At 42.3% G+C, this 60,948-nt stretch overlaps 1 protein-coding gene across 1 annotated transcript; it reads left to right on the top strand.

Moving 5' to 3' along the window:
• The first annotated feature begins 767 nt into the window (after positions 1 to 767).
• Positions 768 to 41,116, top strand: map7d1a (MAP7 domain containing 1a). Its single transcript, XM_030782260.1, has 19 exons — positions 768 to 1,089; positions 16,225 to 16,389; positions 19,516 to 19,587; positions 20,210 to 20,230; positions 23,770 to 23,933; positions 24,966 to 25,077; positions 27,004 to 27,111; positions 29,123 to 29,245; positions 29,415 to 29,554; positions 29,682 to 29,812; positions 31,153 to 31,388; positions 32,150 to 32,402; positions 33,510 to 33,690; positions 35,217 to 35,321; positions 37,015 to 37,065; positions 37,178 to 37,250; positions 38,617 to 38,683; positions 39,118 to 39,341; positions 40,826 to 41,116. The coding sequence occupies exons 1-19, from the start codon at positions 1,050 to 1,052 to the stop codon at positions 40,834 to 40,836; spliced, it is 2,277 nt and encodes a 758-aa protein (XP_030638120.1). The 5' UTR covers positions 768 to 1,049; the 3' UTR covers positions 40,837 to 41,116.
• The last annotated feature ends 19,832 nt before the right edge of the window (positions 41,117 to 60,948 follow it).

Raw genomic sequence — 60,948 nt, 5'->3', positions numbered from 1 at the left:
CCTTTAATTCCTCCAACCCCCTGCGATATCCCCCTCCACTCTCTCATTTGCACAGGCTTATTCTTAATCCCAGAAGGCTGAGACCACAGAGACCCTTTGGTATTCTCTGATGAGAATCCTAATTGAGGTTGACTATATCATCAACATCTGGATTAAATATCTTGAGATCTGAATGTAGCATTTGGTTGCTTTTTTGCTCTGAAGATTCACAAATACTGTTTTTTTCTAACCCTCATTTTCCATGCAATTATTTATAAAATTGTTGGTGTAAGGTAGTTGTGTTATCGTTGATGTTACTTGAATATACGCGAAAGAAAGAACGCCACAGTCAGTGCGAAGCCATTGCAACCGATGAGAACTGTGGTAACCAAGTTAACTTGGTTGTGAGTGTTCAGCATCGAAAATCAGACATTTCGGATATCACTTTGGCCCAAACCATATTAGGTCCAGTAGCACTGTTTTGCCGAACAGTTTTACCATGTGAAAACTGTGGGCACATACCACTTTTTTGGAAGGTCAGGAGTGCAGTTGACCGTTTGAAGTGAATTTCATTTCATATAAACAATACATTGCCATAAACAAAATAAATGTTTGTAATATTTATATCTGTATAATATTAGCTGTGAACGTTCCAAATTAAAAGATCCCTTTCTCCGTCTGTTAAAGCAATATCTCCCCCTTAGAGCCACAGTGGTACAGTCCATTTTGGAAGCCAAGTTGGGACGAATCTCATACAATGGGCATACCATCAGCTGAGCTGCCGCAGATCACAGAAGCGCTCGGGAACGTTGTGAAACTTTTGGGGATCCCAAAACTCCTTGAGGCCGACACTAGTCTCGCTCCTCAGATAGACTATTACCTCCCTTTCTATTACGATTAAGTGGTTCGTTTCCGTGGTATAGTTTTTGATTTTCCGCATTTTTTCCGTTGCGTTATTCTTAGTGTGGGAATAAGGTTAGGGTTCGTCTGCCTGTGAATAACCGAGATTTACACCTTTTTTTCTGATGGAGGAATGAGTATACGAGACGAAAAGACAGTCGCATGATTGAATGGACAAAATGGAATCTAGAGATGCATCACTAACACCATGTAAGTTGTAATTTATTGTTTGGATTTTGCGATCTTTTCTACATCCACGGGAATTTAAGATGTATATTCCGAACTTCGACGAGTTAGTAATTATTCTAGACATAACCTGTTAGTAAGTTTCTTTTCTCTGATTGTACTGTTCATCTATGTGACTGCCTCAAAAACATACAAATCATAAATCAGTTCTCTTTTCGCTTTGATTGAATTAAAACATACAATCATAGGCTGCTTCAACTGTGAACTTTTGATTTGTGCTTATGCGTTGATGACAAATCATCCGAATTTAAATTGTTACATTTTTACAGTCTTCCTGGACTGTAAACTTAGTCCCCGATCAGTGCACCAAACTAGAGTGTATTGCACTAGACTCAGTTCATGTAAATGAATACTGGAATTCTCCAGTGAGTATTACGACTGCAGAATCAAGATTGTGGTCGATGAAGTAATTTCGTTCATCATTCGAAGTGACAGATATAAATATGTAGTCTGTAAATATTTTTCCGGTGCCCGTACTGTTTCGCCACTGCCATAGGATAATTCTGACATGAGGATTCTATTGTTGTGCTCTCATTATTTAAGGATCTTGTGGATTACAGTGACGTGACGAAAAAAAGACCACGAGTAAACGGCGCTTAATGGTATCGCAGTCCCCTCCCCCATTTGTGTTTACATTATGCGGTGACTACCGTAGCATCTTTGCCCCTACACAACCTATGACAGGGGAGCATCCATCAAGAATGCTGGTCTCTCTGCTGTCACTCGATTTAGTCAAACGCAGATACACCAAAATTTTCTGTAACGCCTACTTTATGGAGGGCAGCGGTTACAAGACGCATAATTGCTTCAGTAAGACGCATTCTAAAGCAATTAAGAGGTGGCCACTGAATTGTCCAGAAGCAATCCTCAAACACATACGTGGGTCCAGCAGAGTTCTGTGAGATTAGGCAAGAGTGATAAACTCATCTAATGCTGTAATGCCATTATAGACATGGATTTAGACATCGTTTGCTAAACTGCCTTCAAGCAAAATCCACTCTGCTCTTATTCAGTGTGCCTGGAAGAGTCTGCAGTCTCTCTCCCAACATACATGCCAAAAATGCTCAGTAAAGTGGATCTTGTTTGTGTTTGCTGATACAGATGAGCCTATATGATTGTTCTTTCTAAAGGTTTTAGTATGTTTTTGAAAATGAATGATACCATGAAGAGAATGTTTTTTACTGTTGAATTGTACGTTTTGTTGTGCCTGATAGACCTGACTATCATGAAATACCACTACATCTCTTTCGCTCATACTTGTATGATTTTTATCTCAGTTTTTGTGCCATAGTTCACTGGGACAAAACTGTTCATGACTTAGATCCTATCCAATGACAAAGTCATTGGTTTATTGATGAGTGAGGTAACTGGTGTGTACTATAAAAGGGACCTTGTATTCTGTGGTAACTAGAATACATTCCCTCAATTCTCCACACAAATAGCATTCTGAAGCCCCCAAAGGCCACATCTGAAGACTGGGCTTCCTTCCTTACGCTTGGGGGCTTGTTGGGTGGGTTGTTTTGGCGCCGAGACGAACTAGAGGAAAATGGATCCACACCCTTTTCTTGGGAAGCTTGATGGTCCGGCTGGGTTATTCTCAAACATGCTGAACCTTTATTAAAAGCATAGTAAATAGTCTCTTGGCACGTTCAGCAAATCATAATTGGGCATTCTTTGATGCTGAGCTTACATGAGCAGTCCTCGTAAACCACAAAGAGACTTGGCAAAACATAGCCTAGATAGGATGCATATCTTTGAATTAGAACACATGACGTTTTATGGTAATAACAGTGCGCTAGGGCCTGTCGTGAAACAGGGAGAGCTCACCAAACTTCTGATTTTCTGCTTCAGGTCTTTCAAATGGCTGGTCTCGGTCCTGGCTCTGTTTCTGTCTCATGCTTATGATGACTCATAGTGAATGTTTGGCTTGTCCAAAAAACTGATAGGGACAATGACTGAGTGTTTCCTCTCTGACTGATGCACTGTTTTGAGGAGCTGCGTCAACATACCTGTGGCGTGGAGGACCGCATTCTTGTCGAGTTGTAAGAAAAGTGTCTCTCTTGCATTTGCTTCTTGTCTGATGAGTATCTGATCATTTCTGTAAGACATTAATTGACGTGGTGTCTCTTTGGTGTTTGAAGGGGAGAGACAGTAGGGTTTCAACTTGGAAGAAGCTGAAGCTGAAGCTGAAGCTGGCGCTCTCTGTTTCTGTTTTCTATCATTAATGAGTACTTAAGACTTCAATTTTCACACAATAGTGATAATAATAACTCATTGACATCTGTTGTCTTGTGGTGTCTTGTAATAGGATACTAGCCTATTTGTTTCTTTAATCTCTTTTGAAATTAGCGCGCTTGTTTTGTCAATCCACAGTATAAGCAAATGACTCAAGGGTTTACACACAGGGGGTGTTAGCAGTCAAGGGAATCTGTGAACTGTGCTAAATGGGGTAGAGTGGCATGCTGTTACGTAACAAATAAGATTCTCAGATAGCCCATTGTACGCCGTGATTAGAATCTTAGGCACATTTTCTGTTGGTGTGACTCTTTGGAACTTTGCTTTGTCAGGCGTTTTGAAGAACGCGTTCTAATCTCTCTTTTCTTCAGATTTGCATTCATTCGAGGACTGTAACACACCCCCACCACCACCACCAGACAGTTATTCATAACCCTGGAGTTAGGTCGTTTTCTGTTCATCTCCAGCAGTGGCCCTCATAGTCTGAGTGATGCCGTAAATAATCAATAGAGTTACTCCATCCTTCACTTTTGGAACCTCCCTCCCTCTCTCTCTCTCTCTCTCTCTCTCCCCCTCCCTCTCCCTCTCTCTCCCGTCTTTCCTCTTTCTCTCTCTCATTACCCACCACACAGGTCCCAAACAATCGATCAGTCCGATATGGCCTGTGAGATCTTTTGACAGATGATGTTGAAGGCTGGAAAATGAGTACATTTAATGTAGCTCAGCACTTTTCAAAGTCCTTAGTCGGTCATTCCAGAGGATCCAAATTAAAATGCCTTTTGGACATTTGAATATCACGGTTGCCCTCTGTGAATGATTAAACAGGTGAAGGAAGTGCTTAGACAGCGATTTTTGTGCCTAATGTGAATTATTGGTCAATAAATACCTGCTTTGTGTGAGTCCGTATTCAGCAGAGCAAATGTATTCTTCCCATAACTGATTAAGAACCGTGTAGCTGAATGACCAGTAAAGAAGAAGAGTTCTCTGTCTCTGTGGAAATCATGAGGAGCGCTACAAACTACGGCTGTTCAAATCAATGGCATTCAGAACCTATTTTCAATTTTGCTATGTAGCATTTTGGCTTGTCCTTAGATCGATGAAAAACCGCGTATGGTCTCTGATCTAATTAGTTTTTTCAATAAGATGGTTTGTGTGCTCTTTCCAGCATGAAAATTCCCATACGTCATAGGTTCTCCAAAGCAGCTGTAAGACGTGGTCCCTTACTGTTGTTTGATGTGTTGGGATTTGAATAGTACGAGATGCTGTGTTAGCATTACGTGTTTGAACATGTCAGCGCCACAGGGAAGACGAGAAGGTCAGACGGACTGACGGCAGTCTGGGTGTTTTGTTGTGTAACGGGGGTGCTCCAACGCGGCCCCACTCTGTTGTGCCCGCGAAAACAAAATCGTTCAACCCCAAAAGCTCTGCACCGAGGAGCCGTTATGCAACGTGCACAAAATGTACGCCAGTGTCCCTCTTTTTCGAGCGGTAACATTAGCGTCTTTGTAAATTAGCATTGGGCAGGAGACCAAGAACTTCTAAGACGTAGGGGTCCTGAAAAGAGACAGTGTTCCAGACGCAGTATTGAGGAGACATTTCTGTCACTCCAGCTCAGGAGAAAATTATGTGATGTTCTCTGTTTGGTTCTCCTCAGTGCAGCTGCATTTCACCTGAGGTGCATGGTATTGGTACTCATAGCTCAGAATGTGCATTTTGTATTTCCCTGATACTGTAGTTTTAAGCATATTATCAGCATATAAATGGTTAATGATATTAGTCTCTGTGATACATATTGTACTGAAATGCTCCAACTATAAAAATTCAACTGATTAATGAAACATTTCAGTTAAAACAGCACTTTTTTTTTTAAATGTTATGTTAAAAGAATGTGTTGGCCTGCCTGTAAAAAAGCTTAAAGTGGTAAAATTGGTTTCATTCCTAAAGTGTTTCTTGTGAACAGTCCAGTGCTGATGTCATATGCTGTTCTGAGCTCTGCTTACGTTTTGGTAGATGAACCGTAAATCTTTGATGTAAAATACTATTTTAAATCTCACAGCCTGGACTCTGGATGCTTTACTGATAAAGAAGAAAAACACAGGTTATTCATAGCATCTGCTGTGACGTGTGGAGTTGTCTCCTTTTTGGTACTCATATTAAATCTGACCTAGAAATACTGCCCCCCCCCCCCCCCCTTACTCTCTCTCTCTCTCACTCTTTCTCTCCCCCCCCCTCTATCTGTGTGTGTGTGGTAGTGTGAGATTGCTCTTCATTGCTGGGATAATTAATCTCCTTTGAATATTTGAGGTCTTTGATGAAATCCAAAAGAGGACGGGCAAGTTTCAGTCTTGGGGTTGTAGTGGGGATGAGGAAGTGATGGAAATGTAAGAAATGTAAGCTCAAACAGTGAGCTCTCCCCGTATGGATGTTTATTCAGTCCCTTTTCTTCATTAATGTGTTCTGCGTATAAAACCGGTTGAGAAGACTCCAGTCTCAGTAATCCAGCTTATTTCATATGTGCAGTTGCTACCTAGAGAATATGTCGCTAATCAAATATTGGCTTTCCTAATACGTTAATCCACTTTAGTTTCACAAGGCATAAAAGCAGTTTGAATGAGAGAAAAAGGATTATATAAATCCCACTTACAGTATTTGAACACATCTCTCACAATAACCGAATACCGTAACAAATATTAAAGATGGTTTATGTAACTTTTGTAAGACAACAGTATTTCAGCTTGTTTTTTTTTTTGTTTTTTTTGTACCCAACACGACTGAAGAAGTATAAATGTCAATCTGTGTTACCCGTTTGACACTTTACATCCTAGCAATGCACAACTGGGCTTGTCCGCTCTGTCAATGCAAGGAGCATATTCCTTAGCATGGTCTCCTGTGTGTTTGTGTGGGTTGGTGTGTGTGTGTGTGTGTGTGTGTTTGGGGGGGAGGGAGTTTGTTTTTTCCTGTGTGAGTCTGGCGTGCTTATGAATGTGTGAGAAAGGCGCTGATTAAAAAAAAAAAAATAATATATAAGCATTTGTATTAAGCTCTTCAAGCTCTCCCTCCACAGGGAGAGAACCCAAGGAAGTGGAGATGAGCTTTGGAAAGAGAGGGAACTGCAGGAAGAGTGGCGGAAGAGCGAACAGGAGGAGAACGAGGTTACGCTCTCGCACCGCTCTCATGACGTCATCCCTCGCTTTTTTTTTTTTTTTCACAGGTCCCATCTGCCGTGAATCACTGCACAGACATAGTGTGCACCCCCCCCCCCCCCCCCCCCCCCCCCACCCCCCAATAGAAAACAGTTTTCTCTTCCAGCAAAGTGGAAAGACAAACAGAGCTGGTTCAGAACTCTCATATCAGTGCAAAAGACACTCAGAACACATTAACTTTTTCATGACAGTATTTTTCCGTAATAGACGAGTGTTAAGTAGGGTATTTAGAGCAGTTTTTCCTTCCAAAACAGATTCGTGACTTATTTACTCCATAATTATGCTTCTGTAAGATGCCTTCATATCAGTATGTCTGATAAACGCTTGCAGCATATCACAGTTATCAGTGATGTATATTTAGGAAATGCTAGAGGCCTGCAGAGGCAGATTGCTAATTCAAGGTGTAAATTTAGGCTGTTAACTAAATTGCTTCCATAATTAATCCGCTCGGTGTAGCAGGAGGTAGAATTTATGCCTGTGGTGTTTGCAGATGTGGATCGATAATGAAGTATTACAGGATGATCCATGCATTTTAAAAGTGATGCCCTTGACTGCACTCTGTGGTTAAAGACGAGGGAATAGTCTCTCCAGTGCAATAGAATGATTCTTTGGATATATTGAATCATAACCCAGATAAAGAAATGCATAAAATGATTTTTTTTTGCCTTAATAATTTTAGCATTATTTTATTCTTTTCATATATATATATATATATATATTTTTTTTTTTTAGCCTCGTAGAGACCATGGCTGTTGGCTTCTGTCTAATAATTAAATCACCCTCCCCACTTCTCTCTTTTTTGTATTACTTTTATGTCACTGTTTCATGTGTTCAAAGCACAGTTGGTGCTGTATCTTCATCGTCAGGAGGGAAATGGAAGAGCCAGGAACTGCTGTGATATAGCACACACATCAAAGATATGGAATAAAGATGCACCGGTTGTGTTCCCATTACTAAAGAGAACATTTCAGCTCAGCTGTCTGCGTATTTGTGTGTAGGGAGCCTTGTTATTATTGCCAGATCAGTTTTAGAGAGATCGTTTTTCTCACCATATGTTTGATTTTTAATCATATAACCAAGACGTGTGGTTATATGCGCATTCGTGCTGGTTCATGGTCCATTACATCCAAATTTAGCCCTGAAAAAAAAGAAAAAAAGAGAGAGAGAAGAACATTTGGAGGTACCCAATTAAGACTTTATCGTGGACATAGCATCTTGTGTCATCCTGTAGAACATTTCAGAGTGGAGAGATCAGCACAGGACTGACTAACTTGAAACACTGGAGACCTTAGAGGAAGTTATTGAATGCCTTAACCACATGGTGTCTCATAGTTGACCCTGCTGTCTGAAAACACAAGGGGCTTTCAAATATGCTTGTGCTATTTAGAGTCTTCCCTGCTCCCCCCACCCTCTCTCTCTCTCTCTCTCTCTCTCTCTCTTCCTCCCATTCTCTGTCATAAATATTCTCTGTCTCTCACTCTCTCTTTCTCTCTCACTGCAGCTCATCTGGATCTCATGGTGTCATGAAATGGCCTAATTTTAGTCATAAACAGCTGTACCCCACTTTTGACTGCTGTCTGTGTGCGTTTTCTGAAACAGTGGAAGGGGATACACACTCAGCCTCTGTAATATTTAACCGCTTCCAGACTCTAACTGTGAATGAGCAGCCAAGCTTCAGCTATAGTCGGCAGACCTATTCTCTAGTATCAGACCCAGTCTGGTGCAGCTTGAGGTCATGCATGCATATATCTGGAGCTTTTCTCTTCGTTTGGTCTCTCTTTTCCATAGGCCGTGCTATAAAATAGGCTCCTTGGTGACAGATGCAATCATTTCTGTAGGTCTAGACCAGGGGTGGGCAAATCCGGTCCTGGAGGGCCATGATCCTGCTGTTTTTCTTGTTGACCAACAAAATACTGTCTCTGATTGGCTGAGGAGCATGCACACCTGTTTTCAAAGTGAAAATCAACAGGTAGCTAAGAGGTGAAAACAAAAACCGGCAGGACACCGGCCCTCCAGGACTGGATTTGCCCACCCCTGGTCTAGAGGGTTAAAGGAGCGTTAAAAAGGTTTGTTGATGACGTCTCACCGGAGTTATCTGGCTGAGTAATCTGGTTTTGCGGAGTATTCCAACTTTAACAGGGTTGATGATGGAAGTGTTTTGGCTGGATGAAGTGCTTTACCACTGTGGCTGGGTGTGGACACTTAAAAACCATAATTAAGCTTCTCGTTTGGGGTACTGTCGTAAGGGTAGCTGGGTGGGACTGGAAAACCCAAACAGCGCATCTATAAAGACTTAAAAACTCCTGTTAATCACATGTTATGTTCTCAATGGCTGTTGGCATGTGCATCTAGCTCATTTGCAGTGTTTTTGAAAATGTTTGTTGCATGGGGAAAATGATAGGTATTTCAGACTGGGCACCCAATGTGCTTATCATCTCAGGTTTTGTGGAATAGAGGGCTTTTGTAATGTTAAATGAAGCAAATCTCCTGCAATCCAAGGCTGGGCATTTAGAGAATGCTGGGCATCAGACAGATTGCTACATTAGTCTCATCTTATTATTGTTCTAGGGAAAGGAGACAGTTTTTTTCTTTAGGGAAACCAAGAAGGGAGAGAGACAGAAGAATCCTAAAGCTTTAACCATTGCCATCATTAAGCTTAAAATCGTCCAACCTCCATTATGGGGCAGTTTTTTAATCAACCGGTGTTAAAACTGAGTCACTCAGTGAGAGCTGACATTTGTTTCTGCTGCTACTCAATGAACTGACGCGCTTTAAAAGCACAGCGGCAGTTTAAGCTAAAACCATAGGTTTTCTTTAATGAAGAACAAAGTCTTCCTGAAACTGCAGTGCCAGCGAAAGCCGTTTGGTCAGAATAGAAATTGTAGTACGGAGGTATTTAATTATTTTACTCTTAATAGCAATCAGAACGATGTTATACTGGTTGTCAAGGGTGATGGGTTGCTCAGAGACTGAATGTTAAGATATGGCTGGCATCAAGTGGTGTACATATAGGCCTTCTGGACCCTGTTCGCTGATGTCATTGTGGAAGGCCATGTCACTTCATATTCCTGTCACTTTTGTATTGCTGGATAGTCTCTCTCTCTCTCTCTCTCTCTCTCACACACACACACCCACACACACACACCCCACCAGTATGGTACTCCTGAGGGAGCTGCTGCTGCCTCTGATTAGCCTGGCGTTCCGTTGTGACATTCCGTGCATCTGCTTTGAAAAAGGGCAGTGGCATTTTAAACAAACAGAGATCCTTATATGCCAAGCATGTATTATTCTGTCTGTTCAGATGATGCAAGGGTTTGCAAGAACCCAAAACTCATCAGACATTCCATTTATTTCAGTGAGACAAGAGTAACACTGCAAAAACTAAGGCGAAGAAACGTAGAGAGAAAATTTCCAAACATTTTTCCAATAACTTCACAACAGGGACATTTCAGTAACTCCATAATGAGGGCTCTATTTACATTGAGCATGTAGAAATCCCAAGATGTCCACTCGACGCATGGATGGACATCTCTCAAAGGAAATGGAAATTGACACAAATCCCAAGTGCCAAAACACACTGCTCTCTCTCTCTCTCTCTCTCTCTCAGGGACAAACCCTTAATGTGTTGGGTTTCCTCCAGGGTGTCATGTAGGGGAAGTGAGTTTCAGAATGTGCAGCAGTCATCGCTGTCCCTCATAGATGTGTGACCAGCAGACCATAGTCCTGTTCACACCCACACACACCTTCATACCCTGCTCTCTCTAACCAACACCCTCTGTCAAGCAAGGCTGGGCAGTACAGCCTTCTAATAATGTTATGGTATTTAATGTGTGTGTGTGTGTCTGTGTGTATGTGTGATAAAGTTATATATCATGATGTTCAAAAATGCTCGTAGAATTTTAATAATCATCCAGAAAGTTATTGGTTTATTTTCCTCTGGCCAGTAACATAAACTACATAAATATGCAAAACTGTGCATTCAGCGGCCAAGTAGTACTAAGTGACTATGTACACATTTATCTATGCATTAATTGGTTAAATTAATGAATAAATAGACGAGTAAAACCTAGATTGTGGAGAGGTACTTGTAGGGCACTTTTTTGTCTTATCTTTTGCAGCCAAAACAACTCCCAACGTAGTGAAATTGTGCCCTTTTTTGGGAATGAGCTTTTCTGCTCTGTCATTTGTGTGCCAGTCCAGTCGGTGAACCGTGTTTTGTCTGGGGAAGGATGCCAAGGCATTTCTTTTGGGGGGTTTCATTAGCGGATGGCAAACCAACATTCAAAACCAGCTGATATTTTTCAGCTGCTTGTTAAGAGTTGCTTATGCTTACATCACAATATAAGAGGTTTTTTTTTAAAAAGAGAATTGTGCTTGAGATATTACCAGCACTTTCCTATAAAATGTGATATTTCTTCGCTTGTGTCTCTCGTCGTAAGGGTACAAAACAGCTCCCAGGGACTGTACTAGACGTCAGCAATGTAGCGCGTTTCCCTGATTCTCTTCCTCACATGCAACGACCGTGTTATAATAGGACAGAGTTGTTTAATGTAGAAACAAGCACTACTGAAGAAAAGAGAACTTAACCTTTAGGCCCTTTACTTCACTGGCTTTAGCTAGTGTAATTGCCTCTAATGATTAAGCAATTAAGCGTATGTTACAATAGGTCAATGTTACTGTTGTATTGGTCTTCGATTTTTTTTTTTTTTGTCCAGCCATGCTTTTCCGAGCTTCTGAACCCTCACACATGTTCCACCCATTCCTTTACCTCTTTTCCTCTCTAAACAAACACACACACACACGCACACACACACACACACACACACACACGTACATACGTGCATTCGTTTGTACACAGTCTAGTTCTTTGGCACAAAACCAGCAGCTGGTGTTTATTCTGAGCCTCCAGTGTGTCTGGAGCTCCATCCCCCCCCCCATCCCCTCTTACGAGGGGCACCCTAGCTGCTTACATCACCCCATCCGGGGTGAGGGGCCGTGGGGCCACGGGGTGAGGATGAGGTAATTCATTCACTCCCGCAGCTCTGTTCAAATGAGATGCACATTCATTCTGCCTGGGCCTCTGAGTTCCTCTGTTCATTTTTTTTTTTTTTTTTCGGTTTCCCCTCCCTTTCCCCTCTTCCGATCTTTGATTTCACGCGCAGAGCTCAGCGCTGTTTTCCGACCCCTAAGCCCCCCCCCTCCCCGGCTTGTTTCATTTCCATTTTTTTTTAAAAGGCATAGCCAGGATCTGCACCCTTTTATAATCAACGTTGCGTTTTCTTGGTGGGCCATTTTCCAAGTCTTAATTCAATTAAATTGTCTCTGTTGAATTGCCTTAAGCTGTTCTTTTTTGTTTGTTTGTTTTGTTTCGTTTTGTTTTGGACTGCTCTACTTTCAGCAAAGCAGACAAGTCCTCGTATCACCAAAGTCCTAATAGCGCTGGGAAATGTCACTCACCTGTCTAAACACTGTCACTCTCTTGATATTTCTGTGGCTCTGGTTTCCTGCTGTCCTCATATGACCAGTCTCCTGATATTGCTAGAGTCTGTCTTCTGGGTGATTTTTTTTTTTTTTTTGTGCTTCATTTGGCAGAAAACAGAGCGTTGATGTGCTTGAGAGCGCAGTTGTTGTCTTTATGCATATTTTATGCCTCTAAATGCTCCCCCCCAGGCTGTTCCTGGACAGGCACGGAGCCCGAACGTGGCCCTTAAGATGCCCGGGCTTGTCTTCTTGCGTCGATTTATGTCTGGGCTGATTTTTTGACTTCGGGATGCTGTTCAGCTTTGTCCAACTTTCCACATCATCTTCCTTAGCTGGAGGTTTCTGACGAGTATCTTTTTTTGTGTTAAGGAATCAAACGAATTATGTAGAGAAAAAAATCATATATGTTAAAATAAAGATTTGTTATGTTTACCATTTGATTATAGAACAGCTCTCTCCTCACAGCCTTATGGCACTGATGTAACGTATCACTCATGTGATGACACAGATGTGCACATATGTATTAGACTCTCCATGTCTCTGCCGTCATTAGGGGTCTGGAAGAGAAATACCTCTCTCTGTACAACTGGAAACGGCAGTCACTGTGGGGTTTCCATTGCCTTTTTTCTTCCTCTGAAGTCTTGAAATGGATAACTTGTTGAATGTGTTTGCCTGTCAGTGGAAGGTCAGAACAAGACATCAGGATTCAGTTTACTGGATCAAAGTGTTTTCTACCACTGGTCAGATATAGGGTAGAGAAACTAACCCTTCTATGAGGAAAATATATGCCCATAATGGCATGTTTTTAGAACACATACACACACACACACACACGCACGCACACGCACACAGACTGACAGATGTGTCACTGCCTAAACACACATGAGCACACAGAAGAGCAGAGGAGACAGACATGCAGGTGACACATTGAGTGACACATTGTCATATGACTTGGCTCAGTGTTAACCACATGTTGAGTTTCCAGTAGGACTGTTCACTGGCATGTTTTCGGCATACTGTTTCTTTCATTATATTTCATATTCTAACCCATCAACGACTAGAGAACTGATAATACGCTGACATTTTTTTTTCTCTCTCTCTCTGTTGTGTCGGTAGTTCTGTGGTGGTGGTTAAGGGTGAGGGGGCTGCACAAAACATAAATCCTGATCTCACCGCTGTTCACCACGGCAACGCAGTGGAATATCCATCACCCCAAACTGCCCAAACAGCTCTCCCTCCTCCTCTTTCTCCTCCTCTTCCCTTTCTCTATATCTCTCTTGCTCCCTCGCTCAGCACTCTTATCCTCCTCTCCTTCAGTTAGTGGCTATGCGTTCCGTCTTTTACTTTACCCCCTGTTGAGTGGTTTGAGTTGTTTTCTTCAGCATTTGGAAAAACACTGCTTTTGCTCTAGTTTTTAAAACTAATGAGTGGTGAAAAACAAACAAATAAAAAATGAAAAGAATACAGCCAATGCTATAAAAGGTGTAACATGAGTGGCATTGAGCACAATTAACTCTGTTGTTTATGTTAGATACATAAAAAAAATCCTTCCTGTTCTGCTTGTGGCTGGCTAGCTAACATTTTTAGCCGAATAAGCATATTTAGGATATTTTTCCTGTCTCACGGAAACTGTATTATGCTAATGAAAGCACAAGTTATTAAGTCTGAGTTTGTCACTCTGTTTTCTTTCTTGTAAACATCCCCCCCCCCCCTCTCCTTCTAGAGGCTGTGAGTTTTGTCGTGGCATTTTTTTCCCCGAGTTATCTGGTATGTCCTTGCTCTTCCGAAAAGCCCTTTTATTTGGAAGTCGGTTTGAGCATGCTGATATTGTCCTCTCTTTGCCAAAAACAGAGCACCCTGTGTTCTCCTTTCTCATCTCTCTTCTCTCCTCTGCGTGTCGGCCGGTCTTTTGGCAGTCGTCCTGTTGCCATGCAGACATTTCTATAATGACTTCTGTCACACTCACACAGGTGGAAGTCCCTAACGAGCGCTCAAAAATTCACGGTTTTAAGACCGTTTTCATGACTTTTTTTGGACCGCGCTATCTTCGCGAATAAAATCTGATGTTTCTGGCGCATTGCCTTTAGTTCTGCCGGTTCAAATAATATCTGCAGAAATTATACGATCTCGCTGAAACTAAAGACGGTGAGCCGATTAGTTCAGCGTAAGAAATGACATGGCTGATTAGAGCCGCACACACAGAGACAATTGTGTCGGAAGGATTTTTGGATAGTCTCTCCAATGAGTATGTTAATGACCTGGTTAGCTGACTGTGAGTACTGACAGTTGGAGTGCTTAAATGTTATTTTCTACACCACATAGCCACACAGTTCAGATGTACAATTTACAACATTTCTCTCCCTAAGGCCAGTCATGTCCTTAAAAAGCCTTGAGGAGTCTCTAGTAGAAAGTAATGGTTTGTGTGTTAACTTACTACACCTTTCTAGAACTATAAGAGAAGTATAGAACATAACAGTGTAGGATATTATTTGACTTGCAAAAGATGCTGAAAAGGATTTATTTATAAGCAATGTGAAAAGAGCATAGCATGTAGGCGCCTCTTTCTGACTTAAAGTTCCTTAGTCATGCTGTTGACTTTATTAAATGTTATCCTTCAAAACACAGACTACTTTGATTTAGAGTTCATTATCACTATACACATTGCCTTTTTTTTAAATTCAGTGCTGTTGAGGCATATATAAAACTCATGTTCTCTTAGTTTGTCCCCTCTGTACTGTCTTTACAGCTCAGTGCAATGCTTATCTATAGTAGATGATGGTATAGCACATACTCACCCCGCAGACCACTAGATAGGGTGTGTAAACTCAAACAATTATATTCACCGAATCTTCTGTGAGTCCCACAAGAACAGGGTGAAAGTTGAACCAGAGCAAGGACGACCAAACAGGGATATAAGTCTGAATCGTGCTAAACTGGTACACATTCCTTACCCTTACTCTCCCATCTCTTACTGCATCCGAGCAGAGCTTTCTACATCAGAAGCATATCTGTTATTACAGGCGATGTTCATCTAGACAGTGCAATATGCAAAGTGAATTGTATATTCTGTTCGCTCGTTTAAAGGAAGCTGTCTTTATTAGAGAAAGATGGGACGTTTTGTGATTAAAAAAAAAACAAGAAAGTGGATGTATCCTGGATACTTACCGTGTGGTCAAAGAGCTCAAACGTCTGGTGTTTTTCTGATTATTATGAACGAACCTTCCTGTTTCGTCTTGTAGTGTCAACATAATTAGAAATGCGCATAAGTGTGTGTATGTTTATGTGTCCGTGTGGTTAGTCTTGGTAATTATTCCTCGGTGTGTCATGAAAGCCTTATGCAAACTGAACTCTAGTTCAGTTCAGGGTCTTATCAGTAGAGACAGGTGATTAGGTGTTTCTGACTCACTTTGTTGTGTTCATAGACAAGTCATCTTTTGATGACATAATGTCTTTATGTATTGCAACAATGTTAGTTTCTGTATCAGTTGTCCAGTTTTTTTTTGTTTAATTGTGTCTAGACTGAGTGTTTAGACATACATTTCACTAAAAAGTCTTGTATTTTTGTCATTGCTTGACCATTTTATTCTTTTCATACCCTGTCTGTTTGCCAGATGTGCTTTCTGTATGTGAAAGCACAGTTTTCAACAAGTTTATGTGGTTCCTAGTTTTAAATAGCTGAACATTCCGCTCTCTCCAAAATGCGGTGGTCTGCACCGTGACCGTCTGATGTTTAATCAATAAAACTCTTTTTGGGCCATTCTTAAATCAATGCTCCCCTTAAATCAATGCTTGTCTGACCAGTGCAATATCCAACAGAGAGAACCAAACTCACTGGCTTGCTTCTGAAGATTCTCGACAGTGTCATCAGTCAATTTAAGTTATGGGAGAATAAAACACGGGTGTATAAAGCAATGTTGGAATCTTTTGTAGGAAACAAGAATGATGTATGAGGAGACTGGCAATGGCTGGTTATGTTTTCTCATGACTAGAACTTACAAACTTGTGAAATATGTTCTAAGTATAACTCACAATCCAAGCTGGAAAAACAAACATAAATTCTCACCTCCGCTTCGGAATGGAGACTAAACTGGTTGAACTTGTAGGTCTTTTTGACAGTGTCTTACTTGCTTTATCTCTTTCTTTCTCTTCATTTCATGATCATCTTCCATCATCTCTCCAGCTGTAAATTCTCTCAGAATGGACGGCCAGCAGCTGAAGAACCCTACCAAAGCACAAGGACTGAGGAGCAGTGAACGAAAAGGTACTATCGGTACAAGGCCAGACATCACCCCAAAATCTCCTGCATCCCCAACAAAGATGGGTACCAGTCCCCAGTCCAAAAAAGGTACATGCATTTTGAGCTCATGTTGTTAGTTTTATAGACTGCATTGTCAGTCTGTTTTGAATGTGTGAACATCAAGAGAAGATGGTCAAATTTCAACAAAACTTTCATCAGGACTTAGTGTATCAAGGCACAGCTCTTGAGCGAAAACATCAGATACAGAGGTAGTGCACCATCACTAACCCAATTTATGCGTATAGATTCCCACAGTGGGTTTTATAAATGTTGCCTAGATTGAGTTATTCGGATCATTTTCTCTTAATGAGTCCATTTGATCCGTCCACAGAGGTGAATGCCCGATGCTAATCGGTAGGGACTAGCATGAGCTAACCTTATAACCAGTTCCGGTCATTAGGGAATAAAAAGACCATGAAAAACCTGACAGGCCATCATATTACACTGAGCTCTGCCAGCAGGCTGGATTTTACCATGGTCCCATTTCTTTTACAATAGTCTCTCTTGTGTTCCATAGCTGGCTCGTTACATGTGCTAATAACCAAGAGAGCAGTTTGGATTTTGGGAAAGTAAGCTACTTTTTCTATTCCCGCTTCATCATGGGCCCAGTATTCAGGTGAATCTACAGACAGATTCCAGAATTTCCAATTCAGAATTCAATAGATTTGGGCATTGGTTTCAAATGAAACTGTGACCAACTTGCTCAGTAACCCTTATATAGCTATAGATGGAAAAAAAATTGGAAAAAAAATATAGGTTTTAAAAGTTTAGGTGTTGGTGCTCTACTGAACTAGATGGTAACATAAGTTGGGATGTTATTTGTTTCTTATATGTTATGTTATTTTGCTGATCATTGTATTTACATTTTGCTCCATGTATTGTTAGGTATTATGTACACCTGATGCTTGTGATTCATTTTAGGTTCAGTTCAATTAAAACTGCATTTGTTTGGTATCATACCCCTTTCATAAAGGAAATATTAAAACAAGCAATGCAATAAATTCCAGTGTTTATGCTATGTTGGTCTTGATTCATGTGTTAAGGCCTTGATTGAAGGGTTTTATCATTTGATTAATATTGGTGTTTTTATATGAATTGAGATGGTGGATTCTGAGGGGGTTGTTTTTTTTTTTTTTTTTACTGTAGCCATAGACATGAGCTAGGAAAACTGTAAAAGAAAAAAAAAAAAAACACTAGCATTGTTTGTTTGATTGGAGTATGTGCTGAGTGGAGTTTAATGAGATAATGGCGGGTTTTATTCCCCGTTTATCTCGATTTGATAGTGGATGGAGTTTGGCACCAGCCCGTGCTCTGTCAGGGAAGATGTCAAAGTCTGGCTGTCAGAACGACTGGTTGAATATGTCGCCTCTTCACAGCTCTCTGCCTGACACGATGTCCCACTGGTTCAGTCTCCTCCGTTCAGGGGGACCAGAGATGGTTACTATGGAGACATAGCTAATACTGCATTTCTTGGATTTTCTTCTGTTTTGATTCATGGAAGAACTGTATCTATCCTTTTGTGTGGAACTCCTGGTCCTGTGCATTCCTGTGGTTTTGAACAGGGCTGGTGATTTTGAATCCACCACCTCTCTCAAACACAATATGTAATTATCCATAATTGCCCATTACGTGCAATCATTTTCAGTGAATCGTTCCACACCACGATACTGCATTGCTGCTCACCTCACATGCAGGGTCTTCCCCTTATCTGAAGTGCACTTCTCTAATGCTGTGTCTCCATTTAGGGTTTAAGGGGAACTGACACACTAGCTCATTATGAAGCTTACCTTTTCCATTTAAACACTTCAGTTTTTAATCGAACTGCTTGTGTTTTTTTCTAGGAAAATGCAAAATTTTCTGTCACAATCTAAAACTCACTTAAAACTAGGATTGTTTTTTTCATGTTATTAACGGCAGTGTCCAATGAAATTCCAAGGAAATGGAACTTTGTTATATGGTAAAACAGTCTAAATGAGGCAGTTATCAAAATTGGATCCATACATCAGGAAAGATGAACTTCTCCTTACCCTAAGCTTCCCCAGCGCATACGGTGTGTTTCATCACGTTGAGACAGGCAGAGAGAATACAGGGGCACTGCAGTTTCTCCTGCAATGCAGAGCTGCTTCCTCTGTTCTTATCAAGCTGATTTTTTTTTTTTGGGTCAGCCTCTTGCTTTTCTCTTTTTTTTCCGTCTCAGGGACTCCAGAGCTGAATGACTCAGGGAGAGACGGCTGGTTGTCACCGTCACGGGCCTATCAGACACTGCTCCTCTGCTTCTGCAGCACCATAAATAACACTGATCTCAGAGCTGAGCGCAGGTCATAAAGAGGCAAGAGAGCCTAAGGTGGACCAAGAAGACCTATCATTTCTTATGGTTATGGTTAATCAGCTTTTCTTTTATTCAACCTGCAGCGGGTTTTACATGACTCTGAGTCACGAGATAGAAACTGATGCCAGACAGCTATAGAACTGCCACACTGCCACAAAGCTTTCGATGTAGTCATATCCAGCTGAGCAAAAAACAACATACGTTAGAACGTCCAGATCCAATATCGGTTCCAAGTCTCTGAGGGTGAGGGAAAACAAAGCAAAACAAAACAAAACATTGGTCCAGATTCCCCAAAGAAGATGAGAATGAGATATCCATGTCATGCAGAATGCGTTCCTGTTACTTTGTTCATAAACAGAATCCACATCCTCAGTTTTTTTCTTCCTTTCCTTTAGATCATCTGCATCTGACTTTTTGTTATATATGCAGCTTGCTGAAAATTCAAATGGAAATACAATACAGTCTGAGTCAAAAAATGATTTATCTAAATCCATATGAATCTAACATAAAGCATGTCTGGGTCAACTTAAGTTTCAGTATTATTCTTGTTAATGACGGTTTGTTTTCTACAAGAGTCGAGTTTGCAGGTCGCTTGTGAGGGTTTGGACTTGGAACTGCTGACATGACTGTAGATTGGCGAGTGATTGGAATTGTTTATTAACTGAAGGAGGAAATGAACCACAAATCCCATGGGGCTTTTGGTGTTACAAGAGCAGACTCTGTTCACTTTTCCAGTTCCTCCTGCCAGTTTCTAGTGCTTTATAGCTCTGCAGATGTGACCGGCCTCTCATAGCACAACAGCCTCTCTGATTCACATCCTTTTCTCTCTTTTTCTCACTCCCTAGTTCTCGAGACCAAGTACGAGGACAGGCAGAAATTGGCAAAGGAACGAAGGGAGGAGAGAGACAAATTTCTGGGTAAGCAGACTCTGAAACTAAAGGGAGAGGACGCCCCCTGCTGGTTGGGGTGTGATAAAGTGTACAAAGTAAAATAAATGCCTTTGGCACACATGGTCATACTTAACATTCAGCCCACACACCAGCCTGTATGCTTTTTTTTCCCCCCTTTACTGCAAAATAAATAAAAGAAGACTGTATTGTCTTTGCTATGCTGACTCATTTTTTCCACAAGAGGTAGTAGCTCAAACAGAAAATGCAAATAATTCAGTATATTAACATCATTTCTGTCTTCTGACAACAGTTTACTCTTAGAGGGAATAACCATTTGGTGTTTTAATCAACAAATTAATATGTTAGTCTAATATGTTAGTCTAATATGTTATCTAATTTCTAACATAACCTAATTCTTGCCTCAAACAACTGATTTTGAGGAATGAGTTTGTCAAAACTGTTTGCATTCCCCTTACAGTTTGGTCTTTTTAGCACCAACACAACTGAATTCTGGTTGTAGACAATTTAACAACTTCTCACAACTTCAATGTGTTAAAATGTCACACCATGCTGTCCTTGGTTGGAAACATGACTACAAGGCTTTGCCCAGTTGACAGTCACACTTATCTTCCCTCTCACCCACTTACAGATGAACGTACCAAACTTCAAGGTAAGCTGGTCCCCATTTGTCCATGGTGATGGTGCTGGTGGAGGTTCTGGTGATTTTGTGGTTTTTGATTCACAGCTGCGAGAGTTTGCTCCAATCCGGTTTCTTCTCTCTCTTAAAGATAAAATTAAATAATTAATCTTCTCTCAGTCGTTTCACCTCTGTCCTCTCCTCTTTTCCGCTAGCATTTGTAATGTGTCTAAATCTTGCTCCCTAAATCTTTTCATCTTTCTTGGTGGGAATGCTAATGTGGTGGAGTTAGTTATGACTAGAGGCACTGAAATGATTTCTTTCTGAATAACTGAGCAGTTTATCTCTTTGTGAGCTACACTGCACACTTTACTTCAAACGTTTGTCTCGACACTGACGTGTCTCTTCCATAAGCTTTTGTTTTGTCAGATTCTGATAACTTCACCTACATAAGTATCGACTATGGACAATGTCTCAAAATGCCTTCAGCCTCATGACAGAAAGAAGTAAAATGTCCTTTATAGACAAATATGAGAGTTTTATGAGTTATTGACTTGATGAAATGGGTACATGACTTAACTCATTCTCTGCTTGTGTTTGTAGTCACATGTAAATGTTCACTGGTAAGGTCGTGGAAGAATGACTAGGTTTGACTGTCACTAGTGTCCACTTAGGTGATGGTCTTGTTTTGTTTTGTCTTCTTTGTTAAGACCCAGTCTACACATTAAGCAAAAGCGCTAAGCTTGAATTCAGACGCTGAGCTCCTCTCTGGAGTGCCCTGGATTTCAACTCATGACCACAAAACACTAGCGTCGTTGCATTTGTTTGTTTTTCGGACAGCTTGTGTCGCCTTGTAAGACCGAGCCATAATTACCAGATTCGAGACAAATTCAGGGCCAGAAAAACAAGCCCTAAGCCCAGAATGGCTGTGAATACTTTTTAATGTCATTGTGTATTTTATCATAACAATAACAACAAAAAAAAAAGGAGTGAAAACACTAAAAAAGAAATCTCTCCACTACGAAATGGTGAATACCAAAAAAACACCCCGCATGAATGCCGTCTGTCTATACCACTTTTTGTGATGTTTGTAGAAATTGATTTGTAGAATTAGATGTAGATGTAGAATTCAAATTTCCTGTGTCTGCTGGTGTCCCTTTGGAGTTTCACCTCAAGCAGTTTCCCTATGCCTTTGTTGCATTTAAGCCTGGAGTCATTTACAAAATTATAAAGCATTGTTGAGGTTTTTTTTCCACCCCACATAGCAGGTTTTAAATTCCATTATGAGCCTTTTTTGTGATAGTTTTGTTAGTTATCATTGTGAGCCATTGTCCACGTCAAATGGAAGGATGGTTTTAGTCCGACTGGGATAAAAATGATTGGCGCTTGGTTTATCTTCTGTTAATACTCATCCTTTCCAATAAGCTGACCTCTATTTTTCAACAAGAGATATTTCAGATTCGCCCGTCACTGTTAACATTTCAACGCATTAATTTTTCTGTATCTTGGAGTGTGCGTTTAAGCCCTTTGAGTGATGATATTTCCTTGTAGTGGTGCATAAGTTAAATTTTCAACATGTGGATGGAGATAGTCCAAATTCAACGTGGTGTTCTGGTGTTCTGGATCTGTGCACAGCATGTCTGTCTTTCCCTGTCTCTCTCTGGAGTACTCTTAATACTTAATGCAGAGGGACACACTGACTGACTCACAGCATAATTCTTTCATGACTTCCAGAGGCTGAATCTCGAACAAGGGAGAGAAAGAGAAGAGAAGAGAAAGGCCTTGCACACTAGTATACACTGATTTCATTGCAACTGTCTGCTTAGATAAAGAATGTCCCCTTTTTGCGTTTGTTAAAGGAACACTTGATAGTGTTACCAGAGGCACTGAAATGTGAATTAACTTGACTCCTGCTCTGGGTGTGCCCTTCTCTATCTCTCTTGCTCTTCGCCATGTGGGTAATACACCACTCTGGGACTGGCTGATACAGATAACACATCACTCTGCTATATTTCGGTTATTTAAACAAGCCAGCTGTGTATTTGTGTGATCATAATGTCGTTGGCATTGAATTTTTGTCTTGTTGTTGTTTAACAGATTAGTACTGTTCAGAGGACGGCCCAAACATGATGATTTTAAGGCCTGTTATTTCATGCCTGTTTTTTGTTGTGGTTGTGGTTGAATGTTGATGTTAAAATGTGCCAGAGACGAAGATTTTGAATACTGACTTTCAGAATGTCACGTTAAATGTGCTAAGAGGTCCCCCATACTCACACACTCAAAGTGTGTATGTGTGTGTGCGTGTGTGTGTGTGTGTGAAAGCATGAGCGAGACTCAGGACTGCACTCAAACTTTCCATTTCTCACTTTGTTCACTTGTCAGCACTGCGTCTTTGTCACAGTCAGTAGATGTAATATTACACTCTTGCAGCTGCCACTGCAAATAAAATAAAGCCGCCGTGCGTTTGCATGTTGCTTACGAGTTTTCTCCCCGTTTTTAAAGCAAAGGAAAAGCAGGGACCTGTTTTCTCAGATAATAACATACGTTGTGGCAGTGTGAGAGACCTCGCTTTCACTCAGACATTGTCCCAGTATTCGTCTTGCAGAATCCAATATCCCAACATCAGCGGTTGCAGCCTTTTGGATTTATGAGTTAGCATTAACCTCCATAAAAGCATTTTCTCTGTGAGGCCATGAAACACCATTTCAGGGATGTGTGAAAATAGATTTGAGAGGAGAGGACAGTGTTCCCAACCAGCCCTCCTCCCATGGGCTCCAGAAACCATGGTGCTTAGCCTATCAAAGCGTGCACTTTATTAAAACAGACAGAGGTTTGGAGATGCGATTAGGTTGTTGACCAGCAGTTCAGAGGTATTAAAGAACTTTCTAGAGTCCCTCTTTGTTGGAAGTAAGGTAATTCGGTTTATCTCTGAAAAGAACTGGTGAAGCAAAGGCTTTGTAAAGTGTCACAACGGTGGCTTTTATACAGAAAGCTGCAAAGTTGAAAGCAGGATTAGCATCATGAGAACGGGGCTTTGGTGAGTAAACGACAGTGTGTATCATTTTAAAAGGCTTGCTGTGAAAGGGATTAAAGTTACAGTAGGCCGGACTGTTTTCAGTGTAATCCGTAGGATTTATATGTGAAAAGCAGATACATTCATAAACTAGAGGTGGAATTCCCCAAGGGGTGAAAGCCCATTTACCTAAATCACAGAAGGGTATTAGAAAAAGCTTATCTAAATGTTATTCATCTGTGTGCTTCATTTAGCTCCTATATAGCATAGACGACAAATGGAAAAGTTTTTTAATTAGTGCTTAAGGATCCTACATTTTCAGTGTAAACCCATCTGTATAATTGCATGTTTCAGATTAGAGAGCTGGTCTTATCTAAGATCGGAAACGCCCCGAAAACACCCTCGTCTGAATGAATGTCGTCGACTTCTGGTTTCGTCTGGTTTTGTCGACGGACAGAAACGGAGACAAGTTGATTCGGTATCGGCTGGAGCGTCGGTCAGTTGCGGTGTGACGGCACCAAGAGAAGGGCTAACTCTTCCTGTGTCTGTTCGTCTGCAGTTGCCAAACAGAGCAAATGGCGGGAAAAGGAGGAGAAGGCCAGACAGCTGAGGGATCAGCAGCTGGAGGTGCGGAAGAAGAGGCTGGAAGAACAGAGGCTGAAGGCGGAGAAACGCAGGGCAGCCCTGGAGGAGAGAGACAGACAGAAAATGGAGAGGAACAAGGTGAATTCATCATCTCAGACAGGCCTCAGTTGGAGTCACAAAGAGAGATATGGTGAACAAAGCAGAAACAGTATATGAGTGCTGTCTCGTGATGAGGCGCACCAAGGTCTCCTTTCTATTTGAGCTCAGATTTGTATTTGAGACTGATTCGACATACTAGATTGAGGTGGTCCAGATCAAGTTCTGAAGGGCCACCATTCTACTTGGTCTTACTTTCAGCTCTTAATTAGAGGTTGAGTACCAGTATGCACATTCTTCAGCCAAATAGATGTGAGTATTGCTAAATGTGGTAATTTTGAGATACCATTGTTCTGACTCTGGACTGAATATCTCGGTGCAGCCCAGTATCTGCATTAAGAATACCTGATTCTCCTCGCCCACACAATTTTCATGTTTTCTCAAATTTCTTGTTTGTCTATATCACTACACCATCCCATTTTTTTTTCTGAGCAAGATTGATAGAGTTTACATCTGAAAACAATGCTGTAGCTTTATTACACGTGGCATGTTTGTCAAAATAGATCACAGCGTAAAGTGTCTCGGAGACATTGTAGTAGATGAAAAGAATAGGGATCTTCAGAGAGTAACAGAAACCCAAATATCCAGGCCCACAGTGCCAATCAGGAAGTACTCCCATGCAGATGTTTGCCTTAGGCTGCACTTGTGAGAGCGGATGAGATGTGTTGTCTCGCTGAAAGTAGGACACAATGTACAACCGAGACTCCACCTAAGATGTTGGCTTTTAAAGATCAATACTGATCTTTCTCTCTCTCTCTCCCAGGCTCCTTTTATAGCCCTACAAGCTGTCCATTGGATTATGTGTAAACCTCAGTCGCTTGCTTAACATTCCCGCGCTCCCAAAGTCTTTTATGTGTATGGTAATGTTCACAGAGACTGAGATGTCTGCTTAACTAATGACTGTCACTTATTCCTGTTGGTGGCTGTATGTTCCAGTAGAATGGATGGGGGAATCTCACAGTTCTATTATCTGTTCTTTTTTCTTTCCTTCTTTCTTTCTTTCTTTTCTTTTAGGAGAGATATGAATCAGCCCTGCGGAGATCTACCAAGAAGACTTGGGCTGAGATTCGACAGCAAAGGTGGACGTGGACTCAAAGCTTGTGTGCAAACTCAAGTCAGAGAGAAAGTGAGTGTCCCTAATAGAAATTTGGTCAGGGGTGAGTGCCCTCAGAGGTCAAATCTCACACGCCTGTCTCCTATTCATTCCATAGAGATATGGAATGTGTTTCTTCACTGATGTGATTTAGACCTGTGGTTTATAATAATACAGCAACCGTTTCCCCATCTGCCCAATAACCTTTTAATGACGTTATAAGAGAGTGCAACCCTAAAAGCTATCACCTAATGTATTCACATATCAGATGAGTTGCGTATTTGTGGATTGTGCACAGGGTTCAAAAGGACATTAACTGGCGGTGATTGACTCTTGACTCTTCAGTGTATCTCAGTATTGTCCTCAGATCAAAGCAAAACAATTACATGCTGTTATCGCATCAGAGCGTTTTATTAATGCAAATATATGGATATGTGTCAGACACCCAGCAGACTACCAGTCTTTCCACCACAGGTTTTGTGTCTCTTCTCATTTGCAATTGAAACTTGTGGTTCCTGGCTCAGCTGCTGTTTGCACTGCATGAGTCGTGACTGCCTTTGTCTTTTTTAGACTTTAGTTCATTCAGTTGATGAGCCTCAAGCCATGTACCAATATGCTAATGTGTGGGGTTTTTTTTATTACCACAACCATATGTAAGGCTGTATTGATTTAAGCCCGTCAATTCCAGTCTAACCAGTGATCAATAATGTTTGCACAGCATGTGGTAGCGTTGTTCTCGTATTTGTTGAGCAGAATATATATTATGTAACTTAACACATTGGCTCGAGTGCTGTTTGGAGACGTATGTACAGGGTTCACAGAAGTGCTTGACCAACCGGAATTGCCACGTAGAAAGAGTTTTCTCGTCATCTTAGAGTTAAAACAGCGGTAGTCGAGTACAGTGTAATGTATTATAAACACATGTTGCTTACTTGGATTAATTTTTGCGGCGTGCAGGTGGTGGAGGTGGGGGGGGGGGCAGTATTTATGAAATCCTATTAAAGAAATTCTCAGAAGCCCTGTTCGGAATATTTGAAGGACAGAACACAGAATGAGTGTTGGATAAGAGAACCTGGAGTGCTGACAAGCCTTTTTATCATTCAGAAAAAAAAGACAGAGAAAAGGCCAGGAATGAATACTAAGATGTTCTTCCTCACTGAGTTTTAGACATGTTCTAGAAATGGTAAACTGTATTTGTAAATTGTACAAATTTACAAATACAAATTGTACTCTGTAGAATTGTATTCTATAAATAGTAATAAATTCTCTGAAGAGATCCATTTTTGACTACACAATAATGCAGCAGCTCAGAGCTGTATGGCGTGACTTTTAAGCCATCAAACATTCCATCAGTAAAATTGTAAAGGTGTAAAATTGTAAAGTTTAATCAGTTGTAAAGCTGTAAAGGCTGACCAGGTGTAATCAGTGCTACAGTTTAGAACACTAGATGGCAGATGGGTTCAAACTTAAAAACACACTATGAATAGACTCTTAGCACTTGTTTTCAAAGCTGATAACACCCCAAATACCGTCCGATAGTGTGTTAATGATTTGCTCTTGTTTGTCTGCGATTGTGCGTGTCTTTGATTTTGTCAAAGACAAATTGTTTACCCTTGTGTTCGATTCATTTTCATGCGGGCATTTTATTGCAGTTCTTTGAAATTGTGCTTTTGCATCTTGTTTGTGTGTAACACGTTTCAGACGAGTGTGGACGTGCCGCTCACGTTTTCCCTCACTCTCATGGCGTTTTCTCCTCAAATGGAACGTTTAGTTCGAGGTCAAAGGTTTACTGCTTCAGAGTAGAACAAACTCCATCCTTGTCAACGCATCAACTGTTTACCTCTCACTTTAGCAGTAATTGTATGACTCACATGGGACTATTAGCCACATACCTTACCTCAGGTCCCCCTTTGCCTTGTGAACAGTGTTTGTGTATGTGGGATTGTCTGCGTTTTCCAGGCAGATGCTCAGTGTCGGCGGTCAACCTGCCAAAGCATGTGGACAACTCGGTTATAAACAAGCGACTCTCCAAATCTTCCGCCACGCTCTGGAACTCCCCCAGCAGAAGTAAGGCCATGCCAACCCCCCACCCCACCCCCCTTCCGGATGTCGTTTTTTTTTTTTTTTTTTTTTTCCCTCCACACCCATCTTTCGCCGTCTTCGACTCCTCACTTTTTTATGATTTTCATTTTATCACATGATTTTTTTTTTTTTTTTTAAATTGGGTCTCTCAATCACCTGCCTGTCAGTAATGATTATCAAATCATTCTTCCCCCTTCCAAACCTCTCCAGTTCTTATTTTGATTCTTCAGTTGGTTCAGTTGGTTCAGTTTGTTCAACGTTTGAAATGTTCACATTTCAATACGAATGAGTCCCTTTCCCTTTATATCTCTTTCATTCAATCTGATTTACCATGGTGTTCCACTTTCCTGGTGATTTCTGGTTCGCTGGTTCTTCATCAGAATTTGCGTTTTTTTTTTCTCATTAAACGTCTTACAGCATGAATGGTTTAAAATGCTGATTCTGATTCCTCTACTGTGACTGTTATTTGTGTCCTTGGTGTTAATCCATCTCGGGGTTATTTGGATATGTCTTCACTGGAGCAAAGTGGAGTTTAGAGCAAGGGAAACTGAAAACCAATGAAAGGAAAAGTTCCTCTTTTATATTCTCTTTCTTTAAAAAAAAAAAAAGCAAAAAAAAAAAAAAAAAAAAAAAAAAAGGAAAGCAAAGTTATGCAAGCGTAAACTTTCTCATTTCCAAAGTAGGTCACTTTCTCTTGCGACTCCACTTTGCTTACAAATGTAGTCTTTAAAAGTCTAAAGGGGAGAGAAACATCCCCCTTGCTTGCTGAGTCAGCGTCTTAAGGGATAATGTAGTCTGAGAAGTTCCTCTAAGCGACAAAAGATGGTAAGAGTGTGCCAAGGTGACTCCTCAGAGAGGAGCGGTCTTTTGGAAAGGATTCGCTGCTGTGTTTTTACAATGTAATGTGCGAAACGCTTTAGAGAGACGGCGGGTGCTACTGGCTGCTTACTCAGTCATCGGTTGGCTTGCTGGTCCTGCAATAAGCCTGCATTAAAATGTGAGGTGATTCATTACTTCCAAAACTGTGATTTACATGTTCTAGATATCCTTACATTTCCGTCGTGCAAGAAAAGCATTTGTGTTATGCTAGTTGCACTGAGTCGACAATATCTGTATAGTGCTGGCTTTTTGATAACCGTTTTATGTAACAGATCGGAGTCCACTTCTAGTATGATAAAAAATATGGTTAATATCATACACAAGGCTTGTATTTATTTCTTATGGATAGCTGTAAGTCTATAGCTTGCAGAATGTCTGTGAAATGACTGTAGGACAATCCCTCTGTAGTCGACTTATTTTGTAGAACACAGTATGATTTGTGTGACCTTCGTCAAATATAATCTTTTCTTTTTAGCTCTCTCCAACACAAAAAGAGTTTTTCTTTGTTTGTTTCTTTCGTTTTGTTTTTTTCCCCTTTTTTTGATCTAGCGTAGGCAGTCATTATGTAACTTGAAACTGAGCCCTTTGTTTTATTTGTATTCTAACCTTGTTCTTTTCTGAAACATCTTTGCTTGCCAAGTGCATTTATCTGGTTCGCATTTTGGGAAGGAAACATCCTAACGAGATCCCTGTTTACTGTGTTTGCTTGTCTTTGGCTGTAGTCATATCCCGTGATTCCCTCCAATTGAATTTTTTTTTGCTTGTGAATACTCCATCTGTATTTTCTGGTACGGCTGCCCTGATTGGCATTTCTGTTCAATACATCTGAACTCAGTGCACCGATATGCCTGTTGCTGTTGTTTTCTCTTGTTTGTACATTTTCAGTGTTGTATTTTCATCTTAAAACCAGCATCAATCACTTTTATTGTTGATTGTATGAATTCGTTACCTGGATTATTTATATGATCTTTTGTCATAAATGGATTTGTCAGAATGATAAAACACACAGTCCATTCCCTTTCCTGTGGACCGTAGAGGCATCGACATCGCTAGTGTGAATGTTTGTACGTTAGGGTCCTGCTCACATCCGAGCCTTGGTTTTCGTTCCCTCCCGTAGCCCGCAGCCTGCAGCTGAGACCGTGGGAGAGCAGTATCGTAGACCGCCTGATGACGCCCACCCTGTCCTTCCTGGCCCGAAGCCGGAGCGCAGCCAGCGTGCTCAGCAGCGGGAAGGACCGGCGTAAGTCGCTGTCTGCTCACTTCCTGCTACATCAACATCGCTTGCGTTTCCAGCAGTCCACGCCACTTTTACAATACGGTTATCCCTTATTCAAATTAGCAGAACTTTCCCCTTTTGCTTACTGTGGTCACTTTTACGATGTAATTCAGTCTCCCCGTCTCACCCACAGATTCGCCTGTGTGCCCGCGCTCCTCCTCCGCCAGCCCTCTGACAGTCTGCGGCCACCGGCCGCAGCACCGCTGCACCGAGCACTGGAGGGTGACCGCCAGCACGCCAGACATCTCCCAGCGCCAACGCAGACACGACTCTGTTAGTCATGCATTCCAGACACTGCTTTTTTTTTTTTTTTTTTTTTTTTTTTTTTATAAGATGCCAGTTAGCTAAAAATGACATAGCGTCACGTGGTCTAACGCGAAGCATTTCTGTCTCTCAAAAGATGGATCAGCAGAAGAAAGGGAAGAAAGACAAGAACAGGGAGAATGAAAAGGAGAAGGGCACCTTCACCAAAGAGAATGTCCTCAAAACCAGGCAGTCTTTACCGTCAATGAAACACCGAGCAGACGGCAGGTAATGTTCTCACGTCCTGACACCAGTCACGTTTTTTTTCCCCTCCTCTTTTTTTTTTTCCTCTCAGTTTGGCCCAAGTGAAGTACCCGACGTTGTCCAAGTAACCAAAATTTTGTGTGGCCAGTGACTCTGAACTCACTCTCTCCTACGGCATCCGCTGCAGTCTTCGTGAATGAGGCTGTTTGCGTGGTTTCTCCCACACATGTGAAGTCAATCAGTTGTCTTTCCACATGACAAGCTATCCCTCATCGCCAGAGGACATAAAGTGCCTGGATGGGAGCTCTGTTCTTCTCAATAGCTGCGACGACTCAATGACTGTAGGCCAGTAACGAAAAGCAGTCGGGCCCCAAGCAAAGGGCCAAATGTGTTCCCCTGGACTCCTGGCCGCAGCTGTCAATGCAGACAAGCTTTTTGATTCTCAGCCCTATATCATGAGTATGTCATACATATTGTCATATATCGTGATTATGTCACAATAATCTCTGTTCCATCTCAGCGCTCTTTATGGATCTTACATAAGATGTCTCATGTCTGTCTCCTATTTATGTTTTGAATCAGTGTGTGTGTGTGTGGAGTAGGTCATGTATGTGTGTGGGTTTGTTTTAGACAGCGAGGTTCAGGGAAACATGCTGAATGAATGCTACATTTATTAGTTTCTCCTCATAAAACCTTAGAACGGCTCCAGACGGCCTCTGCCAACGGCGCTATATCTGCGTGTGGCGTCTGGTCAGATCCTCTATACCACTAACCAAGCCCAAATGCTAAGCAAAGACAATGAGACGACAGATTGAGAGACACTTATCCGGACGCAAGCCCTGCGACCGTCTCTCTCAGCGAAACCTTTGAGCCCGGGGGGAAATTCAAGCACACTGACACCATCCAAGATGGTTCAACCTCAACAGAAGGCCCGGAGAGATCTCAGGACTAGAGAGAGAGTGGAACAGACACAATGGAGTCGCTATAATGGAACATTTCCCTCTGAGCGACAGTGCCCTGTGTTGAGAAAATCATTGGTCAAATACGCTGTAGTCTTGCTCGACGCCCAAAGAGATCGTTCCCCTGTTTGACCTGCTGGAATGGAGCCACTGCACATTTGAATGTGACTGATGTTTGAGAGTTTGGACTTAAAAGTCATAATTCGTTTTTGCTCTTGAAGGGACTGTAAGGAGTGTTCCAGACTTTCACTGACCCAATTATACTCTTGAGCCTTCAGAGAAAAAAAGTTCAACCGAGCCATTTGAGAGACTTATTCGATTAGATGTCGTAACATGTCGTCTTGACCTCTGAGGGGCAGTTACTGATGATTTTCTGAGCCGTGATTCATCTGTCTTCTTTTCCAGCCCCGGTCCCTGGTCAAAACCGCGGCCCGCCTCCCCGATAACGCCAAGGGGCAGGCCCTCCTCCCCCAGTCCCACCGCATCTCCCAAGCCCCCGTCGGCACGGGGCAGACCCCCCGGAACGAAGCCTAAGCCGCGTCCCAAGAGGTCCCAGACCCCCGTGAGGGTGGAGCCTCGCACGTCCTCGCCCATCGTGGTCCGAGACTCCCGGCAGCTTGCCCCGCCCGATGACCATAGGGGTAAGTGTGTTTGTCGTGAAAGCCGCCGCCCACAAAATTTGACTGGGCCAAATACTTTGGTGAGGGTTATTTCGGTTTACCCTTGGAAGTGTTTTGGAGACATATTTTGCTTAACTGACAGAGACTTGTCTTCACTTGGGTGCTCACTTATAAATAACATTTAGAACTTATGTCATCGTCAGACGTCATTATACCTCTTTTTTTTTTTTTTTTTTTTAAATTTGTTTGTTTTATTGTCAGCTGTATTGGGTTTAATTGCAGAACCGCAGGGTAAAAACTGTGGAAACTATCTGTATGAATAAGACCGCAGTAGTTCCAACAAATTGAGTTTATTTTTAATTAGGCAGCCAACTTATTAAGAGGAACTGAACAGCTTGTCTGTCTCTCTCTGCCTCTGAGCCAGTGCAGTTCAACTGAGGCTGTAGTAATTACTGAAACATCAGACAGCAACTGCAGGGTTTTCTACCTGCTAAACTGATGCCTTCTCAGGAGAGCTGTACGCCCCATCCACTGACTGTATAGCTTTAAATGTTTTCAGCTCAGGGGATCTTTGCGAAAATGGGGGAGTTTAGACGGTAGAGACTGATATGAGAACCGAAATGCAGGAAAATGAAAGTCAGGATACAAGTTACTGGTGGACCCTTCAGCTGTTTTCAACATCTTTTAGAGAATCGTTAAATCGTACCACAAACCACAGGTCTTTCATTGTTCGCTCTTTCCTTCTACCCTTTCTGTTATTCTTTCCTCTGTATCGCCTCCAGCCTCTTCCCCCGTTCTCCCCATCATAACGTCCTCTCTCCCGGTCGTCCCAGCCGCACTGTCGTCCTCCGTGCCCTGGGCCCAGGAGCAGTCTTCGTTGGTGGGCGGTGGTTCGGGTCCCTCCCCTGGCAAACCCATGGCCGGCACCAATGATCCGGAGGAGGCCACCCGCATCCTGGCAGAGAAGAGGCGGCAGGCCCGTGAGCAGAGAGAGAGAGAGGAACAGGAACGGAGAGAGCAGGAGGAGAGAGAGAGGTCAGTCATCTGTGGTTCAGCCCAAGAGAGAAAGTCTGAGAGAGATAGAGAGAGAGAGAGAGAGAGATAGAGAGAGGGAGAGAGGAACAGGAACGGAGAGAGCAGGAGCTGAGAGAGAGGTCAGTCATCTGTGGTTCAGCCCAAGAGAGAAAGTTAGAGAGAGAGAGAGAAATAAGCTTTTTTACTGCTTCTAATAAACCACTTTGGCATGGACAAAATAACCATCTCGTAGAATAATTGCCTTGAAGAGGTGATACAAAATGTAGGTGATTAAACAGATGAAGTGACGCTGACGTTAATTACAATAAATATAAAGTAGATAATCAGTGAGAGAAAGAGAGAGAGAGATAGATGGCGAGTGAGAGGTAGAGAGATAGACGGCAAGAGAGAGAGAGAGAGAGAGAGAGAGAAAGAGTTCATGTCAAATCTGTGACGACTGTGAGAAGTGTTGGCGCCTTACTCCTCTTATTTCTGACCTCCCGCGTCGAGCCTCATCGGCGTGCTAAATCAGCCGTCATCTGAACTGGTGTTATAGCGGCTTTTCTTTTCGTCAGGAGAAACACCGGGTTTTCATTGACTCACATCTGCAGTCAATAGACTTGTCATAAAGAGCTGTCTGGCTGCGTATAGGCCCATGCATTGAGCTGACTAAGACTTCACTCACTGCCCCACTGAATACCTCTCATAGCAGCAGGGTGTGTGGAGCTGCTGGCATTTGGTGTAACAGTTAACAGTCTCATATGGTTTTGTGAGCTGAAACGGACTTTACTCGGTATGTAATGAGCATACCAGTCTGTTGTTTGATTGGACGGTCGATGTGTATGTGTCCATTTATTTTCGCCTTGCAGCTGTGGTGATGAGTGCATGTGTTTATCCGTGTTGAAAGATAAACTCTGAATAGGAGATAGGGAATCTTCTAAAGCTCTTTAGGGTTTTTTTTTTTTTTTTTGGGCTTGTTTCACGACACAATTTTGTTGTATATTTAACAGAACCAGATTTGAATAAGTTGTATGTTGAGGTGTACGTATGTGTGGGTAATGTGTTAGAAGAAAAGAGTGTGTTGATATTGAATGCGTGTGTGTGTGTGTGTGTGTGCGTGTGGGTCAGGGTGTTGCGAGAGGAGCGGGCAGCACGGGAAGCTGAGGAGAGGAGGCGCAGGGAGGAGGAGGCTCGTGAGATGGCAGAGCTGGAGAGGCTGAGAGACGAAGCTCAGCGTTTGCAGGAGGAGAAGGAGGCGCGGGAAAGAGCTCGAGCCGAGCAGGAAGAGAACGAACGCCTTCAGAGACAGGTAAGCGGCTCTCAGCCTCACGGAACTACGACTCCCATGGGTCAGCGCGAGCCGAAAACGCCAAAACTACAAAAGAGCACGGTCTGTGCAATTCACAGAAAGCTAGCGGTATCCGGGAAGCTCGGAGTTTTGAATTGCGAACTTCTGTCTTTGGTGGTATAGCGGACTTGGCACTCTTTCAACCTTTTCTCTGAGTGATTTGGTCTACAGGCAGGTAGCACGGTGAGGAATGACCTGTAGAGTGTGCTGTTTTCTGAAGCATGAAATGGAGAGATGACAGAGAACAGCGGCAGCTCTGGAACACAAAGTGCCTCCACCACGCTTGATTAACTGCTCTCTCTCTCTCTCTCTCTCTCTCTCTCTCTCTCTCTCTCTCTCTCTCTGTCTCTCTCTCTCTCTCTCTCTCTCTCTCTCTCTCTCTCTGTCTCTCTCTCTCTCTCTCTCTCTCTTGCACTCTTTCTATCTCTGTCTCTCTCTCTGTCTCTCTCTCTCTCTCTGTCTCTCTATCTCTCTCTCTCTCTCTCTCTCTCTCGCTCTCTCTCTCTCTCTCTCGCTCTCTCTCTCTCTCTCTCTCTCTCTCTCTCTCTCTCTCTCTCTCTCTCTCTTGCACTCTTTCTATCTATCTCTGTCTCTCTCTTTCTCTCCCTTGCTCTTGCTTTCTCTCTCTCTGTCTCTTGCTCTTATCTGCTGACTCATACCTTTTACCTGTCCCCATCTCCACATATACACACACACTCAGCCTCTGAGTCCTTTTCTGGTGCCTCTTTCCTCGGGAACTCAGTATGTTACCAACGTCATTAATCAGTGGGTGAATAGCCATATGTCCACACAGACTGTTTTCATGCTGTGCACTGCAAATATATCAATATATTTGGCTCTTCTATTGCCTAAAAATGCCTTTGGATCATTTTTACTCTTGATTCAAATACATATTGATTTTTTTAATTTTAATAACAGGAATTGTGTATTAACCTTTGCTTGATGCTTACAGCTCACAAAGCTGCATTCGTTAATGTACAAATATCCTATAACAGTTTATGGCTTACATTGTTTTTTGTTGCTCGTTGTTGTTATTCACGGTGTGCTGGACCAGGTCAGTTTACAGGAACACAGCGAACCAGAACACGTTTTAACTCGAAGGCATGTTTGCATTCGCCCCTGAAATCTGAACCCCAGAGCTCCATGAACGCTGCGTCAACACACACCTGTGTGCCGCTACCACCACCTTGTGTTTCAAACCGTAATTCTCAGGCTTTGAAACGGGATATCCGTCCGTTTCCTCACTGTATCACAAATTAAGAACAAGTAGGGTATTTTACCTTCAGACTCTGTATGCGCAAAATTGACTACTTTTTATGTTCATGCTGAGGAAATTAAATTTGTGTGGCAGATTTCAATTCCTTGACTGTAACGCTCTGATCCATTCTCTTTTAGTCTTCAGCCGCTTGGCCCCGGCAGGGATGGTACATGGGTGTGTGTGTGTGTGGGGAGATTCTCATTCTGTGTTGTGTTTGTGTGTGTTCCAGAAAGAAGAGAGTGAAGCCAAGGCCAGAGAGGAGGCGGAGAGACAGCGTCTGGAGAGAGAGAAACACTTCCAGAGGGAGGAACAGGAGAGGCTGGAGAGGAAGAAGGTAGAGGAGGGTCGTCGAAGCTCTTTAAAGTCATTCACGTTTAGAAACGAAAAATGTTCGCCTTTCTCCTCTCGTCTGGTTCGTGTTTTACGTGAAGGTGCACGGTGATCGGAGAGTCGTGTGTCAGTCTGTGTAAACACATTGTCTCGTTAGTTCCCCTTCTCACATGGGGATTAGCTTAGTCGGTGAAAGTGAGACGCGCGCTTTCTCCAACACATCTGAAGCCAGTAACTTTATTATTCCTCTCCCTCAGTTGTGCTGTGTTGACATTATGAGAAGTGAGATTGAACAAACTCGGAGGAGATCGTCTGACGGTCAGAAGCTGCCGCTGAACAGTAAGAGAGGAAGTGACTCTGGCTGTCAGACTCACCCCCGAAGGCAGGCGGCCAATGGCGTTCCCTTTTACTCGCGGTCCGACGCTGCAAGGGTTTTTTTTTTTTTTTTTCAGCCGGCTCGAAAGGGTTTGTCACACGTGGATCTGTTAGATAGGATCGACCGAAGGTCTGTTTTAAGTCTTCCACATACCGGTCAGAGCAAAGTGGAGAGCGTAAACCTCCGTAGCAGCTGTCTGTAGTTTCTTTAGGTTTAACGCACCGGTACAGTGTGTTCTGTACGCTGTAAGTCACTACCATCCTACACTCCATCATCGGTATTGCATAACTGAGAGTCTCTGAAGCACATCAAGAGAACTGGCCTTCATAAATCTCACTGCTCCCAGTCTACTACTGCGTTCATGGGAAAAATCTCTGTGTTGCGCAACTTTTTCAGAGATCCTTAAGACTCTTTGCAGTCTTAAATAACTTTTATGTCATGTGCATATTTTCCCCTAAATGGCCAAGAAAGACAAGATGTGGAGGCAAGAAGTATTTGAAATAGTTGGAGCTAAACCAGTGCTTTGAACTGAATTGATATGGTATGTCGTTTCTGATTTTGTTTGGGGCTTTGCTACGGTTGAGTCTGTTCAGCAATCTGAGTGAATCTGTTTGAGGAGAAATGGTACAGTTTGGGTTGAAAATAATTCTCCGTTAGTCGGTGTATTATGGAATGGAAGGTAATCACTTTTTTTTATTGTGGCGCTTTTCATATATATAAAAATAAAAAAGCGATTACCTTCCATTCGCCCTGCTCCATGCTTGTAGACAGATATTTCCTGTCACCTGGTTCGGAAACACTCGTCTGTTCTGTCTCGCGTGTTGAACCGGTGCTTGGACATCACGGTCGAGGAGTGTATTCCTTGGACCACAGTCGACTCCGTCCGACGACGTCTTTCCTATAGACGTCCATGCCAACATTACCTCAGCCTTCACTTCTCGTAAAGCATCAGCACGTTGAGCAACCTTTGTCTGCTCCTGTCAAAAGTGCCCTCTTAAACTGTCTTTGCTTTCTCTTCCTCGCCCCAGGCTTGCCAAATAATGCCTAACTAAATCTGGCCAATTTTTCTTTTTTTTTTTTAATGAAATGACCCTTAGCATGAAAATATCTAAAGTTCTTGATTAAGTCCAGAACCTGGCTTTTAATGTTCACTGTATCCCTTTGTATTTTGGAAGTACTTGTTTCTCTTGGCAGTTGCTTGTATGTATATATTTTTTCATCTATCTATCTATCTATCTATCTATCTATCTATCTATCTAGTCTGTCTGTCTGTCTGTCGATCCTTATTCAGAATTGTGTTCTCTGTGTGTTTTCCTTGCAGCGTCTAGAGGAGATTATGAAAAGAACTCGCAAAACAGATGCAGGAGAAAAGGTACACGTCTTCCCCTTGAGAGCCCAACCACAGCAACCATTAGCTCTTCAAGAATTTTCCATCGTTCCAGAAGAAATGAATAATTGTTTGGTTTTTTTTTCTTTCTCTGTAGAAGGACACAAAACCTACTACTTCTGCCATTATCAACGGCGACGATGCCAAAAGAGAATCTGAGATCAGCAAAGGTAAACAAATTAAATCTACCATCTTGTTTGCTCAGCGTTCCAGCGCCACACAAACAGACGTCATTCGTTTGGGCCTGACTTTGGCTTGAAGTCCTATGGTAATATTATCATGAAGGTACCCATTACTTATGTCTCCATTAGTAAGAATGTTCTAGATTAGTTCTTTGTAGGCAGACTGAATGGCATATTGTTTTGGGGTGTTCTGGTAGAGCTCATTAGACTTTAAAATAAGGTCACGTTAGCTGTGCTTTAGGTCTTGAATGTCACACTCTCTCTCTTCTCAGACTGAGCCGCCTCTACGACTGTTTCCTTCTGTCAGAGTTCAACATTGTGTCTGGCTTTATCTCACAAACTTTATCCCTTTGCTAGAAATAACTGTTATTATTAGTACGTATTCAGATTTGCCAAGGTTTTTCTTGTCTCGTTGCCTGTCGTGTCGTCTCGGAAAAGAAGAGAATATATTTAGAATTTTCCTCTCAGCTTGTCCATTTCCCAAAAATCACAAGAAATGCAACTTTGCGCCAAAGTCGCCGTATCTGAAATATTCCTGCACGGTTGGATGGCTTGATTGAAAGTTGCGTAGAGTCTGGGTTGAATTGTTTGCCCGTAGACCTTGCCGGCCCGAACAACCTCAAATTAGACAGGGGACCTTTCTTTGGCGGACATGTTAATCTCATATTTATGCTTACGCATACATTTCTCGTCTCTCTCTTCATATGCACGTTCATTTACATCTCTAGTCTAATACCCTGGAAGGTCATTGGGATGAGTCAGCCAGATTGCATTACAGGGCGTTTAACGAACCAGACCGGCGTCCCAACATGGCAAAGCCGTTTCAGAGCAAGGATGTGGCTGTCTATGGCAGACTGGTTGGCAGAAACAGGGCTGGCCGTCAATGGAAGACCTGTTGGCAGGCACAGGGCTGCACCAGTTGGGGGGGGGGGGGGGGGGGGGGGGGGATTGGATCCATGCCCCCAGCCACAAACACAGCAGTTCCACGCCTGTGCGCAGGAGAAAGCAGCAGATGCAGAAATCCCCCTCTGATTCAGTTGTGGATTCTTTGCGTGGGCTTTTTAATTCTGTCCCATCTTTTTCAGTCTGCTGAGCAACACGGACATGCAAAACCTCCATTTCCCTGTTACTGTTAGAACACACGTATGAGTCATTTACGCATAGAAAAATTTTGGCAAGAGCCAATGAGGAGAAAAATAGGGGATTTCTTTTCTGATCATATGATTAAATCCAGATGTGTGAGACATTTATTTCTACAAACTTTCAACCATTTGGAGAAAGAGGTATCGTTTCATTGTGTGGTTTTTGAGGATGTAATTTATGTATTTTATGTTGTTTTTTTTTTTTTCTTCAGAGACTTTTGACTTCCAGCAATGTCCTGAAGAGAAAGATGACTCGTCGCAGGACAGCATGTCAGACAGGTAAACAAAATATGCATTTTCACTGTCTGTCAAAGGATTCATTACAAACGTACAGTATACGTCTAACACATATGCTCATGAATGTGGGAATTTTGTGATTGGACCACCACGAGTGATCTGACATAACAAAGTAATTTTCCCCGCATACCTAGTTGACCACATATCAAAACAAGAAATATTCTTAAGATTGTACAGAACCGCGCTGGACATACTTTTGACAGCAAGTTCTGTCCGACTGAGAGAATAATGAGAACCGGGATGAGAACAAGTTAATTAGTGCTTCATCCCTGACTCTTTGGCTGCATTGATGCAGTGGTGGATGACTTCTCTTTACTGGACAGACATCTTTAACTACAGTGGATTTCAGTGAGGCTGTGTTCCCTTGGTCCAACCATTTCTGACCCTTCATTCGTTTATCTCTCCTCCATCCTCAGTTCCTCAGTGTTGCTGGTCAATGGAGTACAACCCAAGCATGAAAATGGCCTCTCTGCTTCCTCTGGCCATTTCGAAGAGATAATCCAGCTATCCAATCACAGCGGCGGCAACGGCGGAGGGCGGGAAAAGACAGAGAGCGGCATTCCCGACGAATCGATCATGGCCTTTGAAAGCGAGGAGACGTTTTTGAAAAAAGCAGGCATGAGCCCCCAACAAGTTACAGGTGATACCATCAAGACAGTTCGATTGTCAGTGCCCTTAAGTCCGCTCTCAGAATTTCTTCCGACGAGCTAAAATATATACGATCCTTTCACAGCGTCTCAAGGTTGGGTAAGAGGATATGGAACAATTTGTTGATATTCCATTCAAATATGTTTCTCGTAAAAGCCTAATCACATCTCACATCTCGCGCCAGGCCTTAGCGCAGAGATCTTAAAGTTTCAGCGATAACAGCCTCTCTTTTATAGAAGTCAGAGAGTCAGATCCGTCGCAGCGTGCAGTCACGCAATCGACTTTTCGCGTTAGTGGGAGACATTTGCGGTCGTGCTGTAAAAATGGCACCCCCCCCCCCCCCCGAGGCTTCTTTGATTTTTTTTTTTTGTTTTTTTTTTTACTGTTGCTCTTGGACCGGAGGGAGCGACTGGCACCTCTTCCCCCGTTTCCCCTCATCTCACCCAGGGGGTTGAGTGCTATCTCAGGTGTGGATGTCACAGGAGGGGGTGTACGTGAGGAGTTTAATCTCTCGGGGAGAGCTCGGAGCCAGGGAATCGTGGGGTCGGGTGGAAGGGGACAAACATTCTGACAGCTCCGGCCAAGAGCCGTTGGAGCCGGGCCATCTCCTTCATTTGCGGAGCTGTGCGGTGAGGAGATCCATTCCGGGGGCCCGCTGGCTGTCGCACTAGAAATCGGACACTAAAGCAGCTATGCGCCCTGCCCCCCCTCCCTGTGACATGGTCAGCATTACTCCCAATAGCACCTTTCCATGCAGTATTGCCTCCCCCCCCAGTTGCCAGCCTGCAGACAGCTCTTGGCCATAAATCAAACCCAAAGCAAACAGAGGGGAGGGGCTCTAAGCACGTGCCAACACTTACCAAAATGGGATTTTTGATTTACCTTAATGTTCATTGACCCGAATAGCAGCGGTTCAGTCCTCGTCTTCTCAGGTTTTTATATCTGTTTCTAAGTTTTCCTCGCTCCTGGCTCCTATCTTAGCTGTTACATTTACGAAATAGTTGTGGTATAACTGCTCGGGATGAGTTCATGTGTATTTCTGTACAGACTAGGACGAACAGCAATTTGAATGCATATTCATATGACAACGTCATTCCAGGTGGTACTGTCATTTCGGTGGCTTGACTGACATGAGCAGCATGCTATCCTTGTCTGCCATATTCAGTTGCATTTTATAGATGCATCATTTCGTACAAGCTGTAGATCAAACGATTTACATGACACATTCTTGTATAGTCAGGAAAATTTCTATTCACTTGAATGGAAGCAGACGTTACACGGCGAATATCGCAATTTAAAGCCTGTCATCACATATGGTCCGATTTTGTACGGACACTTAAATCAGTGACTGCTAAAAATGGAGCGTCTTATTCGTGAATATTCCCACCATGTATTTGCCATATTTCCATTAATGCTTGTTTTGTTTTGTTTTTTTTGTGTGTGTGTGTGTGTGTGTGTGTTCTGTCCTTTGTGTAGAAGTGCTCTGAAGAGGGATGGGTTGGTGATATAAGGCCTTAGTTCCCCTGTTCCTGTGCCCTGGGCGTGTGAGTGGCTCCTGTCTGACTGAGCCCTGCCTGGGCCTATCTGTGCCAAACTGCTCACTCACTGCTCTTGATAATGGATAAAGCGACGCCACGTTCTGGGGCTACCAAGGGAGCAGGGAGAGGGGTTACAAAGAGTCGTCTCTGCATCCGCAACACAACACAACACAGTACAACACAACATAACACAGCACAGCACAACACAATACAAGCCAACACAACACAACACAACACAACACAACACAACACAATACAAGCCAACACAACACAAGCCAACACAACACAGCACAGCACAGCACAACACAACACAAGCCAACACAACACAACACAGCACAACACAACACAACACAATACAACACAATACAAGCCAACATGACACAACACAGTACAACACAACATAACACAGCACAGCACAACACAATACAAGCCAACACAACACAACACAGCACAGCACAGCACAGCACAGCACAGCACAACACAACACAACACAACACAATACAACACAAAACAGCGCAGCACAACACAACGCAACGCAACACAAGCCAACACAAGGCAACACAACACAGATACTAACACAAGACTTGGCCACCCACCAAGGTGCAACAGTGACAACGCCTAGAGAAACCACCTGCCTGTTTAGTGATGCATCTCCTGCCAGTCAAGCTTCATTCGTCTCAGCAATCGCCACAGCAGAACAAAAAAAAAAAAAAAAGACAAAAAAAACCCTGACACTTACAGTTAATCGCTCTCCTTCTCAATCCTTTCATCTTAAAAAGAGAAGTGCTTTGGCTATTTCATTTTTAATGTTTAGTTATTTAACTTGAAAAGATTTGTAACTACTGGGTACAGTTCAATGTGAATAGTGTAAATGAGTCAGAGTGTAATGGACCATTGGATGATATGGTTTATGGAATAAAGATATTTGAAAGGGAGACTGATGCCTACATTGCTCTGCTGTCAGAAAAATGATTGTTCACCAACCAATTTATCATTTGTCCCAAAAAAGTGACTAAAAATTGAAATGCATAACTGTAGTATTGCAACAACATTACACTGGTGACAAGACGTTATTATGCAAAAACTGTGTTGTAAAACAAAATGGTGACTGACAGAACCATAATAGCAATATGTAAAGTAAAATTGCCTTCCACACATAAATAATTAGCTACACTAGAAGCATCCCTTCCACAGCAGTAATGCTTTTACTAAGAGTTACCTCTTGTTACCAGTGTAGGTACACTCTGTAATTATGCCAGTGTACATGGACCTTATTCCAACGCTACATTTAAAACTGGGCTCAAACTGCCACTTAAACTTTTGAAACATTTCCTCTTTTGATGGAAATCTTTTGAAGGTTACTCTCATTCAAGCTGATACTTCCAATTACAATAAAGTTTTGAGCTACAATAGCTGTAATAAAAGGAAGCTGGTGTCGTGATCAGAGAGCTGGCAAAGTTGCAATAGCATTGTTTACTTTGACCTTTAACAGCTAATTCCCTACCGCTGACAAAGTTATTTAATTGGACGGTTCCAATGCTGGTTGGATTTTTTTTTTTTTTTGTTTTTAGGGGTTGGAGTGGAATGTATAACTGCAGATGTTCAGGACTTCTTGACTAACGCTGGGTGTGTTTATATTAATTCCGTGTGTAGTTTTAATGTAACATGGAAATTAAAAAAACAAACAAACAAACAAAAAAACAGCATGTTATGCAACAGTCTTCACTCCAATTCCACAGATTCAAATGCATTTGCCAATCCAGTGTCTGTATATGTTCTAAATGTATTTTTGATGTGCGCTAAAGGTTTGTCAGACTATATGAGTCTATTAAAAATCTGTTGTACAGATGAAAGTAGTTCTTTCTTCAATGCGGCATTGCTCCATACGTATATATCACAATACTGCTGGCATTCTGTTTGTTACGGGTGTTGTGTTATTGATTTTTATTTGTTTTTTTTATCAGCCAAAACGTTGTGCAACTACTTTTGGGAAAAAAAAAAAACTTAAAGCAGAACACTTTTTAACCTCCTCAAAACCTCCTCAGATTTCTTTTTTTTTTTTTTTCAGCCTGTTTTACTTTCCCTTTGAGCAGAACAGCAGTGTAAAAAAAAAAAAGAAATTGAGAGTCACTGATGAATCCACGGTCTCTGTTCCGCCCGCTTTACAGTGTAACCGGCAGAACAAAATCTATATGCTGTTTCGGAAATTTACTTCAAACCGAAACCTGGTCCCAGATGGTTCAGCTGTGCTGTCCATCTCTCTCTTTCTATCTTTCTTTCTTTCTTTTTTTTTTTTTTTCCAGAAACCCAACGAGGGGCACATACCTCTCACAAGCTTCCCACCGCTCTCGCATTCCCGTGGCCTGTGGATTCTGGCCCCAGTGATATGTCCTCCAAAGCACCACGGCAACGCACTTCCATTACTAGATAAATATACATCTCGTTTCCCTGACGAATGCCCGACCAATCATCACAAGGATCTCTAACTAATAATACTTATTACTGCGCGTGCCGGTGTTGGTTTTCTCCCTCCGAGCTGTGTCATTGTGCTTTCAAACAGGGTGACTCTCCTCAGAGTGAGAACTTCTCCAGGCTGCCTGGACGTTCGTCCAACTTCTTGAAAACTCTCCTGTGAGGCTGGCTCTCATTCTCACTTCTTTCTCTTTGCTTAAACTCCTGAAAGGAGAGGAAAGGAAAGGGAAATTATAATGAAATCCAGGATTATGATTCCAGGATTATGAAACAGCTACTACTCCCAGGGTCCATAAGCACCAGAGTTTTGCCCTTACCTAGATGTCCTATGTCAGAGGTTAAAGCCTGTGGATACCAGTTTATGCTGAATTTTCATACTCCAGCAGCCCACTAGGGGGCAGCACTATAACATTAAGGTGTTACACTATAACTCAAGCTTGCCTTGGTTGAAAAGTTTACTCCTACTGCCAACACTTCACTTTTTTTTTTTTTTTTTTAGTAGCTCACATTGTAATGAGTAGATACAGAATTTTATAATTCTGGTCTTTTCTCTGCAACTCTATACACCCACAAAGCAAATTGAAGGATTTGTTTCGGGGTTTTCTGCTGTTACCGTGGCGACACCCCTTATTCTCACTGCTTGTGGTGTAGCCCAGAGGCAGGCGAGAGGTACTATTTTTAGATGGGTGTTAGCAGCTAGTGAGTAATGGCAGCAAGGCCAGGCCAAAGTGCTGATTAATTCACAAAGAATGAATGATTAGAAGTGGTGTGGGGGGAGGGGTGGGGGGGAGAAGGAGGGGCTACAATTTACGAGGCTCTGATGGACAATGAGCAGGACAGAGGTCCTGTCCATCAAGCAGGGTCTTGCCAGTCAAACGTTTCTGGAATGGTAGAGTTGTTGGCACTCCGGGCAAAACACAACCACTGTCACTTTAATCTACGGTTTGTTGTCTCCTCAGGGACAGCATGGACTTTCTGTGTTTGAAGTCCTTGACACTAACCCATCCTAAGTAAGGGATACTGCAAATTATTGCTGAGAGATCTATGTGTACAGAAGCTGATGTCAATGCATTCCTCTGAGATCTGCGGTGGATGTATTTGCTTTAGTGAATTAAGATTTGAATTTACTAACGTCTAAATCGGGCCGGCTTTTAAAATCGTCACTATTTTGACGAAATGCTCCAACTTCTGATGCCATAATGTTTAGAGATACAGTTTATCTAGGTGTAAAAGGGTTAAATGATTTGGATTAAACCTTAATTAAATGGTAATTGTCTATGTCTCTGCAATCATTATTGTATTCTCCCCAGAATGTCTCTATCTGCCTCCCCTGTCTGCCAATTATCTTTGTCGTTGTTTCGGTCGTAAACCCCTTGACACTATGACCCAGAGGAATCTCATACATGTAGAAACACAGATGCATCATGTGCGCGACCGTTTTTTAACGAGTTCCAAGGGAACTGAAAGTTCACGTCAGTGGGTGCCACGAAGAAGGCGCGGACCACCGACCCGTGCGGTCGGCGTCCTAAACATCAAACGTTCTTGGTCAGAACCTGTTCGCACCTCTCAGTTCTCACACTCATATTTAGCTTTCTTATCTCCAGAATAGGAAGGCCCCCCCCCCTTCTCACAGCTGCTATCTGATGACGACGTATTGCAGAGGGGGCCGCAGATTGGCTGGCGCTCAAAAAAAAGAACTCCCAGAGAGACCCTTGTACCCCGAATTAGGATTTTTTTTTTTCTTTTCCTCCTAACTGGGGTTCTTTCCAGGTAAAGCCTGTTCTGTAACCGCAGCGGGTGAGAAACATGTCTTTAATGAGCTGCGTGTGAACCTCACTCGCCCTCGGTCCTCGCCCGCCCCCATCGTTCGGGCTGCTCTTTAAGGCAGTTTGTCGGAGTGCCTGGGAGATTAACCAGTCATAGTCTATTGAAGGCAACAGCCACTTGGGCCACAGTAGCGGCAGGAGGTAAATGGGCAACAGCTGGGATTTGGTGGGTGTAGTAGACCTGTGTTCAGAGAGCAGGGGGCTTTTTTTTGGGCCAAATTACCCCTTTGTACAGTGCTGTCTAAGCCCCTTACCCTGATCAACTGTGGCCTTGTACTGACTGCTCCTAAAAGGCTCTGGCATACAGGGATATAGAGGGTTTAGGGTGACTAACCCTGGGTTGACACATAACCTTAATGTTCAAAGCAGAAGGGATTGAGATGTCTGTCAGGATGTTCCGGTATGGTTCTTTGGCTCGTGCACAAAGGTCATAAAATGACTGATGGGATTTGAAATGTCCTTCAAAGTAATCCATACATCCAAAGTAACACAAGTAAACACCGTTTCCTTGGCTGTACACATGCAGTTGCTTTTCTGTTTACTTTTAGATGGCTGTTTAGTAGCCTCATGTTTACGCCACCCTTCTGTCACATCTGTAGTTTTCACAAAATTGGCTTCGTTTGTTTGTTTGAAAGACAGAATACTAAGGAGAACCAAGAAAGAATGAGAGCAGGAAAAAGGAGGCAATGAAGAGGAGGAAGAAGACAAAGATAAAGTAAATTATGAGAGAGGAAATTGAAGACCAGGCAGATGAGAGATACAAGAGCAAGGAGATTTTCACTTCTCTTCTCTTCTCTTCTCTTCTCTTCTCTTCTCTTCTCTTCTCTTCTCTTCTCTTCTCTTCTCTCCTCTCCTTTCCTCTTCTCCTCTCTTCTCTTCTCTTCTCTCCTCGTGTAAACAGATTTGTTTGCAAGCACATGAGAAGGACTGCTTGATTTTAGCATGAGCTAAAGTGCTTGCATGTCTTAGAGTCATCCAGTCTTGGAGTAGCTTTGATTTGCTAGCTCTGGTATCTCTTCATCTTTGGCCTGACAGTGAATACGTTTTATGGCCAAACCACCCGCTAACAGCTTCACCCACCAGGTTTCAATTATGCCAGCTTTCAGGCTGGTTATTTTGAGAGCTGGCTGGCAGCCTCATCGCATGCCAGCCAGAGCAGGGCATGGTCTTTTATGTTTCTTCAGCTATAGTTCTCTCTTCAAGATAGAAAGTGTGTGCATGTGAGAAACCATGCTTAAAACCAAAGTCACGGACAATGGAAAACATGCTTCTCATAACACAATACTGTTATTGCTGGCTCGGCTGGACAAGCCTTCGGTTCAGTATGGGGAGCAGTGTATTCCAGTCCACTGTTTTATTGGATGCATCTGCACAGCCCCCTCTACTTCCTGACTCATAAAGACCCTTGGGGAACCAAAACTATATCCACGCCACACGAAAAAAAAAAAGCCGTAGAAACACTATCGCATCAAAACCGGTCTGTCATACACGACCCATTCAGTGCTACAGGAACAGCTGATGTGTGACATCTGAACTGATTTTAGAGGACTTAAATTACTGACCTCACCTAATCTTACATAAGTCTTAAATATTCAAGAGGAGCATATTATAGCACAGCGTCAAATTGGATTCTCCTTGAAACCAATAAGAACTTAAATTATTTTTGAATGACCGGCTCGGTGGAAGATGTATCAGCGTGACGATAGCCGAATGATAGGATTCCTTGGTCACAAAAAAAACAAAAAAAACAAAACAAGAGTTTGTGTAATAGCAGATGCATAGTACATTTGGTGTATCCTGTTGAGTGGATCACTCTTCCACCTGTCACGTATCCGTCACACTCACCAGACTTCGTTTTTTTTTTCCAATGGAGGGTCGGCCTTGGACCTCCACTGCTTTTCGGTCAGGGGTGGGATGAGTGGGCTAATGTGGGAGCAAGTGGCACTTGACAGGGTGGATTCTTCGTGTGTGTGTGTGTGTGTGTGTGTGTGTGTGTGTGTGTCTGTGTTTGTGGTGAAACTTTAACTGCCATCTGCAAAATGACACGGGTTTTATTTCTAACATCTAAAATTATGTACAAGGAGCAAAGAGATGTTGTATGACTCAAAAAATGTTGAGTCATATAGAAGTTTGAGTCATATTCCAAAATTTTACTACTTCATTTGTTTGATTTAAATCATTGGAACACTCAGCTTTTTAATGAGTTTCCAAACCATAGCAAAATGAATTCAGTGTGGTTTATCATCACTCATAATTTAAGTTTTTCTAGCACCCTCAACTTAAGTTTTTCTAGCACCCTCAAATTATACAATGCAATCACCAAAGTGAAACAACTGAAAGGAAATTAAAAAAAATAAAAAAAAATCAACCTAGTGTGCAGTTATGGTCCATCATGTTTGTAGTCGCGTCTCGGATTCTCTCCTGTGGCAGGAGTCCTTCAAATCAGTCCCAGACTTGTTTTGCCTTCAGCTGAAAGCTGAGGATTTTGAAGGCTGATGTGGTGGAGGATGTTGATATTTATTGTGTTCTTATGACTGAAGCGGCCTGTAATATCCTTCAAAGACTCAACAGCTGTGGCCCCCACGGCTGACATGAAATCTTCCTTGAGCATATGACTCGGCCTCTTGTTAGTGTCCTCGTGTGGCACTCCTCTGCGCCCCCCCACCCCCCCACCCCTGGACCATGCCGAGAAAACTGGCACGGCACAAAAGAGCCACAAAGCCATGAGAAAAATGAGAAAAAGGAAATTTCAATTATCACCACCTCCAAGAGAGAGAAAGGGTAGGTCTTTGTCTTTGACCCCCTCAAGCAAGCTCTGTGGGTGAAGGCTCACATAAACTTTGTCTTTCTCTCCTTGTGATGATGGAACTGAAAGAGTCGGACTTGGAAAGCTTGTTTTAAGTGGAGCAGAGTCACATAAAGCAATAGTCAGTAGTTTATTTCTACAAGGATTAGCCTGGCACTGTTATTCATTCACTGTTAAATGTGCATCTCAGTGTTAAGGTACTGAATCATGTGCACCACGTTAGTGCTGTGTTCAAGGCAATGATTGCTTGAAAAATTCTGCAACCATTACCTTGAACACAGCTCTAAAATGAAGAATGGAATTCTAAAACTGAGCTCCTCCAAATCTAAACATACGTTTCGCAGTCTGTTTGAAGAGAGGCCACGTATCAGCTGTACACGCCCTTTGGGAGGCCCGTAGTTTGGAAATTCGATTATATAATGGTTGAAGGCCTTTCTCTTATCTCTGAGGTATCGTGCATCCAAAGTTGTTAGACATGTTTAGGATGTAACCCTTGGGGAGGAAAAACAGACAAAGGACATAAAAACAGGAAGCCCACCCTTTTTTAAAGCTAGTCGAGTGTATTCTCTATTTCACTCTTTCCACATATTGATCTGTGTATAAGCCATAAACTTTTTCTCCTCCTCACTATTCACTTTCATTCTCTCTCTCTCTCTCTCTCTCTCTCTCTCTCTCTCTCTCTCTCCCCCACCCCACCCTCTCTTTGTCTCTCATTCTGTCTGATTTACTGTCAAATACAGATGGTTTTACTTCAGAAAAAAATGGAAGGTCATCCAGACATTTTCTACTTATCTCTTGTCAGTTTCTCCCTTTTGTCTTTCTGTTCCTGTCTGTGTTTTTTTTTTTTTTTTATGCGAGGGAGAAAACCCATCGAGAGGGGGGGACAGACCATCTGAACCGTCAATGGTCTGCAGGACCTGGTTGCAACGTGGCTGTAGGGTGACACATGACTGCACTTAGTCAGAGATGTTTCATCATACCTCGTTTTTTGGGATGTTTTAAAGAATTTATCATTCACATACATCAAAAAACTGTGTTTAGTGCAATTACGATGACACTGAAGAAAAAAAAAAACCCTTGTATTGCAAGGCATTAGATTGGAGAAAATATATTTCTTTAGGTAAAGACCATACCCGTGTTTATTTGTGATGAAACTGTTTTGTGTCTCTTTTCAAATGTGTAAAGTAAGTAATGTGTTGGTGGTGTTGATCATTTCTACCAATATGACTGTGTCTGATTAAGGTTAGAAGAACATTATTTGCATGTATCAACATTTGAATTCAAAACCAGCGGAGCCTATTAGAAACACTGCTTGGTTAAAATTTATTCCTGTTGGATATTTTGTGTTTCCTTCAATGCAAAGGTAGTATTTAATAATTTACCAACATTTTACCTGTTTTCTTATGATACAGTGAAGTCACGTTAGTTTTGACCCTGTTCTGCCCTACACAAGACAGTGCTACAGTTAGACAGGAAAGGACTAGAACCAGTGCAGACACTCAGAGGTTTAAAGATGAAGCTGGAAAAACATATGAACACAGCAAAGAGATGGAAAGGTACCATGTGGCTTCAGAACTGGCATGCGTTACCTTAGAATTCAGGGAAAAAAAAAAAAAAAAAAAACATTTCCAAAGTCATAAAGGTGCATTTGTTCACTTCTGTCTGTTCTGCTACCGCACACAGAGATGACGGAGAATGCTTTACGAGGTGAAGAGTATGTTGGCATGCTTGCAAACACACATACAGACAGTATGGAATTTCTCTCATTTATCTGTCACTAAAGCCCGCGGAGTATTTTTAATGCCGTTAGGCCGAAGCAGAGACGGGCGCAGGCGAGAAGGGAACCATATGAGGGGCTTTGGTTGCAGAGGTTCCGTCTGCGTCTCCTTCACAACCCCCCCCCCCCCCCCCCCCCCCCCCCCCCCCCCCCTTGAGGCTTTGGTGCATTTTCGCCCTCTTCATTTCTTCGCCAACATGCCACATCTTATTAAAAATAAACCGTGCTCCGGACACCCGCTGTGGCTACAAGGTCATGAGATTGCGAGTTCGAGTTTCAAATACAGGCCGGAGAAATGCTTGGTCTCATCCTCTGCGTTAGCGTGTGTATGAGAAGGGGGCAGGGGGAGGGGGGAAGAAACCTCTGCTTTTAATTGAGATGCCAACCTTCTCGACCCCCCCCCCCCCCCCCCACCATCATCTCCACTCTCCTCTTATTGCTCGCCAATCCCTTCATAAACATTTCTCAATTGGCTCTTAATTCGTCAGGCTCTTTTCTAGACCCCTTAGGGGTGCGAGGGTGTGTCTGTAATGGAGTACAATCGTTAGCACAGCAGCATGCTGGGCAATACGTAGAGGAAACAACTCACAAACAGCTGAATGAGCAGTTTCTGATGCTCTGCTCTCAGACAACCCCTGTTTAAACTTGATCTAAGTAAGACACAAACGTTGTGTCCAAACTGCAGAAAATTTAAAGCTGTTTTCTTTTTTTTTTTTTCACTAGTTAAAACTAAGAAATGCCAAGGCCATAAAGCGCTGTTAATACTGGTGTAGGCTGTGTGGGTAAATAGTGGATTTCTGGCATAACGGGGAACTGTGCTTTGGGCTGATTATATAGCTCTCTGTAGTTGATTTAAACCATGACTGAACACAACACATTTCAAATAAACATCAAATAGACCTCTTTTTTTTTTTTTTTTTTTTTTTTTTAGCTCATCTTGGCTGAACGTAGCTTTTCCTGGCCACATGACAACTCATCACGTAGGTACGGTGGAACAGTCACCCACATAACAGACCCATCCCTTGTACCTTTGAATCTTTTAAATACATACAACAACATGCGGTCTCTGGTATGTTGTGTGGTGTTTGTATCCTGTTCTTCAGGGTTTCTGCTGAACCGTGGCCGTCCCGAGCAGACAACGTGTTTCAGTGGTAACTGTTGGTGAGGGTGATATTTGTGCAGTAGTAAGTGACTAATAATAAAGCCCGCTGAAGTGGTTGAAACAAAATGCTTTAAATGGAAAATCATATCTTTATTTTTCATCTGACTGGAACCGGTTCACGCCATGAGTCAACAAAACTCTCAAATGGTTAACGAGGTGTGATTTACAGATCCCTTTGTATAAAAACAAACAACCGCATAACCCCGCTTCGCGCCTCGTACTGCCGTGTAGTCTTACGTTTGTTGTACAGAAAAAAGTACACTCGGTCTAGCTGCCTATTGGTCTAGATGCCTCCTCCGCGGCGGCAAATCTTAATTGAGATTTTTTATTGCTGGTCGAAAAAAAAAAAAAAACTCAGCCGTGGCTCAATGACAGAGAATCTCCACAATAGAGCTTTGTTTCGGTCCTTTTGTGTTTTTATTCCACAACGGGAAAAAGAAAAAAAAAAAAAAAGACTAACTGGGGTGAGAGAGTGTGACGATGTTTTCCTAATGGTTGACATGTGGGGCTCATCAGGGTTTAACAGGCTACGGGGAGCCAAAGTATTGATTAGTCCTCTGACTCTCCGTTGAGGTCTCAGGATGTAAGATGAGGTTGCAGACAGCTGTTGTCTCAGAGCATTGATGCACAATGATTTTGCCTGCCAATTTCAAGGCAAGCTTCTCTCCACACAATGACCGTAAAAGTTTGTTCCAGATCCGTTGTGTAACTTGAGCTGAAAAACACTCTTATACTGTTAGTAGGGGATGTATTTCACTTCTGTCTTCATTAAGCCAGTAAGGAACTTTCTAGAAATGTAGATGAAAACAGCCTGTGTGTTATGAATGACTGTAAATGTGAAAACCAGCCACGACTTCATTTTCCCACAGACCTGCAGTTAACCTCTGCAGCATGTGCAGATGCCGGCGAACACAAAAGCTGCAAAAATACATTTTTGTTTGTTTGTTTGTGTATGATATTTTATCATCAGCTATATGTAGCTCATCGCCTGTAGAGAGGGTACAGTAATGATCAGAGAAGTAGTCAGGTGTCTGTATCAAACTGGAATCATCAAACTAGAGAACAGAATATCAGGGAAGCTCCAAATATCCAGCTGTTTTCAGCTTTGTCCATGGGCGGAATGGTGAACTTAGGGAACTGAGGGAATGTGGCCATCTGAGGATCCAAGAGCGGGGATGTTGTCTGGCCTGGATTGAACCTGATGCTGAGATTTTTACGTTGGGCGTAAGAACGTTTTATGAGCAAGGTTCTAACATGCCCAGCAAGGTGACAAAGGTGTCGTTTGTCTGCAGGGTTATTTTGGAAAGCTGGAAGCTTTGAGTTCCACTTTTTAGAGGCTGTTGACTTCCTTTCTCCTCTGCCATCCTTCAAATTCAAACAAAAAGGTCAGATGGAAAGTCCGGTGCTATTTGCATTTGAAATGAGATCTTTCACATTTGTTTGCATGCCGGTTCGTTGGCGTTCGTGCGCATAAACACGTAAAATACTGTTTTGACCCGTGCGCGTCTGACGATAGGTGCATGTTTGTGAGTTTGCCTGTGCAGCGAGTGTGTCTATACTGAAACAGACGGTTTGTAGAGAGATTCTTTCGAGGGTAACGCTGCTTTACTTAACTTTGGACCGAAACCAACAGCCACATGAGTTCTTCTGGAACTAACATCAGGGACTCTTAGCGAGACACAGAGCAGAGTAGAACAGAACAGAACAGTGGGGCTATTCAAAACCAGCCATTTTCCCTGGCAGCGTTTTTAAAGGGTAGAATATGAGCTCATTCCCTTTTTTTTCACATTTGCAAACATCAAGTCAAATTTAGGAGAAAAAAAAAGAGTAAGGTTAGAGAGGAGGAGAGAAAATATTTCCTCCTTCCAAGACAGAAGTAGTAGTTATTGTTTTTTTTGTATTTTCGAGCTAATGTCCAATGAATTAAAAAAAAAAACAAAAAAAAAAGAGTCTCAGTAGCTGTCATGCAACAAAACGTGGAGCCAAAAAAAAAAAAGAAAAAATCGTTAAGAGGCCTTCATCTCCGTGCTCGGTTGCTTTTTGGAACGGAGGAAAAACGTTTTCTTTGTCCCCCTTCCTGGTCCTCCATAACAGTTCTGTGGCCGGGCCAAAGACAAACAAAGGACTAATAACTGAGAGGGAGCAGGTTTACTCCAGGCTTGTTACCCATTTTGAAACATTGAAATAGCCTGCTATATTTAACCGAAAAAAATGAAGGTGCAGACCCCCCCCCCCAACCTATCAGAAAGTGCCAAATGAGGTGTGAATGGACTTTAACGGCTTTCTGAAGGAGCAGCACGCAGTTTGACAGGAACAACTACCTCAAGAGAACTTCAACGTTTGCTCTGAGTAGACAGAGAGAGAGAGAGAGAGAGAGAGAGAGAGAGAGAGAGAGAGAGAGAGAGAGAGAGAGAGAGCTCTGGGAAACAATTATTTTGAGTTAAGTAACCAAATATGAATGGGAATAAGATCCAGATGGACTGTTTTGACTGTATTGCCAGAGCCGGGGTTTGGCGAGCTCTCCAAATCGAGGGAAAGCGCTGAAAATGAAAAACTTTTTTGTCCCGTTGCCTCTTACATTACATAACTCGGCTCTCTTCTGATGTGCTAGTGGAGGAAGGCCCCGATACAGATGTGAGCTTCAAGCCTGTATTTGGTATCAACAGAGCATCACTTTCTGTTACTTTATGGCCCCCGTGGTTCCGAATGACATCAATCTGAGAACTTGTTTAGTAGGTTTACCTCCGTTCTCGACGGTTAAAAATAAAAAACTGACTCGCCGACTTGGCTTGCAATCTGTAAAGAATGAAATAACCGCCTTTTTATTTTTTATTTATTTATTTTTGTTCCCAGCATCTGTCCACCAAACTTCTGTTTTTCAATGATTGTGACCAAGCATTTGTGTACTGGCTGTGAAAATGTATGTTCACATTTTGTGCTTGTTTTTCGTGCCTCACCCTCTAGAATGCATTCCAGACAGGGATTCTGTGTATTTCCTGTTATTGTGTGTGCAAAGGAGAAACCCAGCGGAAAGCATCTTTTACATTGAATACACATTCCCTGTTTTTATTGGTGGCTTCTGAAAGTCAGGCCTTTCATGCGTAACGACCGTATAACATGGCTCCGGCCAGTCAAAAGAAAATCATTTTTAAAACGCCAGAGGAAAAGAAAAAAAGAAACATTTGGACAAAGAGAAAACGATGTGATAGATAATCTTGTTAAAAATGGGATAATTAAATGATTTTCCAGTGAGTGAAAAAAATGGAGGTGCTTTTCATAATGAAAGGGGTTTCAGCGTCTTGGGTTTCCTGAGGTGAATGGTTTTAATAACGTTTTTGATGAAATCCATCCCGTGCTTGCTGCTGTTTGTTGTTTGCTTCTGTCCTGCTAAATGAACTGAAGTTGGTTCAGACCCACTGTTTTTTTTCTTCTCAGTTAATTACATGCCACATTCGTCCTTTCGTTTGAGTCTGTAATCATACAGTGGGGATACACACATTATTCCAATCAATTATACAGGATCAACCACAGATCCCCTGCCAACACTGCAGAGGCCAGTGACACTGTTTACTTCTTCAGCATACTGTATGTGCACAGTGTGTTTGTGAAACTTGTTGTTTTTTTTTTGCAAACATTAACCTCAGAGAAGGAGGGCAAATTATACCAAAAAGGTGTTATAACTGTACCGATTAAAGCCCAGAATCTACAATACTGAAAATTACTTTATGAGCCCAGTTGATCCAAATGCTTTTGATTCAGCATGGAACACAATGCACCCAAGTTTAAATGGGAACACGGTTTCAATTCCTTTTCCAAAAGACTGATTAGTACCAGATCCTCAGCTAAGCTTTCATTTTGAGCATTAACATGGTCACTCCCTTTAGCATATTGTCTTATCTGATAATTGTTTAAGTCCTTCAGCTTTTCACTGGTTGACTGTATCACCCAGTGACACTGTCACTTGTTATTATTTGCAAGCATCTGTGTTTGGTTATACCCAGCGGTAAAGGCTGCTCATTAAAGAATACCAAGGGAGCAGGAACTGATATATCAACGGAAAATGTGATCTACCTACCCTCTAAAGCAGTGTTTCTCGGTCCTGCTCCTTGGGGACCCCTGCTCTGCACGTTTTCCATCCTTCCCTGCTCTACTTACCTGGCTGAACCCATCAGTGGCACTTTTGATTGGCTGAGCACACCTGATTTAATCAAGAGCATGTTAATCACTCTCACCAGGTGAGCAAGGATAGATAGAGGATGTGCTGAGCAGGGGTCCCCCAGGGACAGGATTGAGAAACACTGTAATAAAGGGACAATTCTTAAGTGTATTCAAAGTAAGTTTAGTGAGAGAGAGAGAAAGAGAGAGAGCAAGAGCGAGAGAGAGAGAGAGAGAGAGAGAGAGAGAGAGAGAGAGAGAGAAAGAGAGACAGAGAGAGAGCCATGTATTTGCCTGAGGGACAGTCGTTTCCAATCAGTAAAGTATATGAGGGCTTCGAGCTGCCATACTGTAAACAAATTCATTGGCCTGTCACTAACATTGCTGTGGTTATAGTTACAGGTTGTGCTGTGACTAATCTGAGGACAGGGGAGAGCCTCTTGTTTACAGCATGTGTCAGGAAAGCTCAACACATGTCCTACACCACCATGTCTGTAGGGTGAAAACTGATTTTTATATTGACTGAGGTCTCTCACAAGTCTTAGAGATTATAGTATTTGGATGGTAAAGAGATTCAGCCTACATATAAATCAGTGACTGAATAGCATATACATGCAATCAAAAAGATGTTTTATTGTTATTATTTCATTACACCTAGCAACCAGTGGCTAAACACATAAAATACATAAATGCAATGAAAACACATTTAAAAAGAAAAGAAAAAAAGCTAAGTTCTCGTTCGGCAAATGCTGCCAGAGGATGCCTCAGACTTCTTGCGGCCATGCGAGTCCTGAGGCAAGAATTTAACTTCATCTTCTTAATGTTTGAGGTTGAAGTCTGGCCCTCTGTCATCCACTCTACTCATTCAAACCATTCAGCCCTGGTTCTCGGATCTGGGCCTGAAGTTCTGTGGCCTTAGTGTGTGTTAGAGGGTCTCTCTGGCTCTAAAGGTCCATACAGAAGCCATAAGCAAAGGAGGCAGGCGTTGCCCAGTCCCCCACCCCTTTTCTGGATGGAGAAAGAAAGAGGAGAACAGACTGTTCCTGAATCTACACATGTTAAACCACAACTATGACAATTGGTTGGAGTCGCAGCTCGTTCTCTAGGGTGGACTCTGGTCTCCTGAATCATGGCTGTCAAAATTCTATTTCTGAGAGCTTTTCTACCCCTAAACTGCGACAAGGATGCTTTACCTCTGAATCACAAATCCGTCCACCAATGTCGGGTCACCTACAAACGAAAATTTGGCTTTTCTTTTCTCCAAATTCATATGGTTCGACTAGTCTTTGCGGCTCTACCACCATTGACTTTACTGCTACTATGGCATCGGCGCCTGGGCTAGAGATCCAACCAAGAGTGACTCATTGTGGGTTACAATCAGCATTCCTCTTTGGTGCCTAAGCTCTCTTTCATAGAAATAACCCTCCAATAGCTTCACAAATCCTGAAACATTTAACAGAGGAGGAGCAGGGGATTCCATGTCATAATTCTGCCTATACAAGTGACAGGCCCATTACTTCTCTTCTCACATGTTCCAGTAACTTTTTAAAGCATCTGCACCATATTTGTTGGGATATTGTGTTTGTTATATGGTTTGGTGATTTGGTTTTTCTCCTACTCTTTGAAGCACAGTGAAACGCTCTCCTAGTACTGACACATCAAAATCTCATCATTGGCTCTTATAAGCATGAGATGTTTGAATGTCAAGGCGTGGACTCTGCACATTCAGAAAATGAGGTGAACTTCAAGCGGTCGGGCCAAAGATAATTACGCCAAATTAACGCGTTATGAGTTGGTCTTTAGTATAGAGGGCTCCAAATCTTCTTCCAGCACATTCTGTCCCCCCCCGGTGCTGTGGTTTAACCATCTTTGGTTTGCAGTGGCACGCCACCGCTGATACACTGCAATTTAAGAATGAACAGCACAAGATGTGCTAAATCACGTTCTCGCTAGGAGGCTAAGAAGACTGACCCGCGAAAGGTACTGCTAAGGATTTGGGTGTGGAGAATTCTGTTTGTCTTTTTCCAAAAATTCCTTAGGCTTGTTTATGGAGGAGGATCGCTTGGATTCTGGCATTTGCCTGGACACACTGTAAGAACCATTATCAACAAGTTATAAATGAGGGACTGTTGTGGATGAAGCTCTGTCTGTGTGAAACACAAGCCCTTTTGTCACCTATCCCAGTGCTCTTAGCCTTGACTGCTGCCAGATGTCACACCCCCATCGTCACCGCAATCTGATTCGGCCAGTCACCACTCAGCTCTGCCAGTTTACTAACTACAGGCTCAAGCTGATTGTCATTTACACCTGTTTTTCATTAATTTACTTTAATTTAACGCTCTTTGTATTTACCACAGTTGCTATGTTCCAAATGTCCACTCACGCACTATATAGTGAATCAGCCATTTTGTAGTGCCGTTCCAAGTCTCCACCGTAAATTTGCAACGCTATATAGTGCACTACAAAATCGAGGCAAAATGTAGTGAGCTGTGCCCTACATCTATCAACTTAGACCATCGTGCATTGCGGCCTGTCTCGTGAAAGCAGGCAAGACTTTACAGACCAATCAGATGCAGAAATTCTGGCATTTGTTTGTGCAACAGAGATGATAATTACGAAGTAGCAGAGTAACATCCAAATAGTGATCCAGATGTATCAACAGCCATCTGCCCTTATACCCCAGTGAGTGTTTATGTAGCAAACACTATACAGTAAGTGAGTGAGTGGACAAGTGGACATTTGGAACATAGCCTGTGTTTTCACTTGTTGTTTCCCAAAGTCACTTTGGTTCACCAAGCCTTCTATCTCATGTAATAATTAATCTGGTTTCCCATGTACTGTTTCTGGCCTGTACTTTGATTCTGAGTTTGGCCCCACCTCTGAATGGCAATAGCTCCTGTACTGAATCATGCCTGTTGTTTTGATTTTGGAATGTTATTTTAGAAAGAAAATAGAGCAGTCACCACATGCATCCAAATTCTCTGAGAATTCATGACATCAGTAAGCTATGCTTACTGTGAACTTTGTGAATGTTCACTGTTTTGCTAAATAATGTTTTGCCCAGTAAGTAAATGTTTGTCTCTTTTCGTCTTCATCCTCAGAAGTTTCAGAAATGTACTTCTCCTTACATTCATTACATGTGAACTGGAATCACTAAAAGCTAACGGATTTGTTCAGTTTCTGTTTTTCCATATGACAACCATAACAATGTATGTAATGTTGTTTTTCAGATTTGTGAATTCATTAGACTGTGAAGGAACATGATTGAAATTACAGTTTTTTTTTTTCTTCTTAAGATACTCATTAATGAGAACTGTCAAGATCATGCCTCACCACAACCTACACGCAGGTAACAGCCAAAATAATTATTGACATGAAGGATCTTAACAGGGTATTGGATCACCGCAGTCCAACGGACAAGTTTCAGCATGGATTTGACAAGGAAATTAATTGGAGGGATGCAATATCATACTTCCACAAGAAATTCAATCACTGGATGTTATTTGACAGTGGTAAAAAATGTATCACAGGAGCCACTCCTGAATATCCCATAAGCGTCCAGTGGTGATTTGATCTGGCGATGGAGCATTGGGCTGTGTCTTATAGGTTATACTGATTTAATGCTAACCATTCAGTGATCATTCATGGGTTGCCCAGTCCTATAGGGATAGAATGTATGTAATGTACTTTATTGCCATTTAATTTGCCCTTTGCAGAGTTGAGTGGACATAAGTTATAGGCAAGAGATAGGCATCAGACACCATATTAAAGCTTCTTCCAGAGACTGTTCATGATGGAATTGGATGTTCAGGCCATAGGGTGGTATTTGGGGTCTACTAAATCAGAAGTGGTCATATTCTGCCTTCCATCCTGAACTGCACATCATGATCGAATCAAATGTGCTTTTGACCACAGCTGAACTTAACTGGTGATGCCTTTGATCCTCCTTACCTGTTTGAGTTTAGCTTCCGCTCCTCATGAAACATCAGAGGGTTGACCAGTCTTTTTCAGTAAGGCTCCTGCCAAACATGCCCCAATAGCCATTCCTCTTTCAAAGACACTGCTGCTTCGTCATCTAGCTTTGTGAGTCAAAATAATGGGTGACTGGACCTTTATGAATGACCCTGAGCATAAGAGCATGTTTACTGCGTCATTAACCTTGGAAAAAAGTATCTGCTTTCGATACAATTTGTATTCCTAATTTGGACATGCATTACCTTTATTCTTAGAGCCATTAAAGTATGTCCATTTGCCAAGTCAAAGATCTCATGACATTTATGCTGTATGACTGATGACTCGTCCCAACTTTACCTCTAAACGACAATGTTCATCAATAGTTTCAACAAGCATTTCTTTACGGAACGCTGCTACAGCACTAGAAACTTGGAGGATTGCTAAGCAGCAAATGTTCAGTTCATGACAAACACATAAATCAACTCTGTTAGCTTTTTGATTGCTAATATTAAGTTACAGCTAAAGAGACAGCCCTCAGAAAAGGGACCAACAAATAAATATGATTTATCTGATACTGCTAATGCTACATTAATTTTATGAATCTGAAAAGAAAGGGTACATTTTGGAGGCTGATAGAAGGGAGACTTCAATTGGGAAAGTTAAGCTGGTTTAAGACTGAATGGGTGGGGGAAATACACAACATCTGATCTTATTTTGAATGACCTAAAACTGACCCATGTATAGAAACCAAGCTGTCTTCCAAGCTAGCTGAGGCTGTGTTTGCAAAACATGTACGTCGTATCATGGATGTTACAGGGCTCAGAATGCTTCACTCAAAATAAGGGGGTGAAAACAGATTATGGTGATGGCAGAAGCGATGCAGAAGCTTTTACGACGGAAACCTTATCGGCGATGGCTTTCACCATTGCTCCATTCTTTGCGAGCGATCTCAAATTACCAGCGATATGCTGGAACACTAACCGTAAGTGAGACTGTTAACAGCCTGTAACGTTGACTGACAGTGCTGGGGGAAAGGGCGTCTGAGGAAGGGTAGATTTGCACCGCCACTAAATTTACCCCCCACGTGTGAAAGATGAGGGCTAAGATGCACCTGTGTGGGGATATGTGATTTGTCTATCAGGACTTGTGTTGGGCACAGAGGGCCCTGAGAGGCGTGTTGTGTCGTTTTACCTCGAGCGAAGACTCCTGTTTACTGCAACCACCGAGGGAGGTCAGCTCGTAATGTTTTTAATTGAAATAACAGGTCATGAACTCTCTGCCACAGTCTAGGATCCCTAAGCTGAGACTAGAGCTCGGTTAGGTAACAGCGGGCAGTTGTTGGTCTCAGCTGGCCCTGTCAAGTCAAAAAAGCCTTCCTCTGAGCGTCTCTCAGCCTCTGGGACCTTTCCCCAGAGAGAGAGAGACAGCTGTGTTTGCCTTGTTTTCTGACATGGTCCCACTCAAAGCTGACACAATACAGGGGCGGGTCCCTCAAAACATAAGGTCTGCTTATCTCTATAGCAATGCGATGGGAGGGGCAATTGTCACATATACCATGAAAATAACAATGTCTATCTCTGGTCTTACCACCAGGACATGCTCTAAAACTTAAAAAAAAAAATTGGTGTAAATTGATTGTAGCTCTCTCCACATCATAAAGCTTTCCGATGGATGATTGTTCATCCACGGACAAACTCCTGAGGACATAAAGTAGACAGGATATAGAACATTCTAAAAGGCAACTATTAAATTCAAAAAAGATTATTTTGATCTTGCATGACATGCTGCTCCAGAGGTATTCTGCCGATGGAATGCATGCCTTTCAGCTTTTACCAATCAGTACTGTTTGGATTTAATAATGATCAGCTGTGTTTTTTGCATACCACAAAAAAAAAAACAAAAAAAACAA

The sequence above is a fragment of the Chanos chanos genome, chromosome 8 (assembly GCF_902362185.1).
Source record: "Chanos chanos chromosome 8, fChaCha1.1, whole genome shotgun sequence".
NCBI classification, from domain to species: domain Eukaryota; kingdom Metazoa; phylum Chordata; class Actinopteri; order Gonorynchiformes; family Chanidae; genus Chanos; species Chanos chanos.
Note: the sequence above shows the minus strand (reverse complement) of the source record. Positions and strands in the feature narration are given on the sequence as shown.

Excerpts from the sequence above, each read along its gene's own strand:
- map7d1a (XM_030782260.1), top strand. The coding sequence starts at position 1,050 with ATGGACAAAATGGAATCTAGAGATGCATCACTAACACCAT. Across the intron at positions 25,078-27,003 it reads AAACTCAAGTCAGAGAGAAA|GCAGATGCTCAGTGTCGGCG; the intron begins GTGAGTGTCCCT and ends TGCGTTTTCCAG. Across the intron at positions 37,251-38,616 it reads AGAATCTGAGATCAGCAAAG|AGACTTTTGACTTCCAGCAA; the intron begins GTAAACAAATTA and ends TTTTTTCTTCAG.